This window comes from Perna viridis, chromosome 7, assembly GCF_037379345.1.
Source record: "Perna viridis isolate PV_CMFRI_1.1 ecotype Kerala chromosome 7, ASM3737934v1, whole genome shotgun sequence".
Taxonomy (NCBI): domain Eukaryota; kingdom Metazoa; phylum Mollusca; class Bivalvia; order Mytilida; family Mytilidae; genus Perna; species Perna viridis.
Window position 1 is genome coordinate 6,435,701 of NC_142451.1, and position 72,089 is coordinate 6,507,789.

Genomic DNA, 72,089 nt, shown 5'->3' on the forward strand with positions numbered 1-72,089 from the left:
ATTCAGACGATGAACATGAAATGGATGATAAAATGAACATGAAATGATGATGAAATGAAAAAGGGATGGGACACAAGGATAATGGGGTCGACAAATTTTGATTGCCACTGAAAATAGGGAGAGGTGGGTAGGGTTGGGCAATTTAGCCTCCTGTGGCGGAGCCCTATTGTTCCTACTCCGGGAGAATACCACAGTAAGGTTCTTTAACGTGCGAGGAACGTGGCATATTTCCCAACACGGTGCACCACTATGGTTTGCGGTCAGGTTTTCCGTATTATAGCCTGACAGCCCCAGCATGTAACACCCCAGGGGTACCCCTTTCCACCACCTGGGGCACACATCCCAGTTGCTCTGTGGGCAGAGCGCCCTAGCCCCCGGCTAGGGTTCTGAGCACTATTTAGTCGCCTTTTACGACAAGCTTAGCGCTGCTGCAGGCCTATTCTTTAAACACCCTGATCTGCACAGGGCGTGACACTTATATTGCTAATATGATTTCCTGTTGATTATTGTGTCATTTAAACTTAGGCCATTTTGACATTTATATAAGTGTAAATGTAATCATTGAATGGGTACAAATAAAAATATAAAAAAATAACACGAAGATGAATGTCCATGCAAAGTTCAGATTTACAATTCAAGAAAGTATATTTATCAACCTGTGAAATGAGAAAAAAAAATAATAAATAAACGAAAAAATATACTTATTTTTTTTTCTTGGGGAAAGAGTAATCAAGGGAACCAATGTTATAGTGGTAATCAAAAGAAAGTAATCCATGGCCAATGACCCGACATGGAAAACAGACATAGACAACAAAGTACATAAAGCAACTAAAATCATCTATACTAATTAAAAAAAGCAAATGAGCAACTCGGACTCCACTGAAAACTGGGAAACAATGTATTTTTTTTTAAGTTTAAAAAAGCGTATTGTGTGTAAATAAACGATAACAATTTATTTACTTGAAATAAAAACGACAAACGGATGATACTTAGAATCGGTATAAAACGTGAGGTTTCGCCGCACAATACAAGTGTCATGCCTTTTTGCCCAATAAATTTGCGACATATAATACCTATGCTCTATTGTACTTGATAAAACTTGTTTTTGATTCTCAGTCTTACTTCCTAAATAAATTAATGTTGAGAGCGTTATCATGCTCCTGTAATGGTAAATTAGTGTCAATATCAATGGAAGTAAGACAAAAGAAACCGCTTTCATACGGTTATCGCTGGAATTGTTTCCAAAGTATAAATATGTCATCAGGTAACGGTGCTAGCATAGTTTAATACGTTTCATATATAACTCCATTTAAACATATGTAGAATGTATCAGCTGTAATTTGACATTCTCAGTTGTATTGTGGTACGGTACTTTCCTTGTGTACAGGAACGCCGCGTCAAATACTGTACATTACAATTGATATGAACTCTTTCACCGCTGAGCCTTTTCGAGTCTGTAACGAATGGTGGCTAAGAGTCAGAATAGTTTGTTTAAATGGGGTGACTTGCATATCAGCCAGTTGTTTCTTCTGTAAGCTAGCACAATAAAGCCGGCTAAGAGCATCTTCCCTAGCGCTAGCATTTTCATGTTTCTTTAGGTAGTTCAGATTATATTATATTTAGATCAGATTATATATGAATATCAAAATGTCAAAAGCAGAAAAAAAAAACAAAAAAAATTGAACCAAACACACACACACACGCACAAACACACACACAGAGAGAGAGAAAACAACAGACACATATGACGAACATGGAACACAAGAACCTAAATTGTACATAGAAACTACGTAGAAAACGAACCTAAATCTTGGAGTGCCTTCAGATACTCCGATACACTTAGAAGGACGACAAAACACTTAACCGACTTTTCGTCCGTGAAAGGGATGACATGCTGTATCAGAATGGGGTCGTTAATGTAAGATTTGCATGTGACACAAGACACCATAGGCAGAGTGAAATAGGATCGTTTAAACAAAATATACCTTACACTGGCAGACGAAGGACCTTTTTTAAATCTCGCACACGAATGCGAAAATTCCCGCTGTGACATCTATGGCAACACCGCCTGCACAAAGTCCAGCCTAGTGGTCTAGGGCGCTGGACTTTGTGCAGGCGGTGTTGCCATAGATGTCACAGCGGTACGAGCGGTACGAGTTCGAGTCCCGCGGAGGGAACGACAAAAAATTTGCATCGCAAATTTGACAGTTCTAACATCGTTGGGAATTTTCCAGACCTTTCTATACGTTTACATATCTTCCCTGTATCAATTTGATCCGATGGAGCAGTGTAGTGAATAGAGTCGTCACATTCTGAGACATTTGTATAATATTGATTTGTTGTGACATGCATCATTAATTTGATCCTCTATCCTACATAATAACATCTAAATGAACTGTCCCGTACTACCATACATCGTGTACTAAGTTACAGCCCTAGATTAATCCTACGAGGAGGAATGACCCGGCCAGCGAAAGCTATATTTTTTATATAGCTTAGCTGGCCGAGTGGTCTAGGGCGCTGGACTTTGTGCAGGCGGTGTTGCTTTAGATGTTACAGCGGTACGAGTTCGAGTCCCGCGGAGGGAACGACCAAAAATTTGACTCGCAAATTCGACAGTTCTGACATCGTTGGGAATTTTTCAGACCTTTCTATACGTTTACATATCTTCCCTGTATCAATTTGATCCGATGGAGCAGTGTAGTGAATAGAGTCGTCACATTCTGAGACGTATATATATATGTGTGTGTGTCTGTGGAGACAGTTTAAAAGTTAGATTCTTTAATTATTTTTTATATTATCATGATTTGTCAACCATTTTGTGCTCGTTAAAATTAAAGTATTGACTTTGTAAACATATGTTTTAGGTAAATGTTGATTTAGTTATTTCAGAAATACAACACTTTTAAATATTCATATGCAGCAAGGAATAGAAAAAAACCTTATAATATGGTATCGAAATATCATTTCAGAAATGTAAGTTTTTGGTTTTTCAGTTGTGAATTATTGACACAATTTATGAAATACATGTTGCACGGTCGCACATATGAGATGTATACCAATTCTAGCAGCCACAACAAACTTAATCAAGAATGGAATTTACAATCTACCATCGTGAAAATTTTAGGCATCAGACATTAATTGCAAGTTCATGTTGTTAATCGTTCAATCAAATAAAAATGTCTATGTTTTTTTTTTTGTTTTTGTGTGTCATTTCGGTTTTTGCCGAATGTAAAATTCTTTCCCTAATGCTACATGCGGTTTGATTTCATCACAATTGAAAATTGTATAATTTTCCAAGTCCTTGACAAAAACTAAATCAATTAAATTCAAAATTATGTTACTCATAGTTGATTCTTTTACAGCTGGAGTGAAAGACGACAAAATAGAAAATGTAATTTATATATTGTCATATCCAAATTATACGTGTGGTTTTTGTAATTATAACCGTTTGTTGCGAAAGAGAGACCGAAGGATTGGTAAATTCTGATGTATAAGGCTCTATATAAATATCACTTCGGGTTATGAAAAACACATTTTACCTTTCAAGGAGTCACAAGAATTTAATATTAGTTTCCAAATGATACATTTTGTTATGAATTCGTTGCATGAAACCGAAGAGACAATTTCTATTAATATATCTATCTATTCAGTTGGAATGACGAACAGCTATCTTGGGATCCTTAATTGCATGGAAAGGGACAGCAAATTCTTCGACATGTTCGAAAGCAACATGGTATCCAAAATTGTACCTTGTGAATGTCGCAGAGAAACTTAATCCCAATAGGATACGAGCCAGACGTTTTACTCGAGACTAAGTAGTGATCAAACCATAGGCTCGAATACCACTGCCATAATGAGGACAAATTGCCAAACCAGCATTTGTCGATTTCTGTTTGATGCTCTGACTTGTTATTTCAATATGCAAATGTGGGGACTGAGAGACGGGACCAATCTAAAGTTTGTATCACTTTCATAAATTGGTTTGCTGGAGATGTACACTGAAATTCTGATTGGAAGCTTCTTGAAACAATATGCCCACACATCACAGATTAATTCTTTTGGGCGCTACAAAAATCCCTCAAAGGAGAGAGAGGATATGCTATATGTACATTGTTTTTTATTTGACATCGGTCATCTGCTTAGCATAGACAAATTCGTTTTAAATGTTGATTATTTTGTAAACATTCCTCACAGTTATCAATAACTTTTATTTTTAATCAATCAATCAATCAATCAATCAATATCTTTATTTGCTCTTGTAAAAAGATTAATGTATAACCATATACATGCATAGCAATTATATACGAGTAATAATATTAACAATCATAAGAAATAAATGTAAAATATATAATAATGAGAAACATGTGAAATATAGAAAGTTTGCATTAAAAGTCACCAGGAATGATTACTCCGCCAAACTGGCGAAAGTAATGATTGATATCATAAAGACTTTTCTTGTAGTTCGATAGACGTGAGTCAATAGGAAGATATGCGCCAATTAGGAAAATAGAGCTACTATTGCGAACTTAAATTTTCAGTTCAACGCCGACAATGTTATCTGGGAGAAATGTTTTTTTTCAATAAAGCTGTAAATAAGTTTCTTGTAAACTAGAATTTCAACCCCCCTTTTGTCGTGCAAGTGTCAGTTTTACTTGGATGGAAAACATGCTTAGTCAGGGTGTATTTGATCTAGAAATTCGCTATTGTTTTCCTTTCAATGTAATTCGCACATGACAGCAATTTCACAACTTGAGCTATCCAGATGATTGTATGTATATAGCGATGAGGATACAATGCCTTAAATATTCCAACACAGCAGCAAGATCATTCGTTTTCAATAGAATAGTCTAAATTCCCCAATGGCGTTCTTTGGTTCCAGCTACCTGAACTATACCACTCACGACACGTTATATTCGTGTGGGAGCATTTGTCGTGAATGTTTGATTGCAACATGAAGTTATGCAGACAAGGTTTTGTTTTGTGAATTAAACAAAACTAAATTTGTAACTTTTATTCTTAAAATGACTTTTTAAATAAATTATTTAAAATTTTGTGATGATGCGTTGATCGTCCTAAAAATATATATGTTAAATTGTGTTCAATGATATAGATCAAATTCTGTTATATGCAGTTTGTTTTTCCTGAATTGTTTCAACCTAACGAATATTAAATTATACTTTTCTACTCAGCCACTTTCTCATTTCTACTCAAAGCCATTTTGATACATGTGCGCAGTTTGTTTACGTCCTAATTGTGTTCGAATATTTTAAAAAGTTGAAAAAGTAATCAAGGGAAAACAATAGTTTATTAACTCAAAGGTATGATAAATTGCTTCGTTTGTTTGTAATGAAGGTGTGAACTGAAAATGGTATTTTAATATTTACGCTCGTTTTATAACAATCTCAGACAATATTTGAATTAATTGACAAAGTTGATGTTAAATATTTGTACCTTTACTTCGAATACGACCACTTCCAATACGACCTTTTTGAAATATAAAGGTCTTAAAGACACAAATTCTAATGTAAATTTTGAATATCACTGTATGTTTGGTTTATGATTATTCTACAAAAAGTGGTATTGATATATAACAATAAAGTAATTTATTTCTGTCATATTTGGTAACATATAATAGTTGGTGCCATTAACCTTAACATGCACTGTCCTAAGCGACAACAATTATTATTCGTTGTCCTAGGTGATATATGAAAACATTCGCTGTGATAAGTGACACAAATTCATACTTGCTGTCATCAATGATAACAATTTTACATTCGCTGCAATAAATGATAACAGTTGACACTCGCTGCTTTAATTAAAAACAGTTTACAGATGATATTTGCAGCAATAAAGGACTACTGTATACATTTGCTGCAATAATGATGAGTAATGACATTCAGGCAATAATTTATTACAATTGACTTTCACTGCAATAATTGATAACAGTTGACTCGTTTTGATAAGTGAAACTCATTGCAATCAGTAGATACAGTAAAATGTACTGCAATAAGTGATGCCAGAAGAATTGGTGATTACAGTTGACATTCCATGCAAGTAATAAAAGTTTACACTCACTGCAGTAAGTGGACATTCGTTGCAATACGTTACAATAAGTGATCAATAAGAAATTCAACTAAACATTTCATGCAATAAGACACAAATGATTCGTTTAAATTCGCTGCTGTAATCTTAAAAATGATTTAAAAATAAAGGGAAAGTATTAACTTTGGACAAAATGAAACTCATTTATGTACATTTTTACATTGTTTCGGAAATGTTAAGTAGTAGTGCATTGCTTATTGTTCATGCTGAAGCTTCGCAGTACTCAAACATCGAAACGCTTTATCGAAATATCACGCATAATTATGTGAAAGAAGTGTTGCCTTTAGAAAATAATAAAAACAAATTCACTCTTGACTTTAATTTCATTCCAATCTCACTTAATTCCTTTATTGAGACCGAGGAAACTCTGTCATTTACACTTGCAGTGCAGTTAATTTGGCACGATAAGAGGCTGTCGTGGGACTTGTTGAAATACAAGGATATACATCATATTACCATTTCCACTGGTGATATATGGATTCCATTCGTATTTCTCATTAACAGTGCAGATGCACTTGAACCAGTAGGGCACGGTTCGGAGTTTTATGCTTTCATCCATTCCTCAGGAGTAGTGAGTTGGACACCAGGCGATATTCTCAAGACAAAATGTCCGGCAAATACATTTCGCTTTCCGTTTGATACTCAACAATGCGTTTTGCAGTTTTTATTGTGGGGTGTTCCTGATTTTGACTCACAATATACAATTAATTCTAAATTGGTAAATATGGAGTTTTTCACCAACAACTCCGATTGGATTGTTACCTCAATTCGTCAGTATCCAACCATGCTGTCCAAAGCAGTCAAATGTGTTGAGCTCGAAATATTCATCAAAAGAAATTCCTTATATAATATTATCGTTGTACTCCTACCAACAGTTCTTTTTTGTTTTATGAATCCTCTTGTATTTGTTCTTCCGGTTGAGTCGGGAGAGCGTGTTTCTTATGCAATGACAGTCTTATTGGCATATGCTATTTTCTTAACCATTGTAACTGGCACTCTGCCTGCGTCATCGAACCCGATGTGTCTTCTTTTGTTATTGATGATATTTGTAATGCTAGTAAGTGGGTTAATAGTGTTTTCAGTAATAGTCACTGTCTACTATAACCAAATTTACGATATCAGTAAGATAAGCAAATGTTTAGTCAAATTATCCCGCTGTATGAAGAAAGATGGAATTGATACAGATGGAAAGGGAATTTCAAATTATTTGGACAAGGTATTTTTGACTATTTCCTATTTGTTATTCTTTGGATCGATTGCAGTATATTTTGCGCTCGTGTATTAACTAACGAAATGACAATATCTGACAATATATGAAATTTCAGCAACATTTTTGTGAACATAATTTATCATTATAATATTTTAAAAACCATTTGCATCTTTTTGTCATTTCATATCAATAAATAAACAGTTTAAAAACTAAGCAGCAAAAAAAAAAAAAAAAAAAAAAGTAATGTTTTCTTTTATTTTACTGGAATGTTGTTCCTCATCATACGTGATATATGTACTTATTTTGTATTTATGTTTTCTAATCAAGGCATTTAGCCTTGTGCGACCCCCTATCTTGAAAAAAACAACCCTTTTTCAATAGAAATCAATATTTTTATATGTCCGATAAAAAAACTTAATCACCTATTTTTAAGTCTGGTTATAAACACATGGTAAATAATTATAGGCCTGTGTCAGTTTTACCTATCGTCACCATAATAATTGTGAAACATGTGTTTAATTCATTTTATGAATATCTGTCTGTAAATAATCTTATTACTAGTTGTCTATCAGATTTTAGATTTGAAACAGCTATCAATTCTTTAGTTAATAGATTGTTAAAATATAGATTAAGGAAAGTTAACACTTGTACTTTTTATAGATCTGAGTAAAAATGTGTTATAATCAATCATGCTGTACTTGTACAAATTAAAGGCTTTTGGTACATGCGAAAATACACCTTCATGGTTTCAATCATATTTGTTGAACAGAGATCAAGGTGTAAACTTGAAAGGTGTTATTTCTATACCAAAACGTTTTACTATTGTTGTACTGCAAGGATCCATATAAACCCTTTTTGTATTCTGTTTGTCAATGACTATCATAAATGTTTACAATTTTTGCAGACTAGTATATATGTTGATGACACCTCTGTTGACGTAATACAATCAAAATAAACACGTGATTTAAAATAGTTTGAACTGAATGAGCTAAAATATGTTAACCATGAACTTAAGAAAGACCAAGTGTATGATGGTTGGAAACAAACAGAGATTGTCTAAATGTATGAAACTTCAAATTGAAATTGATAATGGTGTATTAGAAACTGTAGATGTATCTAAACTTTTAGGTGCTTATATTAATTGTTGTCTTACTTAGTCTGAGCTAATAGAAATATTAGCAAACTCTCAAATAAACTGGGTGTGCTATATGTCCAAAACTATTTATGTCAAGCAATGCTTTATATAAGATATACAACTTTAATTTTCCCAATTTTAATTAATGTTGCACTATTTTGTCAGGGACAAAAAATAGTGATAGTTCAAATATTCATACATTATTGAAGCTCCAAAAAGAACAGCTCGAATTATTTTGAATAATAGTGAAATAAGCATACCGTCATTGTAACACTGCATTGGATGTCTCTGTCTAGAAAATGTATTCTAAGAGTAATCAAAATTCTAGCAGGAATCACAAGAATGTTATCCAGGGACGAAGATCAGACATGGAAAACAGACATACACAACAAAGAACATAAAGTAACTAAAATCATACATACAAAATAACAAAAGCAAATCAGCAACTCGGACTCCATTGAAAACTGGGAGCATGGACCAGGTGCACCGGTAGGGTAAGCGTACTCTGCTTTTCTAGGAACACCCACCGAGTTGCTCATATAAAGTCAAGTCCGGGGTAGACAAACGAGGAAAGGAAAACTATGACCTGTTGAATAAATCAGTTTTCATGGTGCAGATGGATACACCATAACGATCCACGAGTTCATGATGACGACAATAAAACTTCTGTAGTGATATCTTCAATCTTGTAGCGACATAACCCTGTTCGCTATTTGTTAGAATTCTATAATTTATTAAATTGTATTCTATAGGTGATGCAAATCTCGGCCATATTTTGGCGGACTGATTAATAGAGAACAAATGAAATACGAATGTAATACGAAAAAAAAATTTTTTACGGTTACATTGATTAAAAAATATGATACACAGGTTGGCAAAACTCTTTATAAAATTTTCTTGAAAATATTTTATGTAGACCCAAATTGAACGACTCCAGATTCACCGTGCTGAGCGAGAATCATGATATTTCGTGTCTTTTGTTTTGGTTAAAATTGCTTATGGAATGGGTAAAGACAGACAAAAGAAATAATACAGGTAGGGTAACCTAAACAGACAAATATTTGCAAAATACAACCCCTTCTTCGATCTATCTTGATATATTCCATTAATATTCCTTTCATATAAAAAAGGTAAAACAAATCTAAAGTGCACACCCCACCAACGATTTTGTATTAAATGTCTTCTAGAAGTCCTTATTTAACATGTTTAAGGTAAATTACTTCTCCCCTATCTACACAAGGATTTGTACCCCAATCGGCGCACACAATATTTGAATTTTTGCGATTAGTGACAGCTTTAAAATTCCAATTATGTTTTGTTTTTGTTTTAGATCGTTCAAGTAGGGTCAATAGAAGTTAAATAAATAGTTATTGAAACAAATCATGGAGAAATGAATGAGAATTAAACATTTTGTTGTTTGCACTGACCTCCACCCTGAATTATTGATATGTTCGACCTTCTATGAAAAGCTTTCACCACCAGAAACACAATGTTACATATCGTTTGTTCAAATATCTATCTCATTTCTAAACCAAGACCTAAAAGTCGACTTTCCTGTGTCCGTACTGCTTCGATTTTGTATCCCCTGTATCCACGTATCCATACCCCAAGATGTGTGCCTGTACACGGTGATAATGTGTCAGTTTACATCACTGTTCCTTTGTTCCTCAATGTATCATGATAATGCCCTCTCCATGTGTAAATATTGTGTAAATATTGTGGAAATGCGTTGCATATGAAAGAAAATCAAACAAGTATCATGCAGTTATTTTTGCTAGAATTTATAATGTTAAACTCAAGTTTGATGCCACCAAAAACTCGTGTTGATGATTCAACGACATATACATAAACATCTATAACCAATTCAAGTGAATAAATCATAGTACCTCCTAGAGACAAACTTGCATGTAAGACTCGAACGTAGAATATATTCAAGCACAACTTCGGTGATTTTTAAAGGTTATACATAGTTGCACCAAACAGCGTTCGAAAAAAAAATAATAACGTGATGAAAAGAATTCTAACAAAACTGGAAAAAATATTATGTTGGTAATAGATAAATAAAGTTTCATTAGAAATCAAAATTTAGTTTGGATTGTTCTATGTCTATGTCTGATAATTGATACATTGTACTTATTTTTTTTTGTTTATACGGCCGCAAAATATTCAATGATGTCATTGTTGTTCTGTGTTTTCCTTTCCGTGGGATTATGTCGCAGTTAACCAAGTGTCATGAAGCTTTTTATATTTTGTTACTTGTTACTTGCGGAAGCTTGATAGCTTAATATTTTAAATACGGTATCTGGCTCGCTCCTTTCGTTTAAAAAAAGGGGAATAAAAGGTGTAAAATTGGTGTTAATTTAAAACAGATGTAAATGGTTCATTTTTCAGGAAAAAAACCATATTGTTTTTATTTGTTTTTTTATTGATTTTACTAGTTCTGTTCTAAGAATGTTTAAAAGATTTTAATAGGCATTTCTCATTTGTTATCTATAGAGGGCTAAATGTGTCTACATCCTAAAATCTACCGGTCCATAGTACCGTGACCTTCGCTCCATGAATTGAAATTAGTACTTTAAATTTCTTATGGACGCTGCCGCTAAATAAAACGAGCACAAGAAGACATAGTATCGCTGTCAGTGTGGGTAAAAGACTTGAGATCTCTAATTTTGAAACGTATGAATGTTTTAAGTATGTCAATAAGAGTAAGTTCTACATCAGTGTTCCCAATGTAGCCAAAACATTGTCTATATCTATCCAATGCTTATTATCAGAAGTAGGCGTAGAAAATAATAGTAATAGTGAATTTTAGTTCAAACATATTGTCAACTATATGCCCATCAATTCTGAATACCATAAATCATCACAAATAACTTATAATAATTTAAAAAGATCAAAATTGTGGCAAGTTCCACCCAATAAAGATTGGGATAATATTTTTCATCTTCTTTTTTACAATTATGATAAAAAAACATATGGTCATTTTCATGACCGTAGTTTTCATTCACTGTACGGTATAATACCCAATAAAAAATTGAAGAACAAAAAATGGTGAATTAACTGAAATAGCATTGCCTCTGTTTTGTTATTAAATGAAAGCAACAAAAAGCCAAGGCTGCATGTTGTTTCCTTTTCCTTTGACTAACGGACTGACTTTAGTAAAATTGTTTTCAACCAACTTTGCTTCTGCACACAAATTACTTTCTGAAAGGCTAAGCTATCACACTGAGCACAAAGTGTGAAAATTCATTGCTGGAGAGTGTTGAAAGCTGTTATAATTGACGAATGGAATGTTGTTACTGACGTCAGACGCGCAGATGCAATCACACTTACTGTTAAACGTTATCAGGCTATACGGCAATAATTTAAGAGTAATCAAAGGAACCAAGGTTATAGCGGTAATGAAAGGAATGCAATCCAGGCATGGAAAACAGACATACACAACAAAGAACATAAAGTAACTAAAATCATACATACAAAGTAACAAAAGCAAATGAGCAACTAGGACTCAACTAAAAACTGGGAGCATGGACCAGGTACACCGGTAGGGTAAGCGTCCTCTGCTATTCTAGAAACACCCACCGAGTTGCTCATAATAAGTCAAGTCCGGGGTAGACAAATTATGACCCGTTGAATAAATCAGTTTTCATGGTGCAGATGGATACACCATAAACATCCACGAGTTCATGATGACGACCATAAAACTTCTGATTGTGATGACTTCAATCTTGTAGCAACAAAACTCTGTTCCAGAAGCCTATTTGTTAGAGTTCTAGCGCGATGCAAAAAGTCTGCGTAGTTTCGACCAGCTCTGGCATATCGCATGAGTTGTGATATAAACACTCCATACGCAGGTGCTGAAGGGATATTGCCACAAATGAAAGGAAAGTTGACAATTCTGAATGAAAATTCATCACGTTTATCGTAAAGTTTGGCCAATAGTTTTCCTTTACCATCGATTTCTACGTGTAGGTCAAGATATGAGGCTGACCTCACAGTGTCTATAGTATCCTTTATTACAGTTTCTTTGGGGTAGATGCGATGTATCAAATCCCCGAAATTAGGATTTTTTTTAAAGATAATACGTCATCTATCCAAAGGATCTAACCAAACAATATTCTTTCTTTCGGATCAAATCAGCTATAAAGTCAGCTTCATAAGAGTGAAGAAATTGGTCAGCAAGTGAAGGAGCACAATTTGTTCCCATTGGAATGCCGACCGTTTGTTGAAAAACACGTCCACCACACTGGACAAATATGTTGTCGATTAAAAATTCCAGCAATTTGTAAACATTTTCCTCTGTATATTTGGAAGATGATTTGGAATAATTTCTTACGAAGTATGAGGAATCTCTACCAAGAAATATATATTTGTATCTAGGTGTACCATCTTTTTTGTGAGTATAGAAGTTAAAAGTTTTGAAAGAGGTTTGGTGGTACATTTTGCAGATCCAGCTATGATACTTTGTTTGTATGGATTCTTGTGGAGTTTAGGAATCCAGTACATAGACGGTAAATCACAATCATCGTCCTTGGTAGAGAGACCAAAAAAGAATAGCACAATTATATGGTTTTCCACAATCTCTTCTTGGAGAGTGTGGTAGCAGTAACGGTCTTATCACTGCTATTATTTTCTACGTCTACCTCTGATAATAAACATTTGATGTAAAACGTTTTGCAGACAAAAACAATGTTGTTTTGGGCTTTATCTGCTGGTACGACAAAATATTTGTCATGTATAGAAGACAATGTTTTTGCTACATCGGGTTCTTTGAAAACTGATGTAGCTTTGGCACTCATTGACCTACTTAAAACTTTCATTCGTTTCAGAATTAAAGACCACACGGCCTTTAACCACTCTGACAGAGAATCAATGTCTTCTTCTCGTTTTATCCATTTTCTTGCATAGTCCTCGACGGCACCCATAAGACCTTTTAAGTTATAATTCCTATTTATGGAGCGTGGTTCACGGTACTTGGGACCTTTAGAAGGGATATTACGCAGGGATTTAAATTCAGAATAAAACACTTTCTGATTGGATATATAAGTCAATCATCTGATAAACCAAATGTTGTTATGTGACTATGACGTTATCAACTTTTTTATGATTTACTTGTTAAATTTTGATACTTAAATTGAGTTATAAGAATTGATTGTTATATTTTTGGTCTATTTGAAATACCCTCAATACCCGTTGTGCAGTCTTAAAAAATAACCTGCTACGCAGGGAATTCATTTTGCACCACGTGATTTAATCTATTTCTGTAAAGACCGAAAAAGTATTAAACGGTTTTTTTGCGTTTCATTGTAGCCCCGTGCAGGTCCGGGTGTTAAAAGAATAGGCCAGCAGCAGTGCTAAGCTTGTCGTAAAAGGCGACTAAATAGTGCTCAGAACCCTAGCCAGGGGCTAGGGCGCTCTGCCCACAGAGCAACTGGGATGTGTGCCCCAGGTGGTGGAATGGGGTACCCCTGGCGTGTTACATGCTGGGGTTGTCAGGCTATAGTACGGAAAACCTGACCGCAAACCATAGTGGTGCACCGTGTTGGGAAAGATACCACGTTCCTCGCACGTTAAAGAACCCTACTGTGGTATTCTCCCGGAGTAGGAACCATAGGGCTCCGCCACAGGAGGCTAAATTGCCCGACCTTACCCACCTCTCCCTAATTCCAGTGGCAATCAATTGTCGACCCTGTTGTCCTTGTGTCCCATCCCTTTTTCATTTCATCATCATTTCATGTTCATTTCCTCATCAATTTCATGTTCATCGTCTGAATATAGCTGAAATATTGCTGTTCGGACGTTAAACCCCAACAAACAAACAAACAAACAGCGTTTCATTGTAAGACTACTGACATGGTACGGTAACGTTGGTGGTAACAAATTTGGTATGTTCCTGTTCTTAACTGCGCGTGAATATCAAATAAAAAATGACTGTAAATTTAGTTTTATGTCTTATGTTAAGAAAGTTTAGGTGTATCTATCTGAACCATGAGAATCGATTTATACAACGTGTAATGGGTTTTCTGTTCCTCCTCCGTCTATTCTAGCCGACTTTTTATGAGGAGCGGGGTTTATAGCAATGCAGAGGGAGTACGTTTACCTTACCGAAGCACCTGGCCCATGCTTAAAATGATTGGTGGCATCCGAGTTGATCATTTACCTTTGTGGCTTTGTACATGTACGTATTATTTTGGTTGTTTTTTGTCCTTTGTTGTGATTGTCTGATTTCCATGTCTAGTCTTTGTCTCATTAATTACATTCTTTTGATTTCTGCTAGTGTCACGGTTCGCTTGATCACTCATAAACCTGACTCGAGATTAAATATATATTAATAAAAATAATAAAAAATATAATAAAAATCTTATCATTAAATTTCGTATTTTATCGTTTCCATTTTAACATTGTATTTCTGACACAGATATGTTGTGGTATTACACGCTTTGTGTTTTGTTTTTTACTATAGCTCATGTCGACTGTTTAAGTTCAATTATATTTCTTCGTAAAAATCATAAGAAATGTACATATGAAGAAAAAACCTGTTATAATTGGATTAATTCCATTAAATGTTTACCAAATAATTTGTGTTAAAAATCAAGTTTTAGATTAATTTTACTAATTCAAGATATTCTTTTTAAATTTTACTGGGAAATGTAATTAAACAATTATAGCAGCCCTATGCGTGCAAAATCATGCATTATGGAGGTCTCCCTGATAGTCCAACACTTAAAGAATACTGTTGGAAAAGCTCTGTTTTTTTCGGGACTATGAGAAATTTCAACTGATGGATAATCGGGAAGTTCAATTGATGGACAATCAGGAATTGTTTTGACTGTAATTTTGCTATGTAATCACTTTTTTATGAATTGTTGGGTTTATTCCCTGAACGTCTACTCGTAATAAACACGTAACTAGAAAAGGGGATAAAGATGCCATTAAAATTGCATAAAACTGTAATTATCTATCACCTTGAACTATGGGGAAAGGATGTGACGAGGAAAGATATGGTTTATATATGTCAAATAGAGAACAACCGCACTGCGATGAAAATGTCAGTTGAAATGCACACAGAAAATTATTGTAATAATTTTATATTATTAATTACACAGATGAAAAAAAGTGTGTGAATGATTTTTTCTTCCATAACTGTTATTTATGTATTTCAATGTTTGTTTGTTTGTTTGTTGGGGTTTAACGTCCGAGCAGCAATAAGTTATCATTTTTCCTTTAAAGATTAAATAAACAGTGAAAAATATTAAATTTCTATTTCATTTATTGTGTTATTTCTTCATACAAATAAACTTTAAAATGAAAACAATAAGCAAAATCTATTTTAAAATTTATAACAACAGCATTGATAAAACAATTTCCACAACTCTAAATTTGTATCATTGTCAAAGTTCATTTTCTAAATCTAAGCGCAGCAAGTTGGCAGAAGGGTCAGCATATTCCATCGTTCTGATATCGTTCATTCAGGATAGTAACATTTCTTTACGTAGAAGTGCGAAGATCTTTCTGTAGAGCAATTAACTGTTACCATGTAGAAAGGTAAATACTATTCGTGGTATCATTGATCGCCTTGTGTATGGTGTTGATCTGGTAGAAGTGTGAAAGACAAGTGTAAAATGTTCCATCACAGAAGATTAGTTCTGATTGATGGCTTATTCCCTCACTCTTATGAGGCTGTCTGTATAGCTGATCTGATCCAAAAGAAGGAATTCAATTTCGTTTAGCCTTTAATCTCCGTTTCCGTTATATAGATTACGTATTATCAATAAAAATCCTTGTTTCGGGAATTTGATCGCATCTATCCAAATAACATTAGATAAAAGATACAACAGACTCATATCTTGACTTACAGTTAAAAATCAATGGTAAGGAAAACTTTTGACCGAACTATACGAAAAATGCAATGAAGTTTCATTCCTTCTATCTGTGACAATGTCATTTCAGCACCTGCGTATGGGTTTTCATATCCCAACTCATACATTATGCCAGAGCTTTCCGTAGCTAAGCAGAATGTCCGACCGCGCTAAACTTCATAAAATTAGGGTTATGTTGATACAAGATTGAAGTTATCACAACAGAAATTGTATTGATCGTTTCGATGTACACATCTGTACTATGAGAACTGATTTGTTCAAGTGTCATAGTTTTCTTTCACTCTTCTGTTTATTCTGGACTTGGTTTCTTATGAGCAACTCCGTGGGTATTTATAGAAAAGCAGAAGACGCTTACCTTACCGGTGCACCTAGTTCATGCTTCCAGTTGTTAGTGCTGTCCGATTTGCTTAATTACTTTGTTATTTTGTATGTATTATTTTTGTTGTTTTATGTTCTTTGTTGTGTGTGTCTGTTCTCCATATCTGGTCTTTGTTACCGGTTTACATTCCTTTGATTTCCCCTAGCATCCTGGTTCCCTTGGTTACTCTTAAAACAAAGAATGTATTTTGGCGCATTTTTTAAATCGGAAATGCATGCATATTATATCAAACTTGTAATTTTATAACATATTCTGTATAGATTATTTAACATCATACCCCTTCAAGAGAACCTTTATCCCCTCTTCTTAATTGTGTATGTATTTTGCGAGTAGAAGTTCGGCGAAATGAACGTACAACTTATTGAAATTCTCAATAGTTAATACACTGTTTTTTATTCCTAATTTCAACATCAAATTTATAGCACTAGTTAATCACAAACATTAAATACTAAGAGTAAATAATTACATAAATAACATATCAATTTCACAAATTATGAATGTATTGTCTAAATGCAACAGATATGGAGCAATGGCTGCGTAGTTGACCACTGTCACTTTATTATTCTGTATCGTTGGTGGCTGATGATCAGTCTATACTTTTGGCGTTTTGCTTTTGGTACTGGATCATGTTAAAGGCATTAGCTACTTCCTTCTGATGATTGAGTAGGCTGTACATGTTTTGATGTAGGTCCTGGATCCTATTATTGACGCCGATGTGCTCCCTACCGGATGATAATTACTGTTCTGGGTTTATGAATGGTTTCCTAGTTGTCTGTTTGTCATGCCCCATTAGAGAGTAACGCAGTTAATACAAATATATGTATATGTACATCTATGATATAAAAGGTATTATCCCAGTTAGCATTGATTGAAGCGATTATTTACCACAGGTATGATTTGCGTTTGGAATTCATAGGAATTTTGCGATTATTTGAAGTATTTCATATTTATACTGTCTTTCCCTCTTTTATATTGTTAGCATACATGCATATAATTACATGCACTAGCAGAAGACGTATGATTAAATGTTTTTTTGAACCATGCAGATTTAAACTCAATATTCAACTCACATCAACTCATTGACTGCGCAACTACTTCTTGGGATAAGACAAATAGACAACTACGAAACCATTCATAAACCCTCTTTTTGGTACTGTATCATGTTAAAGGCATTAGCTACTTCCTTCTGATGATTGAGTAGGCTGTACATGTTTTGATGTAGATCCTGGATCCTATTATTGACGCCGATGTGCTCCCTTCCGGATGATAATTACTGTTTTGGGTTTATGAATGGTTTCATAGTTGTCTGTTTGTCATGCCCCATTAGAGAGTAACGCAGTTAATACAAATATATGTATATGTACATCTATGATATAAAAGGTATTATCCCAGTTAGCATTGATTGAAGCGATTATTTACCACAGGTATGATTTGCGTTTGGAATTCATAGGAATTTTGCGATTATTTGAAGTATTTCATATTTATACTGTCTTTCCCTCTTTTATATTGTTAGCATACATGCATATAATTACATACACTAGCAGAAGACGTATGATTAAATGTTTTTTGAACCATGCAGATTTAAACTCAATGTTCAACTCACATCAACTCATTGACTGCGCAACTACTTCTTGGGATAAGACAAATAGACAACTACGAAACCATTCATAAACCCAGAACTATTACCTTGAAAAGGCACATCGGCTTCAAGAATTCGATCCAGCACCTACATCGAAACACCTACATCCTACTCAATTATCATAAAAAGAAGGAAAGGGCCAATGACTTTAACATGATCAAGTACCAAAAAGAGGTGTCAAACCAGCCAAAGACCAAAAGTGTACATTGATCAACATCAGAAAAGTTCATGAAATTACATGTTTGATATAATATGCATATAATTCCGATTGAAAGAATGCGTCAAAATACAAGGGAACCAAGATTCAAGCGAAAATGGAAAATAGACACACAAACATACAACATAAAATAACTAAAATAATACATATAAATTAAAAAGCTAAATGAGTAAATCGGACACCACTAAAACAAGGAGCACGGACTAGTTGTACTTGTAGGGTAAGCCTTCTCTGTTTTTCTATAAACAGCCACCGAATTCTCTTAAAAATGCACGTCCGGGGTAAACGAAGGGGGAAAGGAAAACTGACACGTTGAACAAATTAGTCTTGATGAAGTCTAGCGCGATACGAAAAAAGTACGCGTGTTTACGGCAAGCTTTTGTATAACGTATGAGTTGTGATATGAAAACTCTATACGCAGGTGCTGAAGTGATGTTGCCACACATGAAAGGAAATTTGACAATACAGATTGAAGTCATCGCACTTGTCGTATAGTTAGGTCGCTAATTTTCCTTTACCTACGATTTCTAAGTTTAGGTAAAGATATGAGACTGCCTTCATAGTGTCTGTAGTATCCCTTATCCAAACTTCTATATGCGATGTATCAAATCCCCGAAACTAGGGTGTTTAACGATAATACGTCATTTATATACAGCGGGTACGGAGATAAACGGATCTAGTTAAACGATGTTCCTTTTTGGGTCAGACCTCAGCTATAAAGTTAGCTTCATAAGAGTGAAGGAAAATGCCATCAAGTAGAAGAGCACACTTTGGAATGTCGACCGTTTGTTGAAAGACGCGTCTACCACAATGAAAAATTACAGCATTTTGAAAGCATCTTCTTCGGTATATTTGGAAGATGATTTGGAAGTTTTTTTTTTTTTTTAACAAAGTATGAGAAATCTCTACCAAGACGTACACATTTGCATCTAGAGTTTAAAGATCACTAATAACTCTGGAAGAAATATACAGATACATTTTAAATCAATTTGGTCTAATTTTTTTCCCAAAATATCAAATGAATATCATTTGTCGTAATTTCTTCCTACTCGTTAGACATGAACCTTATCAGGCAGCACGACTAGTGTCTTGCATGATGCAGAAATTGCTTACCTCTGTGAAGTGCATTAGTTCACTTTGAGTTTTTGGATTGGGTTCATACGGAAAGTATCTAGTGTTTGTTTTTATTTTGTACATTTCTTGCTGTATATTTTTGTCAGTGTATGTGTTCTAGAACATGTTGTTGTCGATGGATTCCCCCTCTTTGATATGCCGATTTGATCGGCACTGTTGTATTTTCTTTTTACTTTAATTAATGTTACATAGTAATTCAAAGTAGTGAATAGGAGACAAAAAGAAAAGAAACGATGAAAAATTTGCAAGAAATACTACAAGAGAACATTGTCAGGAATCGGACTCGTTGGAAGGTCTTATCGACACATTGATATAAAGATGAAAGATGTGTGCAAAACTCTCAGAGGACAAATCAATATTTATGAAATTCAAAACAAGAAAAGTCAATTCCACTGATTTTTAATGAAACCTTTTATTAGTTTCTCCAAGCAATGAAGTGACTATACTACACTGTTGTTGTGCATATTTTACAAAACGTGTTTACAATAGAATCAGGATAATTTTGTTATTGTAACCAAGCAGTCGCATATCTAAATAATAAGTTTTTCCCAAGACTTTAAAATTGGATGTCATCGATATGTAGAATGTGTGTAACATCATGCATTTGTTTAGGAGTGGGAAGGAAGAGAAATCCGGGCATACATTTTCTTGCATTATTATGATTTTGTTTTTGTTTTGTTTTGTTGTTTGGTTTTTGGACGAGTGGAGGATATTCGATGAAATAAACAAAGTATTGTAAGATATTGTTACTACTATGATCGTTTGCAAACACCACAAATCAACTAAGATTGTACGATTACTGTAAAGTAGGGTGAACAAACGAAGCTGAATTTGACAAACACTGTCCATTTTATCATCGACCGACTGTGTTGCTCATCTTTTTGTCTCAAAATCGAGCAGCAAAGGTGCAGTCTTGCGAAAAGGGAAATATCCTCCCTATGTTACTTTTTGAGTTTATGTTCAATTGTGTTAAACTATTTGAATTTTTTATCTTTGTGTTCACTTTAAAATGCTTTTAGAAAGAACTATTGTTACTATTCTATTTTTACGATACGTTGCCTTAAGAAATGTAGAGACTCGAATTGATTGAACTTTGGAGAGAAAACTGGCATGCTTATTATTAACCGCAATAAAGATGGGTTATTTAGAATAAAGAATGCAAAAAGATACGTGTTTCATTTACTACGTTTTAAGCAAATTCACATAAAAACCTTTGTTTAAGTCGAATATTGCAGCTTTCGTCCTGTAAAATTGTACTTGAAGTTGGACCAATAAGTCCACAAGACATGTCACTGTCTGTGTTATATGATTCATCATAGTTGTTCAGATGATAACTGACGTTATAGATATCCCCAATGAAATCCGCTCCGTCCAACCATGTTTTATTTTTGAGTCCTATCCAACATTTACCTTGACCTTTAATTGAAACAATTCAAATACAAAATAAACGTATTGTTGTAATAAATCTACATCTGCACAAATGCAGTGGCAAACACTTCTAACCTCTCTTCGATTCTGTTAGGATTTGCTGTCATAGGAGAATTGGTGTTTGATTCGGGTCGTATTTTTCAAGAGGATTAACCCCGACAGGAAGTGGACATTGGGGACTAGAAGGGGGCATTAGCAGACCGGAAGGTTACCTTTGATGACCCGAAATGGACCATTTTGACGGGAGTTGGACTTACATGGAGAACTTTTGACCTAGGAAGGGGACCCTAAAAGGTATGGGGCGGAAACGACCCAATAGGAATCCTCTTTACTGTCCTCATTAGTGTCATCCGATGATATGGCGCCCTATAAACAGGGAAGTATAGAAAAAGGGTATTATAACTAGAGTTATCCTTCTTTGTATACTTTAGGCCTTGGATTGAACTTGTGGAAACTGTCCACACAAAATGTTGTACAATAAATATCTAGGAAAGTATTCTGGGGTATGCTTGGGTATAGCTATGGTCCGCATTGTATTGGAGATTTTGTAATGCAGAGTTTTGAATGTCTTGACAAAGTACTGAAAAACACTCAATAGTTGTCATGATATTGTGTTATTTTCTCGAATAATAATACATACATGTATATCTATATTGTATTGTGTACAAAGTGAACAAAATAATACAAAACACTATTTTAAACCCGAATAAAAAGGAAGAAGCATTAATCCGCGAAATATTAACCGAATTACGCTTCTGTTTAATCTTGATATCAATGACAAGGACAAGTTTTATGTTTAGTAAAAAAGCAATATTAATATTTTTACCCTTTTTGTCTACATTCTACATTATGAAAAGTTTTCCCTGTCAGTGAAAAATTGGAGAATAAAGCACAAACAAGGGAAAATGTGGAGAAGTTCGAGGACATTAACGTACACGGTCAGGAAACGAGAAACGATAGTACCAAATAAGATCCAAATGTACACAAATAAACAAGCAGAACAAATATTTGTTACATTAAAACAACTGAATATTCTTAAAAATGAGAGATTGACCGGTCTATTTTGCTTAAAGAGATGGGTTGTACATTTTTGATGTATTAGAGTTGTTCCTGACTTATATTAATCTGCTTATAGAACGCCATACCATCGGATAACACTAATTGGGATACTTAAATGAATTCCTATGGAGATGTTTTAGCTCCTTCCTTTAAGGGTCCCCATCTTAGTTTCGGTCAATGTTTTCTACTTCCAATCCCCTTCATTTCCCGGCCATTTCCGGTCCACGGCTACCGGATGTGACGTCATGCGAATGCGCATAGAGGTAATCCCATTAATCCCCCTGAAAAGTACGACCCAAATTTAAATGTCACACTTATTGTCATCGAACAGTTCTTAACTGTCAGAAACTGTCCTGACCCGCGACACATCTTGTCAGGATCTGTCAGGGCTTTTGACAAGCTCTGTCATAATTTGTCATGGTTCGTGACACTTTCTGCCAGGAACTGTTCTAGGTTGAACTCTTCTTTTTGACGTCATTCTGAATAGCATAACCTAGCCTATCATAGAAACTCAATCCACTTCTAAATGGCGTGGATTAGAACAGTTCCTGTCAGATTCTGACATTCACTAGTTAAAAAATTTTTTTTGAATTACATGAACGTGTTTCAGACAAATGAGTGACTTTAAAGAATTTGGATAATACATCTATATATATGATATATAACGTGAGATATAAATTTATTAGTTTCTTAGTCGAAAAATTATGTAAACTGAATACATAAATGTCATACAACATTTCATTAAACCATTTTATTCTAAGATTAAAATTATCAGAATACAAAGATCAGGATAAAAAGCAATATCTTGTAAACCTTTGAACATGTTTTTTAAAGAAAATCTTGAATCAATTTGATTCTGTAGTGTATATATTTAAAACCGTTATTTTTTTTTAGATGATTAACGGATATTTAAGAAGACTGTGAGATTCGATTATTTACCCATGCTTCCGGTTATTGCAGGAGTTTTATTATGATACCAATTTATATCCTTATTTTCGAATAAAAATTGAACCATTTTACCAAGAATACATAGTTTTGAACAATTTCAATGCATATAACAGATGCATGTAAAATATTTCATCAAGATTATTTGATATTTTTATTATTACAAAGCAAGGAAGGTTGTGAAATATCAGACTGAATAAAAGTACCATATAGAAATTCACCACCTAAAATTTTTTAACTGTATTTTCCGATAAGTTTATAAAAACCTATACGCAAATCTTCCTTTCCAAAACACTCTATGGTTATTCTGAACATACTACAGTAATACAAACTATTGTAAACCCATAGACAATTCTTATTATTGTATATGCTGGAAACTTGTGAAATATTAGACAGAATAAAAGTACTTTCATAAATTTGGACACCAAAAAACCTCTTAAAATGTGTCATTTTATGAGCAACATGAGCAACTCGGTGGATGTTTCCAGAAAACCATTATAAGTTGAGTAGAGTTAATAGTATCACATGTTTTACCCCTATCTATAAAAAGTACGACTGTTATTTTTCTTTAATCAATATTTTTAACCATCTATTAATCAAACAATTCTTAGCTGTCTCACCTGATTGACAAATAGTAATAAGATTATTCACAGACAGATATTCATAAAGTGAATTAAACACATGTATCTTAATTATTTGGGTGACAATAGGTAAAACTGACACAGGTCTATACTTATTTCGAAGTGTTCATCACCAGACTTAAAATAAATGATACCTAAACCTTTTTATCGATAATTAAAAACAAAAATATTAATTTCTATTGAAAAAGTATATGTTAAATATTACCAATTTCATTTGATGATAATTTTGATAATTTAACTGATATACAATTCAAGCTTGTTGCTTCAGCACTTGACATTCCAAGATATGTTCTTTAATGAAATCCGCAGACAATGTGGGTATAGTAAAAGAGCTATTTGTTCAACATTTATTAATGTAATACATGTATATTAAAAATTGTGACCATTTACAGGTAAATGCACCGTGAAATATGGACATGAAAAATGGGAAAGGGAGCTAGATTCAGATTCTAATATGACGGCAATTTTCGGCACTTTTCGATATAAATGCTCAAAAGTGAACCCTTTTAGTCATGAAATTTCAAAAAATCACCTTTGTAGCAATTTCAGTGTTTATAATCCAAGTGACGTGACAATAAATAAGGGCAACAATACAATTACCGAACACTAATCCGATTCATAAAGAAGTCAAGTCTAAAATAAAACTAGCAAAATATATATTTAGAGACCCCCGTTACAGTGAAATACTGATGTGTTTACATCCTCTACATAACGATATGTGTCCACTTCTTAATGATACACAACGTTATGTAGGTGGTTGGTTTGATTTGAACGTATTCCTAAAAAAGTACCGATCAATTAAGCCACTAATTTAAATAAAAAGGCTGATATATTTTGTTTAAATCAACAAAATCTGATTATTACAATTTTATATTGTTTGTAATTTTTTTATGGGCGCTTTCCAACTAATAAATATATTCATTAAAAAGTGGGCATGTATATAAAAAAAAGTACACGGCTCCCTCAACATAAAATAACGCAAATTTCTTTATTATGTCTGTTATAATTTCTATTGGCTGTCAATATCCTGCTGAAATTTAGTCAAGGAAACACTTCTTTTGAAACAAGGGAAGTAATCGTTTGAATATTGGCAACAAACTTCAAGACCGTAATGTAGTGGACAAATTTCAAAGGACAACTACAAGATGTAAATGTTATCCACATTAAAGGACAACATTATTTTTGTGATTATGATTCCTGTATTTTAATTATAATATGAAGCCGGGACCTTTTTACTTTTGCCAGATTTAACCATAGAAATAATGCTTGTATGTGTTTTTAGACAAGGAAAACACACACGATTTCAGACTACTCAACAATGTTTTTTCGTTGAAAATGATACGAAAAATTATTTCCCCTGACTGAAAACTCACCATTGACCAAAACGGGAATACAAAAAATTAAAATCATAGTTAGATACAGAAAGGGTTTCGATAAATCGTTAGTAGAATAAATGTGACCAGATTTTTTTAACGACCAATTAAGGTATAACAAACTGGTTTTCATGTTTTTTCAAGGAAGTATTCATATTTGGGTATTTCGATTGTAATTGTTTTTTTTGTTAGATTTAGTTTGCAAAACGCAAACATTTACCCTAAAATGATCTTTCTGTCAACTTACCTTCGTAGGGCGTTTGCCTCGTCCACTTTTGTCCATATAAAGAGTTACACTTGAACCCTAAGACCCAATTTTGAACTAGCTAGCTGTTGTTTTATGTGAATTCACGGAATACATACATTTTATGTAGTCGATAACGAATCTCATTTTTTCTCTTGTTGTAATGGTAATAAGGTGACCACCATCTTGTTGACACTGTAAACTTGCATTTTGCCATGTCATGCCCATGGTTACCACCAATCGAAGGCACGTATTGGTATTGTAGTCGTAGTCATAACCTCCGTTACAGTCTGTAAAAAAATAGTGCTTTAGATCACTAACTAAACTTTGACTCTTTTTGGAAATAAAATATAAATTAACTTTTAAACTTAAAATAATACTTAAAATATGTCATAATTAGACGGCATGCTTCTGATGCGTGTATTTGTTGAATGATAAAATTCCCACTATGGATTATAATGGCGGAGAATTATTAATAAATATAGAAATTTGCATTTTGGTAAAAATGATCACTATTTATCAGAATAATATTGTAGTCTTGTGAATTCTTTTAGCGAAACTGATAATTCAAATAAAGAATAGCTGATTGCATTTAAAATATACTAGAAAGAAGCGGTACAATGTATTACATGTATTAAAAACAATTATTTTACCGTTATCTAATTGATAAGATGCTTTTTTCAACATTGTACGCGACACAGTAATCGCGTATTAGACTTTTTGGACCAAATACGAACGGATCAAAACAATTTCCGGAATTTCAGTTTCTAGAATTAAACAGCGAGATTACCGCTTCTTGCAGCTCACCCGAAGTTATGTTGTTATGCCGATCATATAGTCATTAAAGCGTATTTTCCGTATTCTATTTACGGTTGCCCAAGGGTAAATTACGTTTTGCGCGATATTGACTTTAAAATACGGCGTGTGTCTATTTTTTCACGAACCAGTTTGTATCAGTTGAAAGGGTAATCAAGGGAACCAAGGTTATAGCGGTAATCAAAAGAATGTAATCCAGGGACAAAGACCCGACATGGAAAACAGACATACACAACAAAGAACATACAGTAATTAAAATCATACATACAAAGTACCAAAAGCAAATGAGCAACTCGGACTCCACTAAAAACTGGGAACATGGAACAGATGCACCGGTAGGGTAAGCGTCCTCTGCTTTTCTAGAAACACCCGCCGAGTTGCTCATAAAAAGTCAAGTCTGTCGAATCACGAACTAATTGCGCCAGCGTGGGTCATCACACCACGAACTATTCCTACTGTTTGTTCATGGCCATTTTGGAGTAGCATTGGATCAAAATAGTGGTTTGTTTTCCTGATATAGTAGTCCAACTATTGATATCAAACCACTTTAATCCTTTATCGATTCACGGCCCACTAGATGGTCGGACGGAAAGGAAACATTCCGGATTTACATTAGGATGTAGCGTCAAAAATATAAAAAAGCAAGAACGTACCTATGACATCTCTCATCCGACTGTATGATTCCCAGTAATTCCTTGTCTTCAATCTTATAACTGGTAATTGATCCTCAGAATGAAGAAAACATTTTTTGTTCAGGTTGTCCCACAACAATCTGGTACAGGGTCCAATACTATTACTGTTGCAAAATATCGCACACTCCAAAAGACTTTTAAGGTTTGTTTGTAGGTAAATCAGACCTTCCCACGGACAGGACCCTGTAATTTTCTTAAACTTAGTCAAAGATGACGTCAGCTGAATCAATGTAACAGTGCCGACAAATGTACAAACGTATTTTACATGTACTAACTTCATATTGGAATGCAACGTTACTGTCATCTTTACAGCCAGAGACTTTAAATAGCTCTACCAGAGATTAGAAATAATAACGTGATTTTGATTGACTTGTGGTAGGTTTTGTCTATTGTATCTTCCTAGAAGAAAATTGAAGTCCTAATTGTTTACTTGAAGACTGGGAATCAAATTCTCAAGCAATAAATTGACTCTTTTTCATCCAGATCACTGCAAACGATCTCCATGCCATTAATTAAGAAACAGATAATTCTATTGTGTAAAACATAAAATAAAAGCAATACTATATCTATACCAACTACCATTATTCAACTGTTTTGGTTCACAACATACATTTGTTCGGATAAGTACTTTTATAATTTGTATCTGCTAGAAATAAGTGTTTTTGAAATGAACTTTGGTTGTAATATTTTCTTTTCATACTTTCATGTATTTGATCTCACATAAGCTCCAGTTCATTAAATTTCATTACGCATGCTATTTATTCACGATTTTAATTAGATTTTAGTAATAATTTCTTAATAACTGTAATTAACCGTATAATATAGTAAGTTAAAAAATTTTATGATAATTTCCTTTCTTCTCATTTAATATGTTTTTATTACAAATGTACTATTTTTATGTAATTTAAATCAATTTAATATTTACCTTTAAAATGTGACTACTTTTTACTTGGCCATTAAAGATATCATGAGGTTGTCATAAACCATTATGGTAGGGCAACAACTTTTAAAACGAACTTCGAAATTCAAAAGTCAGGAAAACAAAATAAGCATAGAAAAATTAGTGAGAAATAGGACAGAACATGTAGGAAACACATTCACACAAAAAGCCTAGAAAATTAGGTTAAATAGAACATTCATTCGATGAAAAACACAACTTAAACTATGCCCCACTGGTCACTGGACTGTAACGAAACACAGAAACTCCATTTTATCATTGTTTTACCATGGGCTGGACATTTACGTCGCATTATTTTACCATGGGCTGGACATTTACGTCGCATTGTTTTACCACGGACTGGACATTTACGTCGCATTGTTTTACCCCGAGCGATAACGACAATAACACACAGCATAACAACAATGATGAAATGTAGTGTCTCTAATTCATTTTGATTCTAATAGGACAAGTTTCTGCATATGTAGCCTATAGTTTACGCAAAATATTGGTGATTTATTTATCATTTTTTACAATGGCTATGGTATAAAGAGTGTTGAAGCATGTCATTTTAGAATTACCAAATTCTAATAGAATATTATCAAGTTATAGCCAGAGATTTAAAGGGAATTTTCATGTTAATGAATTGTTGTCATGATTTCTCACTACAGTACATGTATATTGATAAATAATTACCTAATCAAATTAACGAATAGCAAACGAGATTAAAATATTTAAGTAAGACGGATCAAGACAAAAATGCCTATTGATCAGTGTCTGGTTGTAGATAAACAACAATGTTCAACCAAAGCAATATTCCACAAGGTTTAAATTGATTTTCCCAACAACTTTAATGACATTGGAACAAAAGCCTTTCTGGTACAAAATGACTATACAGGAATAAAAAGGATTATGGTTCGATAAAAAATAATATTTATGCGTCACCTTCATACAGAAAAAGATTTGCTTTCATTGAAAATGTTTTTCCATTTTAACGTGCCCTAAGCTTGTAGTTTTTTATCAGCATTGAAACGAAACAATAATAAACATAACCAGATATCTTGGTATTATAATATAAGGTAATCGGATTGGTGCAGTTTGATAAGTGCATGATCAGTTCATGTTAACTATGAAAAGGAAATAATTGAAAGGTAATCAATAGGGTGTCATTAATCCAAAACCAAATTAATCGTTTTTTTTTCAGAATGAATAATGAACAATATTAGTCGTATTCTGGACTTGGCCTTCTTGTCAATGCTAATTCGGTTCATTCCCATTTATCCAACCTTTTGAAATTTCAGGTAATACAGGTAAAAATAACTGGGAAGTGTGCCCCAGGTGGTGGAATGGGGTACCCCTGGGGTGTTACATGCTGGGGTTGTCAGGCTATAATACGGAAAACCTGACCGCAAACCACAGTGGTGCACCGTGTTGGGAAGGATGCCACGTTCCTCGCACGTTAAGGAACCCTACTGTGGTATTCTCCCGGAGTAGGAACCATAAGGCTCCGCCACAGGAGGCTAAATTGCCCGACCCTACCCACCTCTCCCTATTTCCAGTGGCAATCAAAATTTGTCGACCCCATTGTCCTTGTGTCCCATCCCTTTTTCATTTCATCATCGTTTCATTTTCATTTTATCATCAATTTCATGTTCATCGTCTGAATATAGCTGAAATATTGCTGCTCGGACGTTAAACCCCAACAAACAAACAAACAAACATTAAACATTATCAGCACTATACATTGACACAAAATTTTTAAACATTGTTCAACCATGTTTCAACAGGTTGGAGACTGCGTCAGTGTAGTGGCACACGTGGATCTGCCCTTGTTGAATCTGTCTTTTAGCTGAGTGACTCGGTTGTTGATGGTCTGGTTCTTTAGTTTCCTGGCCTTGCATTTACCCCCTACAGCATACTGTATCAGTCGGATCTCTATCGAAGCCTGTGTGTTCTGAAGTTTCTGAATAATCAGGTATAAGTTTGGGTGAGCCTTGTTGAATTGGTTGTTGAGTTTGTTATGCATTCTTCTAGGTGATTGGTGGTCATGGGTCCTTTGGTCGAATTGTGGTTCCAACAGTCCGGTTCTCTGTCAACCCACTGTTCTGTCACGTAGTCGTTGAAGCTTGTTACTTTTGCGTCGTCTGTTTGGTAGCCGTCTAGTGCATGGCACCATACGTCTTCTCTTCGGTCTGGTGGTACAACAAAAAGTGCTGATGCTCGCTCGTCGTACATGTTAATGGATAGTCGGATTGTTCTTGCTTTGCTCTGACAGGCCAAGAATCTGTACCTTTTTCCATATATGTTGACAGAAATGGAATAGACAGCTTTTGATGGTGGCATTAAGGAAGGCTGTCTCTGCTTCATTGCGTGCTTCGACTCGAAGTCAATCAGGATGGGGTAGGAGCAATAGGTGTGTTGTTCTGACTGCTTTGAGTAGGTCGAAGAGGCGTTGGTAGGTAGTCTGGTATTTGTCGGGTAAGAAGGCGAATATAAGTGAGTACATCTTTCCTCATTTAATGATTGCACGAATTGTACTGAACTGGCGTAGAATGCTTCATCGGTGACAATAGTATCGGCTTGGCTAGGTGTCGACGTTCAATAATAGAATCATGTTGTCATCATTGGCAGAAAGAAGGAAGTCCTGTCCTGGAAATATAAAAAAATAAATTCACTAGAACAACAATAAAAAAAATATACAATTGTGTACAGAATGATTATCAGGAATATCTTGTTACAAGTGTATAGGTAAAGCATTTTTTATCCTATTGAAATAAATTTGTACTTGCTGAATAAAATAGTCTTAAAATAAAATAATCTTAAATCATATAAAGAATATACTAATGTTTAATATTTATTTCATGAAAAAAATATAACAAAAGATTTCTTTTTATTTCACACAAATCATGAACAATTATTAAGACATGTTCATTACCAGTTTCTGTCCTTTGACCTTGCCGGTTGATGTTTTGTCTGGCTGCAGGTTGCTGTTCTGTAGAGTGATGACTTAGTTGATGTTCTGTCTGGTGGCAGGTTGCTGTTGTCTGTAGAGTGATGACTTAGTTGATGTTCTGTCTGATGGCAGGTTGCTGCTGTCTGTAGAGTGATGACTTAGTTGATGTTCTGTCTGGTGGCAGGTTACTGTTGTCTATAGAGTGTGATGATTTGCAAGCAGGAAAAGTTGGTAACTTCTGAACGATTCTATATAAATGTTTTACACTTTAATTTTCATAAAATACCTACTTTTTATTCCATTTTTTTCTTTAAAATACTCTCAAACAGTTTCTAAGTTCTAGCGCGATACAAAAAGCTCTGGCATAACGTATGAGTTGTGATATGAACACTCCATACAAAGATGCATACAAAGGATACGAACACGTTGTTTACAAATTTATTTTTCGTCATAGTTCTCTACTTACGCCCGTATTTCCAACAGACATGGGCAGTTTTCTAAGTGATAGATTTTTATTTTAATGGGGCACCAAATTGTTACCCCTGTTTTTATCTATGCATCCATTTATTACACCAAGATTTATCTGTGTAGACAATATGCACAATACTCACACCACTACGCGTAACGTTAAATACATTATTATCTTTGTATGGATTAACTTCGGGAGGATTACGAAACCAGGAAGAGAAATAGACAAAAGTGTAAACTTGTGAAGCAAATCATTTGATTTATAAAATGTGAATTAAATATTCGCATATTGTTCCGCAAGTCCAAATATACGTTCATGTAATGCATCTGGTAGATTTATTTCAGATTTGGTTTGAATATGATAAGTCGTAAATATAACTGAATGGACACTAATAATAGCTTTTTACGGTAAATAACTTTATAGTTGAATATCAATCCCCTCTATACCATCCACCAATGACCTCTGACCCCGCGGAAAAAGGGACATACCTAATCATCGATTTCAGGCGTGTTAAAAATGTCCTGTTTCGATAATTTTTTTGACAAATTAGGAAGTAATCAAGGGAACCAAGATTCTAGCGAAAATCAAAATAATGTAATTCAGGGACAAATACAAGACATTGAAAGAGTAATAAAAGGAACCAAGGTTATAGTATTGAAAACAGACACGCTCAACAATGAACATAAAATAAACAACATATTCCATACAAAGCAACACAAGTAAATGATCAACTACGACTCAACTAAAACTGGGAGCATGGACCAGGTGCACCGGTAGGGTAAGTGTCCTATGTTTTTCTACAAACACCCATCGTTTTGCTAATAAAAAGTCAAGTCCGGGATAGACGAAAGAAGAAAGGTAACTATGACACATTAAACAAATCAGTTTTCATGGTGCATACGCACCTGCTGAACGAATGTTGCCACAGACGAAAGGAAAGTTGACAATAGAGTATGAAATGTCATCGCGTTTGTCGTATAGTTTGGTCAAGTTTTCCTTTACCACCGATCTCTCAGTGTAGGTTTTCAAACCTTATCTCAAGGTTCTTTGGGTTAGATGCGGTGTATAAAAACCGCGTAACTAGGATTGTTTGACCATAATACGTCTCAATGAAGTATTCCCCTACATCGTCGGTGTAAATTGTTACTTAGCTACCCTGTAGACTGTATGTCAGTGACATCCACAAAGTTATCATCTATTTTTAGCGAATTCTCAACAGATGTGTCTATACGTATTAGACTGCAAACGTGTCTTTATGACTGCAACGATCCACATCGCCTTTCAATTAGTTATTGCAGTTATAGCAGGACAGATTTCGCACTGATAAAATTATTTCCTCCGAAGATAAATTATGATTTGGTGGATGTCCCTATTATGGGGAATGGATTTAACGAAACGGACACACGGTCTATCTACATTATCAGAAAGTCGGAATGTGTGCATCAAGCATCAGGAAGTCTCACTACATTTTCTTGCAATATTGCACCCTCAATTTCGTAAAAACATCTTTTGCAGTCTGAACATTGGCCCGCCAATGAAGTATTGTTATATCGACTTGTCTTTTTACAAAACAACTGACATGATCTTAAGGACCTAAAATATATACGTTTTTAAGTTTGAATGGATTCATCATAACTAAAACATTAGTATTATATTTATTTTCTGATTTTCAAGATTTCTTTAACAAAATAGAATACTAGTATATACCAAAGTTGATTGATTACTAGTATCTCTAATTAATATGCGTATGTTAAGGCAAACATGTAGCAGTGCAGAATTCTGAAAAACCTGGAGTTGCAATTTGATGTTTTCCCAAAGAGTGGGACATGTGAATGATTGATTTGAATAAACTTCTAATTGAATTAATAGTTTTGTACACGACCATAATCATAATTTGTGTGTTTGTGGTTGTTCACCACGGGGTAGTGAAATGCGTCTAGTGTGACTGGAATAAAAAAAGTAGAGCTACGGTTGCCGCTGGCTAGCCTACTAGTAGGTGAAAGGGAGAGTCGAGTGCGTAAATCTTGCCCCCGCCAGTACAAAGCCTCTACACTACCAATACTCCTTCAAATGTCTCAACTGGGATCTTGTATCTCAGGCTGAATTTGAAGGGAATCTCAGATCAGCAAGGGCCTTAGAGATGCAGTGTGTAGGCCCACCGACGTGTGGATATACCCTAGCACTCATCAACCTTGCCCCAGCTATGGGTTACTACCTTGTAGGTGACTTTGGAAAATCAAAGGCTATGGCAGTAAATCCAGACAGAAAATCCGGGTAGATGGAATTCTTTAGCACTGATCTATCATCTAAGGGATGGAAAACCTTGACAGAAAAACCCGATCCTTCACGTAGAAGGTTTAGCTTAGAGCTTAGACTACAGAAACAAATCCTTTAACTCGTCTACGGCTTGAGGAAAAGGTAACAAAGAACAATATACCCAGAGAACAATGTATGATGCCGATGAAGTTGTTCTCAGCCAAAGAATTCACAGATATTGGTACATGGAATGTTCGCACTCTATATCAAATTGGAAAAAAGCTTACAGGTTGCAAAAGAAATGGACCGTTACAATCAAGAAATTCTTGGACTCGGTGAAGTAAGATGGAATACAGTCAAACCTCGGTAGCTCGAACTCCAAAGGACCATTGAAATGTGTTCGAGTTATCGGGAGTTCGAGAAATTGAAGTTCGTATATTTCCGGATTTTTTTCTGTGCCGGTCCGAGTTCGACGTTATCGTTAGAAATTGCCTACTTCCTACGAAGTTTTGTTAGCTCGTGGATCTTTTTCGTTCGCTTTTGGAAGATTATGTTGATTTGTGAACATTAAAAATGCTGTGTTCGCTTTTAAAAACGTTCAGAGTTCGAGTTCCTTAATCAATAATTTGTTTTCATCGGATTTTCTTTCATGCTTTTATCATACCGACTTCGGAACATTCTCGAACTTCAATCAGTGTTATGTTAAAGATCAAAACTACCTAATTAGCGATGACTTAGATTTTACCTGTCATTAACTAAAATGATTAATGATAGGTTTCCAGTTTTTCACACCTTTTATTACCCTAGCTGACAAAATTGCTGACGAGTTCGAGTTAATGAGGGTTATTCTCTAAGATTTATTACCGAACGGACCGACTAGTCAGTTCGAGTGTTCGAGAAATCGAAGTTCCAGAAATCCAAGGTTATTTATATTGATTATATAGGAGAAAATTTTGGTACTTTGAATTGTGAAATCCCGGGTATTCGAGCCAGCCGAGTTCGAGCGAGGGAAGTTCGACTGTACATCCGGCATGACAACCATGATTAAGGTGTTGGACTTCTCCTTACAAAAAAGTAAAACGATCTCTGCTTGAGTGGAACCCTGTGTCAACCAGAATCATCACTGCAAGGTTTGACACGAAATTTCTGAAAACCACAGTAATTCAAGTCTACTCACCAACACATTTTACGAATTACTACAAACCAAAGTAAATGCTATTTCAAAACCATACATCCTTATGATAATGGGCGACTTACATGCCAACGTTGGGGCCAAAAGAAATGGAAGAGAGAGAAATGGGGCCAAATGGTATAGGTGATATGAATGAAAATGGAGAATTTTTTCTGATTTTTGTGCAATAAATAGTCATAGGAAGGACTCTTTTTCCAAATCATGTCACAAAGTTACATGTTAAATCTTCAACTCCAATGTTAAGTCCGTCCTACTATATGGTTCAAAAACTTGGAGGGAGACTGTAACATCAATCAGCACAATCCAAACCTTTGTTAAACGTTTTCTCAGAAAAAATCCTTGGCATTTGGTGACCAGAGATAATATCCAATAAAGACCTATTGAACAGGACAAACCAACAATACCAGATAAGAAGTAGAAAATGGAAATGGATAGGTCACACTCTACAAAAAAGTGGCAAAAACGTTACCAAGCAGGCATTCGATTGGAACCCTCAAGGACATCGGAGGAGAGGAAGACCCAAAAACACTTGGCGTAGAGGACTAACAGCAGAATCACAGAAGATAAAAAAGACCTGGAAAGAGGCAAAAACAACAGCCATGGACAGAAGAAGGTGGAAAGACACTGTAGTCGCCCCATGTCCCCTTGTAAGACAAGTAAGTTATAATCATAATTTATACATGTACCTTTTGCAGTTATACATGTATGACGAACCATATGAGGCATCTCCAATGAAGTCTCTTGATTTGTATTGGCTTTGACAACAGTCAGTAAATACTAGCATGACTGACATACTGCATGAAGATACTTTTTTTTTTATATTATTTTTGGACTTTGATTTGAATCAGAGTAGTGTTCGGGAATATTGTCGTTACATTTATTGGACATCGTGAAAAAAATTCTGACCCTATTTATCATCGGGACTTATAAAAAAGAATTGTTCCTTTATAAACTCTGAGTATCCATGGATATTTTTTTTCATCGTACTCCAGAATCGCCTGTCTATACATTACCGTTACATGGATTGTGACGTCAGTTCTTTGAAAATAAGATGTATTTCTTCCCTAGCAAAGCAGCTATTCAAAATTAATAGTATTCACACAATTTGATCATGCTTGTACCTTATACAGATTAGCCTGTTCCTATTGTTTGTATATATATTTAGTATTTATATGTAGTTTTGTCTTGCTACATGTACATTGTACTAAAATTACACGTTGAATTTCAAATTGACCGCCTTCTGACTTTAACTTACTAAGTATTTTTATCTTAAACTGACTTACCTTAAGTTTTCAGAGAAATCATGAATGCATATATGCTGGCGGAGGTTTGCGAAGGAGATAATTCTAATAATGTTATATTAAGAAAAGTTGTCCATTTTATAGGTATGAGTTTTTTTTTCTTTCTGGTTCTCCTTTACATCGCACAATTTACGTATTCGAATTTCTCTCAAGACACTTGTGATGCACATTCGGACATGTCATTTTCTTCCGGAATTAACGGTAAATGACAGATACCACAGTTAGGACAATTAATTCTATTTGAAGAGTAATACACCCGATCGTCGAATTTGAGATACAAATTTTGTAAAATTAAATGTTTTGTATATTGTGGATTGGGAATTGAACTTCAAGTTCATCTGCGTTTTCTCTTGACTGAATAATCACTTTTCTATTTTTCATACGCTCAGAGAAAACAGCTCTGAATTCTACAGCAACAAGTTGTACGATCTTGATCCCTTACTTATCGAAAAAGAAGGGCTTACATTTTTCAAAACTCCTCTGTGAAATTCTGATTTCAGGATATTGCTCTTGAAAGGATTTGTAAACTTCAGTTTAAGATTTGAATCATGTGACTTGTATATAAATGTGGCTCACATCTCTCCCTTTTAAGGTCCATTTTGTTCCCTGTAGGTCTAGAAATACCACTTGACAGTCAAAACTTTTACGCAAGCTGTTTATACTCTACATACAATGCATCTGATCATAGCTTTCCGCTTGTAACAGTCCAACAGGACTCCCCAGAAATCAATACTTCGACACACAATGACGGACACACTTTTCGTGTAAGACTGTCCTCGTGTCCTCAGATGGGAGTCCTAGTACGCTCACATCTGGTATGGATAATGCCCTGACAATTCAAACAAAAAGTACCCAAAGTACCAAAAATGTCTGCAAAACATGCAATATTCTAATAACCGACTCTTTCTTCACTACATGTAGTACCCTTACGAACAAAACCTTTCACACAAGAAGTCACGATGACCTAAATTGCAAATCGACAAACTTAATATATGGATAAGAATGCAACTTATGCGGTTTAGTGTATGTCGGTAAAACAAGAATAATTAAACAAATGAATGTGCAGTCATATTTCGGGAATTGATACCAACAAATTCCCGAAAGTTTATCTACATTTATATCATCAAACCACTCAATCCTCTCTATGAAAGTTTATATCCTCGAAAAAATTTACCACCCAACGAAAAGTCCCGTCCTAAGTAAAAACTGTTGTAGGGAAGGAGAAGAATGCTGGATACACAGACTAGGTACTGCAATACCGTGCGGGTGCAATGACATAAAATGTATAGGAAACCTTCAAGCCAATATAACAAAAGCATAAATGTGATGAATTTATTTGACAAAATCTAAGACGGAAAAGGAGTAATGGCCATCGCCACTATACGTCACCTAAGATACATATTGTTTCCATAGATGGTCTTCTTCCTTTCATACAAAAACCTCTTGGACTTCATCACATTCGAATTAAACTCTATTCTATACATCTCACTCTACTACACTCCCTTTACAAAACAAGTCTTGACACTCCTATTACTGAACCTACCTCATCATTAAAAGGTCAATATGAAGGAAAACGATCATTTCTTCCACTAACGTTTGTCAACAAAGGTATAGATGCAGTTAGTTTGGTTAACATCCTCCATCACAACAACGTAATCAACAAAATTCACCCTTATTTCAAAGACAAATCAATACCAATTATTTCATATTCCTACACACATTGCATCCAAAATTTTAAAAGGCTATCGCGGAACCTCGAGATTGAAGATTTTAAGGCTAAACCACCTGATTGTTCTTGCAAAAACTCTCCATTCAAATATGGTCCTTCCGGTCACGTCGTTACTGCACATTTAAGCATAATCGAAAATGAATCTCTGTGTAATATCCTTTCTAAAGGTCTCAAGTACTGTGAACGACGCTCCATCAATTAGAATTATAACTTTAAATGTTATAAGATGGATGCCGTGGAGGACTACGCAAGAAAATGGATAAAACGAGAATAAGACATTGATTCTCCCTCATAGTGGATAAAGGCCGTGAGGTCTTTAATTTTGAAACGAATGAAAGTTTTAAGTAGGTCAATGAGTGTCAATGCTACTTGTACATCAGTTTTCAAAAACGCTGATGTCTACTGTACATGACAAATATAGTGTCGTACCAGCAGACAAAGGCTAAAACATTGTTTTTGTCTGCAAAACGTATTACACCCAATGTTTGTTATCAGAGGTAAACGTGGAAAATAATAGCAGTGATAAAGAAAAGAAAGTGGAAAGACCATAGATCTTCTTTTGGTTTCTCTATGAAAGACGATGATAGCAATTTATCATCTGCGTACTGGATTCCTAAACTCCACAAGAATCCATACAAACAACGTTACATAGCTGGATCTGCAAAATGTATCAACTAACCTAAGGCTGACTTTGTAGCTGATCTGGACAGAAAGAAAGAATATCGTGTAGCTAGATCCTTTAATCTCAGTTTCCGCTATATAGATGACGTATTATCTTTAAACAGACCTAGTTTCGGGGGTTTGATACATCACATCTACCCCCAAATAACTTGATATAAAGGATACTATAGACACTGTGAAATCAGTACAGACGTTTAATGGTCGTCATCATGAACTCGTGGATCGTCACGGTGAATCCATCTTCAACATGAAAACTGATTTGTTCAACGTGTCATAGTTTTCTTTTCCTCCTTCGTCTTTTTATGAGCAACTCGGTGGGTGTTTCTAGAAAAGCAGAGAACGCTTACCCTACACGCGCACCTGGTCCATGCACCCAGTTTTAGAGGAGTCCGAGTTGCTCATGTACATTTGTTACTTTATGTGTATTACTTTAGTTACTCTATGTTCTTTGTTGTATTTGTCTGTTTTCCATGTCTGGTCCCTGGATTACATTCTTTTATTTCATGGTTTCCTTGATTACTCTTTCGTTGTATGCCGTATCCCTGCGGACAATCTTCTCGCCGATAAACGATTTTACGCGCAAGGGCTGCCTTACATTTACTTTTACCAATATTATCATATGCTAAGACTATGTTTTTGCATATCAGGGCGTCTTTAAATCTGGATGATTTAGTTTGAGTTAACACGTTTTTAGCATTAGTATTCGAGTACTCTGCCAGTATGCTGTTTTCCAATTTCTCTGGCGATCTCACTATTTGCATTTGTTCCAAAAGTTTCACTGTAGGAGATTGCTGGGATATCTACAGAGTTAAGAACTCCACCATAACGGCTGCCTTTTTGTTTTAGGTACTTGGAAGTGCTTGTTTAATTTTTTTCATAGCCCTCAATTTGTGCATTCTATTATTATGGAAGTGCTTTAATTCTTGGATACCAAATTTCGTGGATTATGGAAAATGTACATATTCGTGGATTCTTGAATTCCCAACAATCAATCAATCTCGCTGAAAAAAATATTAAATAATCTAATATTATCGGTGCAACTCCTAGTTTTGTCACACACACTTAGTTTTATCGTACACAAAATTATTGTTCCCAGTTTTTTTCGTTGTACAATAACTTATTACTATCAGTTTTAATTATGCACCAAATTGTTACTCCTAGATTTCATAGACACACTAATTTATTACTCCAAACTCTTATCGATGTTCCAATTAATTACTACTAATTACTACTAATGTTTATCAGTGCACCTAATTATTACTTCCAGTGTTTATCGATGCACAAGATCAGTATTTCCAGTGTTATCGATGCACCAAATTACTTCCAGTGTTCTTCAATGCACGTAATCATTATTCTAAGACTTTAAACAATACGCCAATTCATTACTCCCAAGTTTTATAAACAAACCAATTTATTACTCCAGATTATATCGATACACCAATTTATTACTCCAGATTTTATCGATACACCAATTTGTTACTCCCAGATTGTAACGATCATTATTCTAAGATTTTATCGATACACCAATTTATTACTTCCCGTTTTGTTTTTCAAGCACCAAATTATTACTCCCAGTTTGCATTTATGTACCGAATTGTTACTCTCATTCTTTTTATTTTGGTTTAGTCTTTGCCGTTTTATTGTTAGTTTTGTTATTTGTTTTATTATTGGTTTTTCTGTTTGGGTACTGCTACTTCATTTTGTACTGGTCAAACTTTTTAGGAAACGTCTCAAAGCATTTCCCACGATTCCAAATCATCTTCCATATATACCAAAGAAGATATTTTTATCGCTAACTTGTTTGTCTAGTCTGGTGGGCGCATTTTTCAACAAACGACCGATATTCAAATGGGAACAAATAGTGCTCATTAACTCGCTGACCTATTCATTTACACTTAAGAGGCTGAATTAACGCTGATCTGATCCAAAGGAAGGAAATCGTTTATCCAAATCCTTGATTTCAGTTTCCGCTATATAGATGACGTGTTATCATTCAACAATCCTAGCTTTGGGGGTGTGTATATTGCATCTTAATGTGTCCCCAAAGAACTGGAGTTAAAGGATACTACAAACACTGTGAAGTCAGCCTAATATCTTGACCTACACTAAGAGATAGCAAAGGAAAACTTTTGACCAATTGATACAACGAACACATTGATTTTTCATTCAATATTGTTAAATTCCTTCCATCCGTGGCAACATCCGTTCAGCACCTGCGTATAGAGTTTTCATATCACAACACATACGTTATGTCAGAGCTTTTCGTAACTATGCAGACTTTTTGTAACGCGCTAGAACTCTGAAACAGGGTTATGTTGCTAAAGATTGAAGTCATCACTGCAGAAGATTTTTTGTTGTCATCATGAATTCGTGGATTGTCACGGTGTATCCATCTTCACCACGAGAACCTATTTGTTCAACGTGTCATAGTTTTCTTTTCCTCTTTCGTCTACCCCAGACTTGTCTTTTTTCAGTAATACGGCGGATGTTCCTAGAAAAAAAAAAGACGCTTACCCTACCAGTGCACCTGGTCCATGCTCCCAGATTTTAGTTGGGTTCGAGTTGCTCATTTATTTTTGTTTCACTGTGCGTATATTTTGGTTCTTTATGTTCTTCATTGTGTCTGCTTTTCCTGTCTTGTCTACGTCGTCCCTGAATTACATTCTTTTGAGTACCGCTAGAATATTGGTTCCCTTGATTATTCTTGGAATGACTTCTGTGAAATATCAGGACAATCATGATTCACTTTTTTGGCTTTAAAAAAGTGCATCGATATGAGTACGGTACTATTGAGTTTAATCTGTTGATCTGTTGAGAGTCTCCCATAGATTTATAGTTGTTGACAAAAATGTTAAGAATATGTTTTCCCCGCCCGACCAACATTCAGCATTCTATTAGTCGATTACATGAGTTCAACCCGGCCAAAAATGGACCAGATAGTTTTCTGTGAGTTCATGAACTGGTTTAGAACATGAATTAGAAGTTCATACATAAAAAAGTAAACAGTATGCATATTTATTAGGCAATGTTTTAATGAATGATTGATTTAATCCAAAAAGTTTTCTTATCAACGATATGTTCAAAGGTGAACTAGATTGCAGTGGTACGTTGACGATATATACTTGATTGTTTATTTAGCAGTGATGACATGATAATAAGCAGCTACATGGTTGCTGTTTTTCGGTCGATGAACGGTCCAATCGTTGTGGATCTAGTGCTTGTTTTACAGTCTGTTTTATTCTTCCAATTCAAGTTCGATCTTTTCAGGTACCAGATCACTGAATCTAAAATAGAACCATTTAAAAAAACACTTGCCGTCTAATTCAAAAACTAAAATTACTTTCAATGGTAAAAATCATAAACGATAAAAAAAACCCCAAAAATTTGCGAAAAACAAATGGAATGTACTTAATTTGCAAAATACATGTATACTTTTGCAATTAATATTGTTTAAGAGGCTTTACATGTAAAAATCAGGCACAGGGTAAATTTTATCCAACTGATTTTTTGTTTGTTTTAATGTAATGCTTATATCATGAATATCATATGTATGTGAAAACGAACAAAAAAAGTTTCTTTTAGCCGCCAATGGATGGTCGGAAAAGGATTTTATGACAGTTCCAAAATAAAACAACCAAGATTTGCTCAAAAACAAAGAGTTAACTCCCTTTTTCAATGAACGTCAATGCTTTCTATGTATTTTTTTTCTCTTTAACCGTTGAAGTTAACCAAATAGCCAACATTCAACTTTAAGAAAGGATGCATTTGTGATATGAAATGGCTAAAAAAAAATGTGAAAACAAAATTGGTCATGTACAACCCACTGCTTGGTTTTGCATTGACAAACTCTATGAACATCAGCTTTTTAAAACAATTCATACACGGAAACACACCACACCTATTTATATCATCTGTGTAGCTTACCCGCAGGCTTGTTGACAGTTCGTTTTTGCCCATGGATAGTACGGTTTGCACCAGTGCATTGATTTGGCATATGGGCACATTGGATCAGTGTCTGGTTTGGCAAAATCCATGGGATCCAACGAGTCTCCTGCGATAGAATAAATTGAAGTTTAATTTTAAAAATTATATACTACTAAGAATAGTCGTGTTTATTTTAGCCACATGTACATTGCTAACAATGCTGTTTGAATGTTCATCCTAACATACATGTTCGTAACATGTTATTACACTGTAGTTTTACAGGTTTGATAATATAAAACGTAGTGTTGTATTTGATAAGAAACTAAGAAAGGTGTAAGCGTCATGAAATCATTGAAAGCTAAACAAAAAATATACAACTTCTTATCTGCACTATAGATATATTGGGAATTGTATTTGCCACAAGAAGTAGATTCGTTCTAAAATTATAGTCACAACCCCCAAAAAACTTACGACATTCGCTATCACTTCCGTCCATTTTACACGCCTCTACAAAAAAAGCACAATCCGATCATATTTGTTTTTTTTTAAATCCTTCTAGCAAATTAAATCTATCAATCAGAAAAATTTTTATCTATAAAAACCAAAAATATCATTACATAGCGATGCAAGTTCTGGTCAGGTAATAGTGTAAAAAAGCAACTGAAGGAACATTGCGAGTGTGGTTGTTATATTATTAAAAGATATTCTTTTTATCATAAAGAAATAAAGTTGTGTTTTCTATTAGATTGCACATTCCAGAACATGCATATTAGATTCCAATTATCCAATACCTACATGTATAAGTTGAATACACTGTTGTTTACAATGTTTATTGATTAGGCTTTTCAATGCCAAGTAAAATTTTACTCAGCTTTCTTACGTTAGTTATGCCACTTTGCACTGACAGTAAACTACATTTGTAAGCACACAATGTTTAATTCCGGCTAAAATTCATTGAACCGAAGAAGAAGGTGAATTTCAATAGTTATCATTGACAACGTATCATCAATGACCATAAGTTACATGTAAGGTAAATCCGATTTGCAGTACAACCGTCATTTCACGTGAATGCTAAATTTTGTAAATCCTAAGTCAAATAATTGAATGCTATTGAAAATTCAAATTCACACGATTAAATCCCATAGTGATTCCAAATTCACCTAATTATATTTTATTATTAATTTGGATCCAAATTCACACAACTTAACGCTATTGTGAATCCAAATTCACGTGACTGAATTCACATAATTGATTGCTAATGTGAATCCAAGTTAACGTAATCGAATGCTATTGTGAATCAACATTCACATAATGTACATATGTAATTTGCATTGAATGCACATATTTACATTCTGAACACGAAGAAATATAAATTATTTAGAGGACCAGTAACAAACACGTTGTAACCCCCTCCTTTGTTCTTCTAATACTTATTACATGTACTTACGACATGTTCCTTCTACACATTTCACTCCAAGTCCTTTACCCTTAGGCACCATGCACTTGGAGCATTTACTTCCATCACCGAAAGGGCGGAGTTTGAAAGACGCCCTAGACAAATAGAATAACGATATGAAATAAGCACAAACTACATGAACATATTTACTTGTATTGCAAATGAAATTTTAAGCTGTATGAAATTATGATGACTGGAACATTTCTCTATATGGATAAAAAAGAGTTAACTTTAAAGTCGGGACATACATTTGTAAGTTCTCCATTTTATATTTTCGATTGTTTGTTGTCTTGGAAACACTTATGACTTCTTTTGTGAATATGTGACAGCCATGGTAGTAATACAACGTAAACCAAATTAAAAAGAATCGTATTTTGTCAAACTTTTGCCGTGAAAAACATTAAATGGCTAGGAAGCTGCATTTTTTCATTATCAAAAATTACAAGGTAATAGCATCATATATTAAAACTTACGCCGGGGAGTAGTTGCATGCCCAGTAAACTGCATTATCCCACTCCTCTTGTACTGTGTCGGTTTCAATCTTCAACTTTGGGCAAAAATTCTTGGCACAACCGACTTGAATTGACTGCCAAAATACTAACTACCAATTAAAAAAAATCTGTATTCAGATGCAAAACTTTACTAAACCTTCAGACTTCAATGCATTATATTTGAATCACATTATGTACAAATATAGCTCCAAGAATAAGGTACCTTGGTTGGTTCATAAAAGTGTTGTTTTCGTTTTTTGTATTGTACGAAAAACATCCTTACCTAAAGCTGAGACAAAGACATTAGATAACTTTAAAAAAGTATACCAATTATATCATTATTTCTTAAGAAAAGACCAATGCAAAAATGTGCATTTTATGATCAGAAATGTTGTATTATTCGAATCATGTTCAATGTTTCTACATGTATATCAATTTCATACCTGTAAGTAATGGCCGACAACGCCTTTCCACTGATGGTTATTAAAATCGTAATCCGATTTTTCTTTGTAAAATAATTCAACAACCTTGGTGATCGTACTGTTATTGCCAACTATTGCTCCGAGATTCTGACCTGTTCGTGTGCCGTTTGGACTACAAAACAAACATATTGACCAAAAAAATGTACGTCTATATGTGAATTTGACAAATTTGTACATTTGTACCCAAAGCAAGCATGCATCCATGCAAGCAAAACAAACAAATAAAAAAAAACAAGAACTAATCTGGCAATATCTAAATCTAAACTACATGTGAGAGTCGCAAAATGGGAATATGTAATACAGATTTTGTGAACTGAAGGAAGAATAGACACCCCTATCACTATATATCCCCACTCAAAATGACAGGTTGATATTTCAAAAATTTACTAATAATAATATTATTATTCTACTTACAAGTACAGGTTTGCATGTTTGAATACACACTGATCTACCAAACCCTGAGTTAACTCTGCCAACGATTCGTCCCATGTCTACAATACGATGAATGAGATATTCATAATTAATTGATTAAGGTTATATTAAATTCAATATCTACGACATTGAAAAAATCGCTTAAACTTTGCTTACTGTTTCAGAGTACAACATTGTATATAATTATATACAAACGTTCCGATTGTTAATAAAATATTTCATATAAAAATATGTTAGGTGTAAGCATAAAAATGCAGATATTTGTTTGGAAATGCACAATGAATGAAGCCTAGTAATGTATCACAGGGTAAGCCGACGCAGACATTGAAGTAATCAATCATCAACCTTTTGTTGATTTGAGCTTGAGCTGAGTATGAATTATTTTTAACTAATTCATTCGTAAACTAAAAAATAAGATAATGATCAAATCAATGACGAGTTGTCTGCATAATACAACATGTTTATTGATTACCTATATCGTATACTTAATTTTAGAATATAACATTTTTTGCCTGTTTTTAAACCCTATATCGTCAATCCTATATCACATACCGTATATCACACCCCTAGACCTACATGTATATCGTATACCTTATATCACACCCCTTCACAGACCATACTTGAAGTATGGTTAAAATATATCACACCTTATTTGTAGGTGTATAATTTTTATTTCAAAATATGATGCACTTTTGTGATTTAAACAACTCCCCCAACATTTGACATATCTTTAACCATTTGAGTTGAACAGCTTTTTGCTATAGATGTAATTAGCAAATTAAAAATAATAGCTAAACGCCCCCCCCCCCAAAAAAAAAAGGGAAAAAAAAGCGCACCGATGTCAGGCTCGAGTTGACACACACTTCTATTTATTAAATAGTTTCCATGACATTGAAGTCATTCGAGCATCCCTTAAATTTATACTATTCTTACCATAAAACAAAACAAGAAACGAAAATCATTTTTTGTCTTGAATGTACGTTACATAAGTCAAAATGGTCTTTCAACGAATTGTTGCCAACTTTTGCACATTCCCTTGTTTTGATCTAATTAAGATAACTATGTAGTTTCTCACATGGAAATATTTCGATAAAGATTCTCATTCATTAATGAGCGGTTTGAATTATTTCACCATTCGAGTGGTAAATTTTTAATATTTAGCGAGTATGTTAAAAAAAATCTTAATATTAACTTAGAAAATACAGACATAAATTAAATCAAAAATAGGCAGAGTGAAAATCGATTGATCCCATGAAATTTGTGGAAAATTCGGAAAATGCAAAAAAAAAATATATATACTCTTGCAGAAATTTAATCACCGACCGGTGGTTAAAAAGTCACTTGCATCTCTAACAACCAGCCAGGATTGGGAGAATAAATAGATTCTTAGAGTGCATTATAATAATAATAAATGAATTATATATATATATAAAAGAATGATTTTAAGTATCGAGAGAAATATTCTAATCCACGAAAAATTATTAAGAAGTATTTGTTTCTCCAATTTTAAAGCAATTTGATCGTTATGTTTTTCCCTGTCGAGTACCCCAAAAACAACTCTTTCGTAAGATTTTCCAGACTATATATCTATCTAATGCTTTATCTTAACATGTGGTCACACAAGAAACAAAATTTGTGTAACAGAAAATATTATTCAAAACAAAATTGTAATATCAAAACTTGAAATATTGGTTTTTAAAAAAAAAATCAACATTAGGTGTAACTGAGAATTGAAAATAGGTTTTAAAAATTCAATATCATTTGAGACAGCACAGAAGGTCATCAGACAAAAAGTAGATGTAAATAATACTACAATTGTATAGCTTGTTTATGACAAAAACAAATATGAGTAAAAAAATGATAAATGATAAGAAAAAGTTAACAAATTCAAGAATATTGAATTGAAAAAAGTCTTTCAAAATCCTTTTTTTAAAATAAATTTTTATTTTGTTTTCAATTCAATTAAATGGTCTCTAAAATTATGAGAAACATTTATATATTTTGCATGATTGAGTATTGTAAAGAAAAAAATGTTATACATTAGCAGTGTCAATGACTCGAATTAAAAAATAATAAATATAATTATGCCCTAGCTTTTGTTCCAATATTATTTTGTATATATTCCTATGATAGAAATGTAAACTTCACTTACATGTAAAATAAATTCATCATTTTTAATGTTGACAAACTGTACATTCTTCACAGTTTTAGGAATTTTACTAAATAGTGCCACATTTACATCACGATTACTGCTGCATCTGGTAACTTTACAATAAGAGAGATTCTCTTATAGCAAAAATGGCTGCCCCCTGTAACCATGAATTTAGAGCAATTATCCTTTTTAATTAAATAATTCAGTACATAATAGGAAAATTATCTTCAGATTGTTCTTCTATAATGTAAACACTACCAATAAACCCAACATGTTGAAAAGGTACATATTCCCTTTGAATATAATCTGACATTGATATTCTATAAATAGCAACTCACCATTTGCCACATATTTGATGCATTTTCGATTTCTCTAAATTTTCTGTGTACATTCAAAGCTTCTGTCTTTTCTTCAGGTGATAGCCTACAGGGTTTCATTATGGAGTCTGCTCCTTCAGCTGTTCTTTTGTAAGTGTTTACGGATCTAGACCCTTTCATTTCATCTTTTGTAACGGCATCACCTCGTTTGTCACCTCCTTTGGTAAGTCGGGACCAATGCCCCCCTTGTTGACCACTTTTTTCTAGCCGGGACCATCGCTGGCGTTTCCCAACCTCCTTGTCATACCTTATTTTCAGATCATTACGTTTGTCATATTCTTCATCAGATCTCATTTTCTCATTGCGTCTGACTGCTTTCATAACATCCTCCAAATGAGGATCACGAAGTCCTCTAGATATGGCATCCCTTTCTTTTTCTTCCTCCTTCTCCAAAGCCCGTATGTCGTTTAGAATGATTCGTTCAGTTGGAAGGCTATCGAAAGGAGGTGTCTTCACGCTGAAATGTAAGAAAACGCATGTCGTATAGAATTAAGATAACGCAACCTCTTTTAATATGTTATGGTCTAAAAGAAAGATAACCAAGAGAGAGAGAATCTACTTATTGGAAGTAAATTGTAACTATGAATAGTACTCCGCTTTAAAAGCATAGCAGCAAACTCCTAGCGTTTGTTATATTTGTGTATGACTACAAATATACATGTAACTGATAGGATTTGTTATATCTGTGTATGACTGCAACTATACATATGTATCACCGAATGAGTGATTGATTTTCTCCACATCTTTGTTGTACCGTGTTATATGTTTTAAATAATGTCCATGAAAGACCCAATCAGAGGATAGCACATGCCATTTTTTTCATCCATAATAGATCACATTCAAGCTCTTGCTTTCGAAAATAAATGTTGGTTAGTAGTTGAATGGAACAAATTACATAGAAATCACAACAAAATAAATTTGATGTCAAGGGAAATAAACATGCCCGTAGCCAGAAATGTTCAAGGGGGAGGGGGGTGGGGTTACGTTGACTCGGGGCACACCTCCACGGCCGGGGGTTTGGGGGTATTTGGTGCAAAATCCTACAATCTAGCCATTTCCTGGCACTGCTTTTGTATTTGAGAAAGTCCTGTTTTCTAACAATTTTATTTTAAAGATAGACATAATTTTCAATTTCATTTACATCTGTATACTTTTACTTCAAAGTTTTAAGCAAATCAACATAGCAAAAAAAGTCAAAAGTTTCCAATATGTAAGGCATTAGTGATATACTATTAAACATGGATTAAAAAAAAAACAATAATACAACAATATACATTTTTGTAACATTATTTATTATTCAAAATGTAATGCAAATGAGTAAATGCAGTATATTTGATTCCAACACCATCTTCTAAGCTTATGAATTAGGGATTACTTGAGATTTCCTTTAATGTGTATAAAATGTGGTTGAATTAGAGAATTTTCTGTTCACCATAAACTAATATGATTTAAAAATCTGGTGAGGGGAGTTAAAATCATTTTATTTCAATATCTAAGGCGTGAGGGGGTTAAAACTCCATGCACTTGCTTTTTTACAAGCTTAAAAGTGAACCTCAACTATAACAATCCATAGTCATATTAAACTAAAATTTTACTGTTTAAAAATATATGCAACCTATACAACAAAAAGGGTTTGGGAACATTGAGCTACAAGAATAGTTTCCCATTATCATAGAAAATGGTCAATTCTCATTTTAAAGTTTAAACAGTATTCTATAATGACCCCTAATATAGTTGTTTAATGCAAAAGTTACATTATTACCCTTTTTTAACATATACAGACAAATGAGAGTAACACTAATGAAAGCTATGAAAAAATAAAACTAATTACTGACATATGTACCTTCAAATGTATCATGTAATGCATGTGTGTTTCAGTATGCTATGTACTTCATAGCTTACATATTTAACTTTATTTTTGATTAAAAGCTTTAAAGATCCTTTAAAATATATATTCTAATAATTCTACACTTGACTTAGTAATATTGTTTGCCTTAAATTACTGCCGAATAAGGTTTTTTACCCTGGAGGTTGTTCCCAATTTGAAATCAAAGTATTCATATACTGAATCAATTTATATCGATCGTTTGAATTTTTACGCCGCAAATAACAGTCAAATTGCAAAAATTGGGCGTTATGAAAGGAAATACAGACCGAATTCAAATGTATCTAAACATAAGCTTATTGTTGTAAATGGTTAATATAGAACTCTTTGATTAATTCTTAAATTCACCACTCAGATTACGAAGGTCATTACCAGAAACACACACCAAATCTATAATGCATCGTAGCAGTGCGCCAATTTGCGTAATATATTCAGGTTTGATGTCGGTTTACATGAAACACTTAAATGAATGAACATAACACTCTCCAACATACTGGGTAATTGAACAACAAACTACTGTTTTGGCTTTTTCCGGTTTCTAAATTTTCAAAACAAAATTCAATTTATCAACCTCGAGGTCGAAACTGTCTGACAAATTATTCAAACTTCAGCCGCCACAATCATTGAAATAATTAATCTCCTTGGATACATGCCCCTCTCAACTAGCTACATTCCTCAGTTGAAAAGCTTTATAGCTCAGGTGCAACAAGTCACGACATAGACACCTATGTGTCATTTAAAATGCTTTAGTGTCTTAGGCGCCTAGTCCCAGACACATGTACCTAAAAATAGACGCCAAAGTCTTAAAATATACTTTCAACAACTATGTCTGGTGCAGATACTAGCTATGCACTTTTAATGCCCTGGAGCACCCGCACCGCTATTATCTTCACACATGACCAAAAAGCCCAACAGAATGATTATTACAAAAAGCAATATCACTAGACAACAGACCGACATCTCATCCCGGGAAATGCATTATCAAAATTTCTGTGCTATCATCTAAGCAATGTTTCATTTTTAATTGTCACCTCCGGGCTTCTGATGTCACGTGGCGGTAACCATAATAAAAATACAAGATACAGTGAGTGATACGTTGGGATGGTTTCGGGATTAATGCTACCCTTTTGTACAACACTTGGCCCAAAAATGAGTGGCAAATGATAGCATGCAACCCCTTCCTCTATTTTCCCCCTTTTCGTAAATATTTGGATCCGCTAGGACCTGCATGAATATATCTAATGACAACTTCGGCATTCCTCTTTTTATTTCATTTCTATAATCAATGAATATTAATAGCCTCACAGGGTTTTCATTTCCAGATTAACATTAAAGTTTATTATGCGTCTAGTGAATAAATAGACACCTTGAATATATTGACAGTGAAAGATAGGTTGCTTAGAAATAAACAGGTACCGATAAGAGGTTAGATGTCAACTATTTTTAATTGGATCACTAAACAGCATGTTAAGTTCACAGTAAAAATTGTTTATTTGGTTTGTTTATTGGCATGAATAATATAGAATTGAACTTGATATACATGTATTAGAACAACCTATAAAATGGACCTATCTGCATTGAACCTAAATGGGGTTTGCCAAGGGGACTATTTAACTGCGGTAGTATAAGATAATTTGCAGATGCTATCAGGCTTTATAAATATAAAGGCTCTGGCGACTACTATATCAATTCCGATCTTCGATCTAAATTGATAAAAAATATGGCTAATTTTTTTCCCAATGAGACAATTTTTCCCCAAACAATGATGGTTTGTGATAAACATGGGCCAATGCTAGTAATATGTTGTATGAAGGAGTAGACTAGCAGCTGCTTATTACAGCATATCTTAAGTAATGGTAGAATAAGGGTCTTGGTATGTTTAACAATGTGTATTAATGTGAGGTGTCAAATCTTGTTGAACGTCTTATATTTTTTTGCAATTGTAATTAAAACTAATATGAACTCCAATAAAAACGTGGACAGTGAGTAACAGTTCAAGCACTTATGGATCAACTCAATTAAAATCCTGACCTTAATAATCTGAATTGCGAGTTAAATAGTGCTTATTGGTTTTCAAGGGGGTTCGTCCGAACCCCTCGAACCCCCCTCCCCCACCCCCACTGGCTACGGGTATGATAAATCTTTGCGCAGTGCTTGTATTTTTCTCTCTTTCCTTTATTTCAAATCCTAACGACTTAATGTGATTTATTTAAGCCTATATTGATTAGTTGATTCTCTTAGGGATCATATATTTTTTTTCAATAAACTATTTTAATATCCTGACATTAAAATTCAATTGGTCCTCATGAACATCAGTCACCGATTCGGAATGCCTTGTTTATCCACTTGAACCACAGTTTCGTGTTCCATTAATAGTTCGTACCCAGCAGTTCGTTCTTCTCAAACGACGTATATTGTACCGGGAGTACATGTAGAATTAGTGAACTTGATTTGTAGCAATTAATGGGAAAGTAGCTGAGTGACGCTTTAATGAAATGAATGGAAGTAGTTTGGAATATTTAATTTGATTTGTAGCAAGCTTTCTGATTGATTGGGTCTCTTTGAGCAACATGACGTCATTAAGGCATATTGGCTCGCACTCCGCGATTCCCGAAAAAAAATAAAGTTTTAAAATACGAATTTTAAAACTATTGATATTTGGACTGTCATTAATTAAAAATTAAAGTTTAAGGAATGTTTTTAATTTTTGAACAGGTTATTCTCCATAATGTGGTTTGAACCAATTTACACTTCGCGTTCGCAAATAAGAAGTAAAAACTTCCGCAAACCAGGTTATTTCCTAAAACCTGTTAAAAAATTTGAAACATTACTTAATTGGAATCCTATAGAATTTAAATTTTAAAGAACGTTTTGAATTTTTTGCAAAACTAATGCTCGCGACAACCAACTCTGGGACAACATACATCGAGCATAAATTTTCCCTATTAAGTTATATCACATAACTCGGCCAAAAGTTAAAAAAAATAAAAATAAAACATGTTACAGAGTTACAAATGTACATGTATCATAATCTCTGCAAACGTACGTTTACTTGCGTAGTTTTATTTAAAACCTGTTAAAGAGTTACAAATGTATCCGAATCTCTGCAAACATATGTTTACTTGCGTAGTTTTATTTAAAACCTGTTAAAGAGTTACAAATGTATCCTAATCCCTGTAAACGTACGTTTATTTGCGTAGTTCTATTTAAAGGAGAATCAAAACCAGCATTATTGCTGTTTTATGTGCATCGAGATGAAAGTGTTCCGAATTGTCACGCTGTTTCTTTTTTTTTTGCTATGTGATCAACACTTATTTCGGTGAGTTTTATGTTAGGCTCGTTACATGCAGCACGAGGTACTGCAAACCAAATTTATCATGTCTACCATATGTGTTAGATGTTATGCCTTGTGTTTGTATGTTTAAATTTCCACTCTGAAATTCCACTCTCAGACATTTTCTAAACTACAGTACTTTTTTATGGAAAATGCATCATTGGAACATTCAAGAAGAGTGAAAAATCACCTTGCAATGTTCACCAAAAACTATTTGTCTATTTTTATTTGTAAGGTTTGTAGAAAAGGTCGCTATTTCTGACATTCTGTCGGCCAATTCAAAATGTTTATCGACAAAATCGACCGAGTAAATACGGAGCCCTGAACGGAACATTCAAAGAAAGACAATCGCGTTCATAATATATGTATATAATAGTTGAACGCATGTAATTCAACAATCTATAAATTGCAGTACTAGACTCGAAACGACCAATGTGGTACCTAAGTTTGAACTTTTTCAACCAATATAAAATAAGATTTCTTATTAATATTCTCTTAGTTTAATTTTTTTTTCTCTAAAATATGTTTGTTTGGCGCAAGACGACCTGAATTCTGAAGGGAAAAATTATCACCCTGAAAGTTGTAATTTTATTTCTTAAATTTAGCTTAGTCTTTAATATACGTAAGGTAAAATATTATATTCTTCTTACTATATTCTTGTACTACATGAATGTACCCTTTCAAAGCAAAGATTCACGGGAAGTCATTTATCGTAATTAATTCATATTTCTATCTTTGACTGCCGGTACATGAAATGTAATGTGGAAAATCACATTTTTCTACCGGTTATAATTCGCGTTTTTTAAGAAGTATACTAGATTCGTTTAGACCAGTTCCCGGTCCTTTTTTTAAGTTAAAAAATAACTTAGTACCAAATGAAAATTCTTATACGAGGAAGATTGCCAGCAAAGCATTAAGTAGGTTCCAATTTAAATGAAACTGATTTCATGTCATTAACCATTTTTACTGAATTTGATTTATGATAAATTATGATAATTTTGTGGGGGCCGGCAAAAGACTTTCCAAAAATTTTATGGGTCGAACTATTCCGGTTTAGGCGAAAAATGTTTGTTTTACCATAACTGGAAATTAGTTTTTTTATAATTTCCGAAGAGTTCCGATCAAATAACATATGGGTCTTTAAAACGATTTATCTAGCAAATGTTTTGACTACATTTAAAGTTTCAACTGATAGAGATATAGCGTTTTGCTTTGCTAAAAGATAAATTAAACAAGACAAAATTTTATTTCGTAGTTTTACAAACTCAATGTGTCAAAATGCCGTCACAAAATATCAAATTTATGATACTTTTAATAAAAAAACTTTGTAGGTTAGTGTTATAATAATTATGTGTACAATAAGAAATGATACGATAAGTTGTCGACGCATGTGGCCAATATTACCTTCAAAGAAATCATTGATTTATACAATGTAATACCAGTTTGGCAGAATTTACACATATTGGCTCAATTTTGCTTTATGGTTTCAATTTTTTGCAAGGATAAGCAAGAAATAAAAAAAAACAAACAAACAAACAAAACAAAACAAAACAAAACAAAAACGGTTTTGTTGTCCAATTAAACACAGTTTAATTAAATATTGGGTAATATCTAAATGATATGAACAAGTTTATATCCCTTAGAATTAATGGGAAAACAAAGATTTACTGCATGAGGCGAATCAGATCAGAGGCTGCCCATAAGTCATTGTACGCATTTAAAACATTTAAAATATAATTAACATGTAATTGTAAATGTAAGATTTCTATAAGCCTACCTTTCGTCGTCCTCCGGATCCTTAGGAGGTAAACCTAACTCGACGTTAGGGTGAGCAAAGTTTGCGCTTGCGAAACAAACCAAACCAACGAAATAAAGGAACATCTTGACTGAGTTACGGTAGCTTATCCAGTAAACTTTGCTTCACTGGCTGAGATACGGTAGCTTATCCTTCATCGCTTTTATATATTTCTAAAATTTTAGGGGCGTGAATTTGTATGAGTTTGAATTATACAAATTGTATTAATTTCTGCGTCTAAATCTTAGTAATTACTGCAAATCTTTTCAATATTTATCGAATTTTAATCCGAAATCTGCAGATTTTCTCCTAAAATCCGAACTTAATGAAACCACGATAAAGTAATTAACTGTACGTTCCCATGCACTTTCCACGATACTTAAAAGCATAGGACAGGAAGGAGGGGTATTTTCTTTGGCACTGGGGATACACATAAGAATACTCTATGGACTTATTACGCAAATTACGACTTCATAATTGTCTACGTTTTCATTTGAATTGTAAGTCTGAGGGCAACATAATCGCGTAATGCATGTATTATGTTCATGTACCTAATCATCCCTGCAAACCCTTTTTTTAATTTGTTCTGACTAGCTACATTTGTAACATATACAGATTGAATATTATTTTTTTCGTGCACATTAATTTTTAAAATAAAACAATATAGATTAATAAGAGAAAGTGGCATTTAATGGAAATTAAATTGCGCAATCAGTTGTTTATTTAATTTTGAAAACTCATATATTTTCCATGACACTTGGCAATAAGACAATGGTAAAGTGGTAGATAACATAACAAAACTATTAGTCTTCAGATATTTGTTTATCAAGGTTTGTATCACCAACGCTAAAAGCTGGCCAAGAGGACGCTTGACTCCGTCTGTCCGTCCGTCCGTCACGAAGTACATATTTGTAATGTTTGATTTAACAAATATAAGACTTTTTCATCCTTCTATCCATCCATCTATCCATCCATCCATCCATCCATTCATTCATTCATTCATTCATTCATTCATTCATTCATTCATTCTCCATTCATTCATTCATTCATTCATTCATTCTCCATTCATTCATTCATTCATTCATTCATTCATATCTTTGAAATATATTGTTCAATAAAAACAAAATAGTACCTGTGTTGCATTTTGCAAATGCAATTACAACCCACCCATTCATTAATATATTTATTACTTCTATCAATTAAAGATTAGATAAATATAAAAGTGCCATTAAATATAAGGCGTTTAATAATTATAACGATAGCAGAACAAGAATAAAAAGGGACGAAATGTTTAATTACAAATAGTGTGAAAACCATAATGTATGTTAGATCACTACTAGCTGTAATATAACGTGGATTTCTATTATACTTGTAATGAGCTAGGTACTGATACTGATAACATAAGCCCTAAAACATTTCAAAGTCATATTGAATGCTGTCTCTACGTGGTGGTCGATCAAACACTTGATGCAGGTGTTCCTCAACTAACGAATAAAGTTCGTCAAAAGGTTGTTTGGAAAATGATGACAGAACCAGTGCGCTAACTTCTTGCTTAAGTCAGCCTCGTAACTTGACCTAATCTAATGTCCAAAATATACGACAAACTCGATGACTTCTTATTCTGTATTGTCAACTTTCCTTTCATCTGTGGCAACATCCCTTCAGCACCTGCGTATGGAGTTTTCATATAACAACTGATGAATACGTTGCCTTTACTACCCGGATGTTCTTTACCGTGCTAGTCTTCTTAGAATTAGGCTTCTGGAAAAGGGTTATGACTCTGCAAGATTGAAGTCATCACTACAGAAGATTTTTGGTCGTCATCATGAACTCATGGATCATTACGGTGTATCCATTTTCACCGTGAGAACCGATCTGTTGACGTGTCATAGTTATCTGTTTCTTTCTTCTATACCCTGGTCGTGACATTTCATGAGCAACTCGGCATGCGTTTCAAGAATTATAGCAAAGGACGTTTACCCTATCGGTGCACTTGGTCCATGCTCCCTGATGGTGGTAGTGTCCGGGTTGTTCATTTATTTAGTTTCTTTGTATGTGTTATTTTGGTTATTTCATGTTCTTTGTTGTGTATGCCTGGTCTCACGTCTAGTCTTTATCTTTTGTTTTCCGCTGAAATCTTAAGTTCTCCTGATTTCACTTAACAATTTAGGTATTTTATTAAATAGTCGGCAGTAGAAATGAATATTCCATTTTTTAGGGTAGAAAAACTATCTGTTTTTAGGTTTACAGAAATATAACTTGAAAATAATACAGATGGAAATATGTTTTTATTTGAATAAATATACTGTTCAATAAAAACAAAATGGCTCAATGTGCGTGTGTTTCAATTTTCCTATGTGATTCAAACTAAAGAAACGAACACCAATGATAATACAAGTTGATTATACCAAGTATATATGCATGTATCCAAAAGTGTTTCTTTGTTCTATAATATTGTCTATATTTTTTAATCTCTACCAAACAAAGCAGGTTAATCGGCTACCATATTTCTATTGTTCTATGTACCTGTCAAAGGTGGATCCAGAATTTTAATAAATTTTTATGGGGTAGGTGCATGCGATACTGAAATTTATAAAAATGGGATCCACACGCTATCATTTAACATTTATGTCCAACCAAAAGGAGGAATGCATTCTTGGAAACTTTCCCTGGATCCTTCACTGAATGTGTTCTCTGTGTTCTATGACCAAGACAAATGTTTGTTTGACTAACGAAGGGAAAAAGAACTCCAAATGACGATACACGGCAGAAATTTAAGGAGCGGTGAGAGTCCATATAAGTATGCTATATGGTAGATACATTTAAAGTTCCATTACACGGGTACGGTTTAAACTCATATAGATTTACAATCGTGTCAGATTATTTATAATTATATATATATATATCATCGTAGCTTTTTAATAACCTCAAATATCATTGGCAATACTGTACCTAGTAATCCCGTCCTACCAACCTACAGTACCTTCGTATTATAAGAGAACCACAAGATGTCATTCACATTTATTTCAATTAGCACCAGAGTATATTCAAAAGAAGACGGAAATGTAACGTTTTAAAAAGCGTAAAAGGTTTTTTTACCATCGGAAAATGCACTTTAAATAAGCTTTCCATCCTATCACGGTAGTACGAAGTAATGCGTAGGCGTTCTCCGGTGCAAAGATCAGGTTCTTTTCAGTTCTCGTTTGATACGTTTCAACAATTACAGCAAAACTACAATTTTCACAAACAAAGCAAAGGTGTCTGTCAAAATAATCCCATTTACAAAGGATATGAAGTAATGCTCAAGAAAATGCGAAAGACAATACTTCGCCCTATCCATTTTATCATGGAAGTGAACATCTTTAATTTAGATTTCTATAATGTTTCTCAATTTTGCAGGCAATTAAAGATTAACAAACTATTTCTTATTGATGAATAACTATTTAAAATGTAGCCAAATATTATTTTCTTTTGTATTTAATTTGATACCGTATACAAATTACCGAACTATTATACCTGCAATGATTGTGAAGAAGACGGTTAAGAATTGTTTTAATCGTGAACCGTTCATTTGGTTTGGTGTGCAACTGGTTTCCCCAAACGATGTGGAGGACATATAATTGTTTTTCTTCTTCTTCTTCAATAAACGACAACTGTTCAAAATCAGATTCTCATAATACCGTTCTTTTGTATAATCATTCCATCGGAAGCTGTCGAAAATTTACTCATTTTCTAGAACAGATTCTGTAGATTCATAAAATTCACCATTAATTTCAGTATGCAGCCGTGCGTGATCACTAAAGTAGTCAAAATCGCAAATCTCAAATTCTGTTTTGTACATATAGGTCTCATTTAATTTGCCAAATCATATATGTTTAAACTACATGTATGATTAAATGATTTGCGGATATTGGTGACTTATGATAGTTCAAAAAATCCAGTTTGCAATTCAATTCAATTCAATAGTTTATTAAAGTATCACCACATATATTCATATAAAACATGATAACAATAAGAGATAAAACATACAAATTAAAATGCATGAGCCATTCTAAAAAGAATTATGAGAGACTATTGAGAACATAGTAATATATACATCTTAAATACAGTTAAAAAAAGGTACGATTTATAAAAAGTATCATGGATTAATGATATAAAGTACTATTTCTTCTCAGTAAAATACTATGGCAGGTTTTTTGCAACTAAGCTACATACATTTTCATTGTTAAATAAAAATGTAAATTTATCATCATCAGACAATGACAAAAAATGTTCATTATAACTAATAATATCTAAAAATAGTGACTGTCTTAGATCATTATACAATGGGCATGTTAATAATACATGGTGTTCATCCTCTATATCATTACAACTGAGACATAATTTTTTGTTTAATGCTAATCTTTCATAACGACCAATTTCAATCTTGAAAGGTGATACACCATATGTAAATTTTGCAAATGCACTACGAAAACGTAAAGGTATATTTTGCAACAAATATTGTTCAGTGAAATATGTAAATTTAAACAATTTATATGTTCTTAATTTATCACCTTGGCCATATTGACTCATTCTGTTACACCAGTCAGTTTTATATTGATCAAACATTTTTTCCTCTAATTGACATATGGTACTCTTATGAAGTATATTTACTTCTATATTACAAAATTGTTCCTTATAAAATTTTAACATTTCCATAACTTGGTAACTCCAGTTCTTAATTCTATAACCGCCTTTTCTAACATACCACTTACATGTAAAACTTTTATAATAATTCCATTTACATCCATTTTGCAACTTGCATTGCTGGATTAATATAAGTTAGAGTCTAATGTACATGCACGATACTCGTTAATTATATTAATTGGTAGTCTTCAGAAGTGTTAGGCCGGTTAGATTTGTTGAGTATTGTACCTCACAGTTGCGATAATTATTTGTTTTTACGTATTTTATGACTGGCTGCCAGACTTTATGCCATAACGTCATTGTGCACTTCATATCTGAATGTATATTACTGTTTGGGGTTTCCTGATACAAAACATGATTTGTCATTCAACAAACAAAGGTGAGCATCTTCTAATCCGCGACTCCTCTAAAACTGCTTAAAAGAATTTAATGAAACTGTTACAAATCCTATATCACATAGTGTCGTTGTACACCTATCTTGTGTTCCTTCTGAATGTTTTTTTTTTTTTGGGGTGGGGAGGGTTCCTGGTACATAACATGGACTCTTTCAGTGGCAGCTTTTCGACAGATCATCTGGAAACCCCCACTGATAGATTATCGCCATAATATAAAAACATCAAGACCTATGTTTATCAACCCTTAACACTACGTATACTATTCCCCATACTCAGTTAAAAAATCCCGAATCAAACAGCATTATACATCGTTGTAACTTCAGAGAACAGAAAAGACGGTGCACTTCGATACAGATACGTAGTGCTGGGTAGATATTCCTCATACTTTGTATATAAGCGATTCAAAGTCATCTTCCAAATATACCAAAGAGGATATTATCAAATACTAGTAAGAATGTTTTATTGACACCATATTTGTCCAGTGTGGTAGACGCGATGCACTTTTCAACAAACGGTCGGCATTCTTCTAATGGTAACAAATTGTGCTCCGCTCCTAGTTGACCCGTTTGGCCAGTTCCTTTGATCACAGTTTCCGATATATATGCATGTAAATGACTTATTATCATTAAACAATCGGGGATTTTATACAGCGTATCTATCTAAAGAACCTGCCAATGACAGAGTTTGCTCGGCACTTATCGTGTTCTTTGAGATAAGACTAGGAACACAAATAATTCCGCACTTTCTAGGGTCATTGTAGATCACAAGATACATGTAAGTATCTATCTGCTAGACCTGGATATTGCTGATTTCATTTTAACTAATAACTAACAATAACTAACATAAAATATCAGATACACCTTTCGTCACACCACGTTTATTATTGCACCATCATAAGTCTTACAAGTGTATGTAGCTTTTATGGATGTATTTCCCCCTTTTTTGTTCAAGTTATTGGGAGAAATCAGATCAACGTGGGTATACATTCTGAAATAAGATCAACGTGGGTTTACATTCCGAAATTAGATCAACGTGGGTATACATTCTGAAATTAGATCAACGTGGGTATACATTCTGACAGATCAACGTGGGTATACATTCTGAAATTAGATCAACGTGGGTATACATTCTGACAGATCAACGTAGGTATACATTCTGAAATAGCAATTGAAACACAAAATTAAAGACAATAAAAACTAGAACTGTGAGCAACTGTGGCACGGGTAGGCCGGTTTACCGTAACAATAGAATTTCTGTTGGCTGGTGATGAAAACACAAATATTTTTGCTTGTGTTCATCATTTTATGGAACGAACTGAAAGGTTTGAATAATACTACATGTATATATAAAATGACTATCCCTCACTTTACCACCCCCGTCAATTTTTCCAGACCGCCCTTTATTCCATTCCTTCTTGTAGTTTCATATCGTTCATGTTAGTTTGCATTGCCTTTTCTTATTTTATCATTGTTATTTTTTAGTTCTATTCAATGGCGTCATTCCGGATCATTATTTGTGTGGGAGAGGACCTCCATAATGTTGTTATCACTTGAGTCCAACCCCTTGCTTGTATTCTTGGGCAAATAAATATGTTTAAACCAAGCAAAGATGAAACACTTATAAAGAACCTCTAAAAGTCATTATAATGTAAAAGTGCACAATAGGAGGTGCTAACTGGCATCATCTGATGACGAATGTGTTTCATTCCATTCTGTGATTTGAAGATAAAATGTCCCTCCTTTGATCGACAAATGACAAGCGCACTGTTGGACGTACAGAATGATCACATACCCCCTTTTAAGCAAGATGGGGAGCGGGTATGACAAATTTTGAGACAGACCTAAAACAAAAACAGAATCAAATCAAGACAAAACAAAACAAAAAATAAATAAATAAAAAACGGATGTTACGTGTTGAAGGTGGTTGTGTTGACACTATTTCTAGACATTCTTGACATCCTGAGGCTGTGACGATTCGTTTTACTTAATTAATTCAATAGACCTTTATTTGAGTGTACCTTTTTGTACGTAACAAGGTCATTTAGAGATTCTGCACTTCACATTACGAAAGTTCATACTAAATTAGGACGGGTTGTAAAACAATTAAGGTGGAATATTGTTCTGGTCGAGTACTAGGGACATCTATACAGTGAATATCACATAGCATAACACGATCATTTAGTTCTGTGTCTGCATGGCAATTTTCGAAAGTTAAACCTACCCGTAGATGGCTCACGTTGGTTTTTGAGCTATATAAACAAACAGCCGTCCAAATTTAGTGAACACGTATTGTCTTGACCCTTCTTTCCAGAAGTAATTTGTTGTTACATAATTCGTTTCATCACATAGTATTCCTACACATTTAGTATGCGTAAGGTTGGAAGATTCTGATCATAGAAAAAGGTATCTCAGAGAATCAGAGTAAAGCGTCTCAGTGGGGTTGTCATGCCAACGAGGGAAGACTCTTTTAGAAGCTATTATAGTACATTCAAAATTACAAGGTTTTGAAAATACGTACAAAACCAATCGTAACTTGACTAGTTTTGGAAAGGTCAGTTTCTAAATTTAGCAATGCTGCTTCAAAAGCCACATGCTTAACACCCCAAATTGCGGTCGTTGTTGGAGATCGGTCGTCTTTTAAAGGCAGATCAAATTAAGCTTTAAAAAAGAATTAGGTCGTTTTACGATTAGCTTTTCGATCCGTAATCCACCGTAATCCAGAACCTCAATGCAGTGTCTTAGGTTAATTACTCAACCCATGTAATACGCATCCAGAAATAAAACACTGCGTCAAATTTAAACAATAAATATCAACAAGTATTTAAAACCATTATGAGACCAAAGATTTGTGTACAAAATGAAGATAAATATCTTTAATTAAGTGTAAAAAGATACTTGTTTGAATATTTATTGTTTAAAGGTTTTAATCTTGAGAATGTCACAAGAGTTACAATGCTAGTTGTAAACTGCATGTCTTTGTTGTTTACGAAGTCTGTTTGAAGCACATTCAAGATTATTGCGTGTCTCTTACATGGCTATTTGTGAAGAACTTGGACCAAATGACTTCTTTCATTCGGAGGATAATCACAAAAGTATAAAGAAGATATTTAAGACGTGCCTACCCATAGCGACATTGAAGATGTTCTTAAATTTGACATTGGTTCGAGTGGAATATTAACCAGCTGTGTATTTTATCAAGCAAATTATCGCTTGATGTGTCAAAAATTTGAGGAGTTATGATTTAGTTGGCGAACTTGAGTTTAGAAACAAACGCACCTGCTAGATTTGATACTCTTGCTACTCTTTACCGGTGTTTTTACAGGGTTCATACAATAGAATCACAATCTCAAAAAGGATTTATTTTTTTAAAATGAATGAAGGACGTTTAGGAACTGTGCGAAAACAGGAAAATAGTAATCGAAAATATATGTGTATCCAAAACGATGTCGCAAAATTCAGACAAGACGAATTGACGCATATATTTGATCATGAAAAAGAAGAAGAACTACGAAGAAAAGACAGATCTGCAGGCAAAATACGGAAAAAGGCCGTTCAAAGTCATGTTCTCGGCAAATGTTTACAGTTGAACCGTGAGGATACTTTGACATCACCGACAGGAAATCTCTACGGACACTACAACGGTAGACCGATCGCCTCGTTTTCGAGTGACGTGGATAACTATATTAAGAATAAAAACCCAAAAGTGCGTAAACAAAGAGAAATGCAAGATCTGATGAGAAAATACAAAGAAACAGGGAAAATATTAGAAGAAGACCAAATAAAAGGAAAAATCCGAGATTATCTTACAACACGCTGGGGAGTCCATTATAAATCGGAAGAAAAAGAAAAAGAGGATACGAATGTACATGATCTTCCACAAATTCGCGTGTATACCGACAAGTTGCCGGATATATTTTCTTTTTACAAATCAAGCAGTGATCCGGCGAGGTTAAAACGAACGTCTGATCGACGCGTGAGTCGTATAGAAATACGAGATGAGAGTGGACAATTTGTGCCATTAGAATCGATCAATGGATTGAAAGGACATAGAAGAAGCATTAACCCAACGAATGAAGCGTTACTTAAACGACGAGGAACACTCCGACGGCCGAGTGAATTACCGCAACTTACTAATCAAACACAACGCCGACTAAGTCAAATAGGTTCGCTTCAAGGCCGGTCGCCTCGAAGGAAAAGCATACTTCCAGCTATAAAGTAAAAGTAACACAAACTGGTAATTACAGTATTCATGTAAAACATGGATGGTACATTTTGTTCTGTTTACATAAGAAGATGGTTTCTAGACACTTGGAAGTGCTCCGGAATATTGTGTGCATTTGATCTAATTATTTATTAACATTTCGACAAGACAGGCTTTCAGCTTAACATGTGAGGATTACGCAAGTGCAAAGCAAAATTCAAAGCTTCATGCTTACAACCTTTAATTTCAATTGGTGTATTAATATCCAAACCACTTTCATTCACAAACATTATGGTGATTGTCGCTCTTATATTTTTGGCTTATTTATTAGGCTATTGCAAATTATTTTAATTTCTTATTATCATAAGACGAAGCTAATGTTGACTAAGTATAAAATTGGCTTGTATAATTTTCTCTCCATCATCATTCATAGATTCAATCTTAAACTTTTATTATACTACATTTATCAAAAACACACTAAATGTTTACATGTACATGACTCCTATTATCATGACCAAGTTTAACATTCGGTACATGTAATATTTTTGTTATAATTGCGGACAACGAAATGTGAACATTGTGGAGATTCACATTTGGTGAATAATTTCTAAATGATCATAACTATTGTGGTTTTGTTTTACATTTTGTTTGGTTTTGTTTGTTTTTTTTTGGTTTTGTCCATCTGTTTTAGTGTTCGACGATTTCGCGTATCAGTGAAATATTGAAATATTGTTGTTCTTTCTTAAAAAATCTACATGTACATGTAGAACAAAATATATATATATATATATATATATATATATATATATATATATATATATATATATATGTACATGTAGTACAATCTATATAATACACACGAACTTAAAAAAAAATAAAAAAAATTTTGTTTTACTTTTGTTTTTAACCTATTTGACTTCTTTTGGTCATTAGCAACATGCTTCGGACAACTCCACATTTATTTTTTAAAGATAAATCCTGATTAAGAACTTATAACAATGAAACAAACTGTACATACATGTATTCAAATCATCATTATTTTGGTTATTTTTTAAATTTAGATATGGTCTTTGCCTATTTACATACAGTACATATAGTTTGTCTTTGTGTATCGTTTTTGTTGTGCGAGTTAATTGTTACTAAATCATGCTTCACTTTTCCTTTTTAATGTAATATACTTAGTAGAATGACTTAAAGAGGACTGTTATGCTTATATATTTTCTTCATATAATGCAGCATTATATTAATTTAAGTACAGGTCTGTAAGATTAAGATAAAAAAAAAGAAATTTACTAAATAAATGCTAAAAACCCACCGATCTGAAATTATAGTTACTTTCACCCAAAGAAGACTTATTCATTTCAAATTACCACTACTAATATTCTGGAGTCATTGCGCTCATTAGAATGGTATAAAAATGGGGTTTTACGGAAAGTTTTTGATTTTAATGGTACACACTATACTCAATTTACAGTCTGGAATTGTGTTATTCTTTCAATGTTTTGCATTTCTTGATTTTTTTTTCACACGTATATATATAATATAATTTAATTTTTTTTGTCTTTGTGAATCAAGATACAGTGTCGGGCGCGGATCCAAGGACTGGCGTACCCCTCCTAAATCGGTGAGAAAAACATTTTTCACCACAAGTTTCACCCCATATGTTTTGCTTTGCTTTGCACGGCATTTAATTCTATTAACGCCACCCCAACCCAAATCCTGGATCCGCCCCTGAGTGTCCTACATGTACTTTGCAGAAGTATATTGCAATAATGAACTCGTGGATCGTTATGGTGTATGCATCTGCACCGTGAAAACTGATTTATTCATCATAGTTTTCCTTTCCTCTTTCGTCTACCCCGGACTTGACTTTTAATTTATGAGCAACTCGGCGAGTGTTTCTAGAAAAAAACAGTGGACGCTTATTCTACCGGTGCACCTGGTCCATGCTCCCAGTTTTTAGTGGAGTCCGAGTTGCTCATTTGCTTTTGTTACTTTGTATTTATGATTTTAGTTACTTTATGTTCTTCGTTGTGTATGTCTATTTTCCATGCCTGGTCTTTGTCCCTGGATTACATTCTTTTGATTACCGCTATAACCTTGGTTCCTTGATTACTCTTATATCTTTTTAGCATCTTTATTCTTTTTATACGCATATCTTTTGATTTAAATGTACACGAATTATTGCTGTCGTTTCGTCAGTCTTTACGTCACGTGTTCAAGCACTTTTAATGGTTTATACATGTAAGTTTGTCGCTAGGAAGCCCCTTTTCGAATATTTCGTTTCTGTTAATTAAAACAAAAGAGGGGGGGGGGGCTTATTTTGCATGTTAATATATTGCTGAGGATAGTTAATGATTTTATTGGCAGTGAAATTGGATTTTATGTAGAAAAAAGTTTGATCAAAGAGGAATAATCCTTTCTTTCAACACGACAATTTGAAGATTAAATTTGTCGCAAACCAAGACCCTAGTTCATCGAAGTCCCTTACTGTTATCCTCCTAACGAAATAAATGAAAATCATGTTATTAACAGAATCATAACACAATAATGCCACCACCAAAATGTACAAATTACGCAAAAGCTGAACACCACTTATTAAAAATGCCTCCCTATAAAATGGGAAACCAAACAGGGAAGCAACTTAAGTAGAAAAATACACATCTTCACGTGTAAATAGAAACTAACTAACAAAAGAAATAAACTTAAGGAAATATGTTGATAAACAAAACAACTGAGGAGGTACATGTTCAAAAGTCTTAACATCCAATAAACAGTAATGCTCAAATCAAGAAGTGACCTCTTACTTCTGGCCACGAAAGACGTCATCCAAGTGCCATATCACGACCAATAGTTGTGTCATTTGAGTTGTCTTATCTCAACCAGACATACTGATAAACGTCCTTCTACAGAAATACCGAGACAAGACAGGTATGTCAACCGATAGGCTTATACACTTAGTAAAGCACAAAGTCTTGTCTTTTCCAGATACAATTTACTGTTTGTTTAAAACTATTGACCAAAGTGTGCGACAAACGTGATAACTTTTCATTCAGAATTATCAACTTTTCTTTCATCTGTGGCAACATCCAATCAGCACCTGCGTATGGAGTCTTCATATCACACTCTACGTTATGCCAGAGCTTGCCTTAACTTTGCAGATTTTTTGTATCGCTCTAGACTTGGCTAGACAATTAGGCTTTCTGGAACAGGGTTATGTTGCCACAAGATTGGCGTCACTACAGAAGTTTTATGGTCATCATTATAAACTCTTGGACCGTTATGGTGTATCAATTAGCACCATGAAAACTGATTTGTTCAACGTGTCATAGTTTTCCTTTCCTCTTTCGTCTATACCGGACTTGACTTTTTATGAGCAACTCGGTGGGTGTTTCCAGAAAAACAGAGGACACTTACTCTACCTGTGCACCTGGTCCATGCTCCCAGTTTTAGTGGCATCTGAGTTGCTCATTTACTTTTGTTTCTTTGTATGTATTATTTTATTTGACGTTACTTTATGTTCTTTTATTGTGTCAGTCTGTTTTCCATGTCTGGTCTTTGTCCCTGGATTACATTTGTTTTTACTTCCGCTGGAATCTTGGTTCCCTTGATTACTTTTTGAAGTCAGTGAGTATAATTATCTGACTTTCTGAATAAGAAGTAAAAAAAGCGAATGTGCAAACGAGAGAAAACCCTGGACATACCAATACGTTGAACACCCAAATGATAAAATACATTTCCGAAGAACACATCGTACAACACAACACTAAAAGGTGCACACAGACAGAATATTAAAAACCCCGCTAATACCCTGGTAAACTCAAGTGCTCCAGGTGAACATGTTCAGTTTCTTACAAAACACCCACACAGCTACCCGTTGAAGGTTAAGTCTAGAAAAAGAGGGAAAATATCTGACAGATGGAGTTCGTTGGTTGTAATTGAAATGGACGCTCCATGGCATTGACCAAACTAAGAAAAGCATGCCTTTGTGTTTAAGCATATACTAGCCAGCTACTTGAAATTTTAGCCGTTTTTGTGACTTCGTAATAGTCTCCATAATGATTCAAAATAATACGGTGTGCTTTATACATTTGTATCTGAAGATAGTGACAGACCATGACGTTTAAAGATGACTTTCATATCTAAACAAAATATCATGTATTTTATATCATATTTAAAAAAAAATATATCACAACAGAATATCCTCCGTTCAAATATGAAATCGGATTTCGGACTCTTATATATATTTCGAAAAGAAATATGCAAGATTGGTCTCTTTTGTTACTTTAACATATACATTACAATTTCTTATTTCAGGATTGAAAATGAGAACATTACTTGGTCTAGCCTTATTCATTCAAGGTTGCCTGGCAGCACCAACGTCGTAAGTTATTTTTTTTTGTTGAACTGATTTCTCTGTGGTCTTAATACAATGTGAAGTTGTTGAAAATACTAGCAACGAGTAAGTAAACTTAACGATATCGTGTTCTTTCTAATCAAAGATACGTGTATTGAAATATTTTGTTTTAAAATGGCATGTCAGTTAACTGCTACCAGTCCTTCATTTGTACATTCGTTTAATTTATATTCAGTTATTTCCCTTGTAACAAGGGGTTCATACTTTTTTGAACTGATTTATGGTGTGCTTAATTATGTAATATTTTTCATAGTGGTCAGATTTTAAAGAGGGGTTGTGATCACACAAAAGTACTTCAAACCCGACGCAGTTTTTGCGCCTGTCCCAAGTCAGAAATTTCTGGCCATCTGTATGTCTTGTTTCGTTTTCACCTTCAGTTTATTGTTTATGTTACTTATTGGGTAACTCTTTTGTTGTACCTATGTATAATGATGTTTCTGGGGCATGCTGCAGTCTGCTCTGTGGTATAAGGTTTTCCTTGTCGTTCGTTAAAGATCCATGGGTAGCCTTGGGCTAACCTTTTTCATCCCGGTGGTGTTATTGTCTCTTTGACATGTACACCATTCCCATTCTCATTATATTAGTCAGTCATTCGACTTCTGATTGCAGCAATCGAATGACTATAAACATTATATAAATTCTACATGAAATTGGCACTAAGCAGAGGACGCTTACCCTACCGGTGCACCTGGTCCATGCTCCCAGTTTTTAGTGGAGTCCGCGTGCTCATTTCCTTTTGTTACTTTGTATTTATGATTTTAGTTACTTTATGTTCTTTGTTGTGTATGTCTGTTTTCTCTCTTTTTTTTCTCTATTTTTCTCATTTAAATCTTTTGATTTAAATGTACACGAATTATTGCTGTCGTTTCGTCAGTCCTTACGTCACGTGTTCAAGCACTTTTAATAGTTTATACATGTAAGTTTGTCGCTAGGAAGCCCCTTTTCGAATATTTCGTTTCTGATAATTAAAACAAAAGAGTGGGGGGGGGGTTATTTTGCACGTTAATATATTGTTGAGGATAGTTAATGGCTACGCCCCTGGTTATAAAAAGGGATTTTATTGGCAGTGAAATTGGATTTTATGTAGTAAAATGATAAAAACTTTGACCAAAGAGGAATAATCCTTTCTTTCAACACTACATTCAGACTCAGTATATCTATTAACATTGTAAAGAACAACTTTGAACATCGAACTTACACTGAGACTTTCAGTTTATTATGTTTATGACATCACAAACAGGTCAACCGGAGCACACACGACAATCAGCGTACAGGCCGCTGTACATCAACTGCAAGTGTTCGTAAGTAAGGAAGTAGACGTTCTCTGGACACGCGCAGATACAAACGGTGACGGTCACTTCACAGCATCAGACATGAATGTTATATTTGTCGATTATGACCATAACAGTAAGTAAAGGAACGAAGAAAAAACAATTTCTTTAAAAGTAGCCAGAAGAAGTAAACTGTGGTTGAATCATGTAAAAGCAACAAACAAACAAATCAAAACAAAACGAAATTAAACAAAACAAAACAAAAACAATAAAAAGCAAAACATAAAAAAAATGATTTATTAACTAAAAAAAAAAAATCCCCCCCCCCGAAAAAAAAAATTAAATAATAAAAAAAAAGAAAAAAAAAAAGCAAAAGATATTTCATTATTTCCCATAGAAACTTAACACTACGGACCAGATTTCTTTCTATTTGAATATTAAACGATTTAAGTTTTGCTCTATGTTTTGAAGAAAATTTATTTCATATAAGTATTTAATTTTGATAACAGTTACTTCCCTTTCTATTCTTAAAAATCTGTTTTAATAAATCAGTCCCTGGCCTATTTGTTTGTTCAGTTCTTGTTAGATCGTCATTGACCTAAACCAATCCACTTGTTTTTACTCTATTGAAGCATTTTTAATCATTGCGTATAAAAATAAAGACATTAAAGAAAATGATAAATTTGACTGATTCAGAGGTGGACGGATGCAATGTACTTGTATATGTCAAATTTAACCGGTTTTTCCAATTTGTAAAACCTATTGTTCCTGCATGGTGTATATGTTATGTGGTAATTCAGTGGGAAAATATGTTCTAAAACGTCATTTCATTTAAATCACGCGGTCGCCTCGCCCGATTTTAACCGCTTCAAATTCCTGATTACTAAAAACGAGACTAAACACGCGTTTTGCCATTCCTGTACCTGTATAGTATTGTTGCAAAAGGTTTCCAGTATTGGCAATAACTCAGCCAATATGGAAAACCTTACGTAATTATACCATCATTGACTAACTAGTCCAATACGTGATATTGTACGGAATTTAACCAGGCCAATATGACGTATTGGACGGGTAAAAGTAGTAATGGACAGCTAATCCCGTATTAGATGGCTTTTGTTTTCTGTTTTGTATTCATTTTGGCAGTTTTGGTCATATTTTGACTAATATTCGAAAGTTAGTCAATAATATGTTTTAAAAGATCGCTTTGATTTTTATCTGATTTAAGTGAATTCACATAATTAAGAATACTTCAACATTATTTTGTAGTTGGGTCTAATCATGACATCATTTCGATACAAATATTATATTTTTTTACTCTTTTTTCCCTGACCGTTCCTATCCGCTCTGGGAAATTTGAAAAAAAAAATAACGGAATACAGCAAAACGATTATCTAAAACGTTATCTTTTGTAGATGATTCAGAAATTACGAAAAGCGAGTTTACTGGACAATTTGCAAGTAATGAACCGGATCTAGACGCCATTGCACGTGGTCTTTTTGCAGAATTCGATGTTGATAGGAACAACAAAATAACACATCATGACCTTGACCTTTTCTATCAAAGACTAGATTCAGACGGTAATTAAGAACTGTATATTATTATTGCTTTATTTAAAAAGTCAGAGAAAAACTACAAAGTTAAATATTATATACACTGTTACAAGTGCATCTGCAACCATGAATAAATTTCTTCATGTTGCGATCGACGATTTTTAGAAATAAGATTCGTCTTTCTATTACATGCGCAGGTAAAAAAAAATCAAATTCAGATACAATTAGAATAACACGAATGCGGAAATTAAAACATCGTTCGTCAATTGGACTGCAAATGTACTTGTGACATTGCCTGGTAACATGACGTATGAGAAATGTCAGTTTGAGGAAAATTTTTGATTTTTATTTAAGAATGACGTATATTTGTAGGTTGTCGTAAACAGCTCTGACCCTGACTTTTTGTAACTTTTAATGTTCAGTGACTGACTGATTAAAAATCACAGTAGACAATGCATAAACATACATGTTCATGAAAAATATTCTGATGAGAATATACGACTCAAGTGACTAAAATTGTGTTTTATAAAGTCACCAGTAACTTTTAGTTTTTAATCTGATTTTTTCTTATAATTTTTTCTCCGTCATTTTCCGTCTTCCTACCAATCAATTTGCCCGAACGAATTCTCAGAAGCCGTAAGGCCGATTCTTACAAATTTGTAGGTAAGCTTGTCAAAACTCCAAAAAGTACGGTCATGTGAAAATTGCTGCCAAAAAAAAAAACAAAAACAAAAACAAAAACAAAACAAAGGTCAATATCACACTATGTTGCCGGTAGATTTGGTACGTAGTACATGTAGAGTTTGGCAGAACAGAATAAAAAGGAA

At 33.9% G+C, this 72,089-nt stretch overlaps 4 protein-coding genes and 1 pseudogene across 5 annotated transcripts in view; 2 read left to right on the top strand and 3 right to left on the bottom strand.

Annotated features, from left to right (window-relative positions):
* Nucleotides 1-20,874: 20,874 nt before the first annotated feature.
* LOC148611101 (uncharacterized) lies at nt 20,875-31,461 on the bottom strand. Of its 2 annotated transcripts, XM_088591255.1 has the most exons (4): nt 31,399-31,461; nt 26,859-27,384; nt 25,509-25,679; nt 20,875-21,115 (listed from the first exon to the last, which is right to left on the bottom strand). In XM_088591255.1, exons 2-4 carry the CDS (start codon nt 27,199-27,201, stop codon nt 20,889-20,891), a joined length of 741 nt encoding a protein of 246 aa, XP_088447381.1. In that variant the 5' UTR covers nt 27,202-27,384; nt 31,399-31,461; the 3' UTR covers nt 20,875-20,888. The 2 variants fall into 2 exon arrangements, with proteins under 2 accessions (XP_088447381.1, XP_088447382.1); XM_088591256.1 differs by lacking the exon at nt 31,399-31,461 and having other exon boundaries at nt 26,859-27,609.
* A 1,257-nt stretch (nt 31,462-32,718) lies between these two features.
* LOC148611102 (uncharacterized) lies at nt 32,719-40,022 on the bottom strand (annotated as a pseudogene).
* A 1,394-nt stretch (nt 40,023-41,416) lies between these two features.
* On the bottom strand, nt 41,417-54,900 carry LOC148611103 (cysteine-rich venom protein Mr30-like). Its single transcript, XM_088591257.1, has 9 exons — nt 54,726-54,900; nt 47,691-48,186; nt 45,183-45,259; nt 44,730-44,880; nt 44,269-44,396; nt 43,787-43,890; nt 42,811-42,846; nt 42,340-42,466; nt 41,417-41,699 (listed from the first exon to the last, which is right to left on the bottom strand). The coding sequence occupies exons 1-9, from the start codon at nt 54,827-54,829 to the stop codon at nt 41,651-41,653; spliced, it is 1,272 nt and encodes a 423-aa protein (XP_088447383.1). The 5' UTR covers nt 54,830-54,900; the 3' UTR covers nt 41,417-41,650.
* Nucleotides 54,901-62,781: 7,881 nt separating this feature from the next.
* On the top strand, nt 62,782-65,339 carry LOC148611104 (uncharacterized). Its single transcript, XM_088591258.1, has one exon. The coding sequence runs from the start codon at nt 63,194-63,196 to the stop codon at nt 64,040-64,042; it is 849 nt and encodes a 282-aa protein (XP_088447384.1). The 5' UTR covers nt 62,782-63,193; the 3' UTR covers nt 64,043-65,339.
* A 1,524-nt stretch (nt 65,340-66,863) lies between these two features.
* LOC148611105 (uncharacterized) overlaps nt 66,864-72,089 on the top strand; it is an 8,281-nt gene continuing 3,055 nt past the window's right edge. Inside the window, exons 1-4 of the mRNA XM_088591259.1 lie at nt 66,864-66,955; nt 68,342-68,408; nt 69,682-69,848; nt 71,125-71,289. Of these exons, the coding sequence (XP_088447385.1) occupies nt 68,350-68,408; nt 69,682-69,848; nt 71,125-71,289 (391 nt within the window). The 5' untranslated portion in view covers nt 66,864-66,955; nt 68,342-68,349. The remainder of the gene's footprint in view (nt 66,956-68,341; nt 68,409-69,681; nt 69,849-71,124; nt 71,290-72,089) is intronic.

Coding starts and splice junctions, on each gene's coding strand:
- LOC148611104 (XM_088591258.1), top strand. CDS start 63,194: ATGAATGAAGGACGTTTAGGAACTGTGCGAAAACAGGAAAATAGTAAT.
- LOC148611103 (XM_088591257.1), bottom strand. CDS start 54,829: ATGTTCCTTTATTTCGTTGGTTTGGTTTGTTTCGCAAGCGCAAACTTT. Junction 43,891..44,268: donor GCATGCAACTACTCCCCGGC/GTAAGTTTTAAT, acceptor CTATTTGTCTAG/GGCGTCTTTCAAACTCCGCC. Junction 41,700..42,339: donor AACTGTCAACAAGCCTGCGG/GTAAGCTACACA, acceptor GTTCTATTTTAG/ATTCAGTGATCTGGTACCTG.
- LOC148611101 (XM_088591255.1), bottom strand. CDS start 27,201: ATGACAGTAACGTTGCATTCCAATATGAAGTTAGTACATGTAAAATAC. Junction 25,680..26,858: donor TCGGATGAGAGATGTCATAG/GTACGTTCTTGC, acceptor ATTTTTTTACAG/ACTGTAACGGAGGTTATGAC. Junction 21,116..25,508: donor CGTTATCGACTACATAAAAT/GTATGTATTCCG, acceptor TTTCAATTAAAG/GTCAAGGTAAATGTTGGATA.